Source organism: Alosa alosa, chromosome 2 (assembly GCF_017589495.1).
Source record: "Alosa alosa isolate M-15738 ecotype Scorff River chromosome 2, AALO_Geno_1.1, whole genome shotgun sequence".
Taxonomy (NCBI): Eukaryota; Metazoa; Chordata; class Actinopteri; order Clupeiformes; family Clupeidae; genus Alosa; species Alosa alosa.
The window spans coordinates 16,127,181-16,199,269 of record NC_063190.1 but is presented as its reverse complement, the minus strand read 5'-3'; the positions used below and the strand labels follow the sequence as shown (position 1 = coordinate 16,199,269).

The 72,089-nt window shown below is 38.9% G+C and overlaps 2 protein-coding genes across 5 annotated transcripts; both read right to left on the bottom strand.

The window, feature by feature from the left end:
* Window positions 1–7,652: 7,652 nt before the first annotated feature.
* LOC125291110 lies at window positions 7,653–12,781 on the bottom strand. Its single transcript, XM_048237662.1, has 5 exons — window positions 12,732–12,781; window positions 11,999–12,316; window positions 11,497–11,781; window positions 10,110–10,196; window positions 7,653–9,296 (listed from the first exon to the last, which is right to left on the bottom strand). Exons 1-5 carry the CDS (start codon window positions 12,772–12,774, stop codon window positions 9,157–9,159), a joined length of 873 nt encoding a protein of 290 aa, XP_048093619.1. The 5' UTR covers window positions 12,775–12,781; the 3' UTR covers window positions 7,653–9,156.
* A 5,752-nt stretch (window positions 12,782–18,533) lies between these two features.
* On the bottom strand, window positions 18,534–51,569 carry LOC125291153 (HMG box transcription factor BBX). Of its 4 annotated transcripts, none has more exons than XM_048237735.1 (17): window positions 51,462–51,548; window positions 49,411–49,492; window positions 43,431–43,599; window positions 37,129–37,383; window positions 34,727–34,928; window positions 34,560–34,627; window positions 33,479–33,559; window positions 31,867–31,941; window positions 31,370–31,447; window positions 30,790–30,867; window positions 27,453–28,311; window positions 26,926–27,064; window positions 26,478–26,626; window positions 26,170–26,259; window positions 25,540–25,722; window positions 24,481–24,658; window positions 18,534–20,819 (listed from the first exon to the last, which is right to left on the bottom strand). In XM_048237735.1, the coding sequence occupies exons 3-17, from the start codon at window positions 43,587–43,589 to the stop codon at window positions 20,729–20,731; spliced, it is 2,685 nt and encodes an 894-aa protein (XP_048093692.1). In that variant the 5' UTR covers window positions 43,590–43,599; window positions 49,411–49,492; window positions 51,462–51,548; the 3' UTR covers window positions 18,534–20,728. The 4 variants fall into 4 exon arrangements, with proteins under 4 accessions (XP_048093692.1, XP_048093693.1, XP_048093696.1 ...); XM_048237736.1 differs by lacking the exon at window positions 51,462–51,548 and adding an exon at window positions 50,817–51,143; XM_048237739.1 differs by lacking the exon at window positions 49,411–49,492 and having other exon boundaries at window positions 51,462–51,569.
* Between the last annotated feature and the right edge of the window lie 20,520 nt (window positions 51,570–72,089).

Below are 72,089 nucleotides of genomic sequence, written 5' to 3'. Positions count from 1 at the left end.
TAGTTTAAAGGTTTAAAAGTTGAATGTAGATAGTTTAAAAGTTGTTGATAGACAGCTAGTTTAATAGATAGATAGTTTAGTGATAGTTTAAAAGTAGACCGTTTAAAAGTTGAATGTAAAAAGTTCAGTAGTTTAATGGGTTACATTGTTTAACAGTGGATTATTGTAGTGAGGACTTTTATTTTGAAACAGTTTTGGGCAGAGGAAACAGTTGAATAGGATGTGTAGTCTTAATTGGGCCAGATTGTATGCTTAAAGCCTGAGGCTGATCCAGGTGGCCTGAACACCTGCCACAGGATTCTAATTGCTTAATGGCCATATTATGATGTCATAATCGACAATGTTAAGTCTATGGGGATTTTTAAAAAGTTTTTCTTTAATAGTTTAAAAAGTATAAAAGTTTTAAAGTTGAAAAGACATAGCAACCAGGGGCCGTATTCACAAAGAATTTTAAGGCTAAAAAGTAGCTCTAAGTGCTAATTTAGGAGCAACTCCTAAAAATAATGGCTGCGTGTCACTCCTAACTTTAGGACTCTAATTTTTTCACTAAAAGTAATTCACGAAGCATTTTAGACCTAAAAGTAGCACCTAAGTCTGGGACAGCTTAAAAGAAGTCAAGAGGGACTCCTAACTCACTAAGACCTATTCACAAACAGCTTTTGTGGCATTTCCGCTATGATGTTTTGAAATGGGTATCGCAACAACAGGAGCGAGGAACAATTTTGCATAAAAGATGCTATAACGCCACCAACAACAACCACAACTACTCATTGTCAACATGTAAATTAAATGTAACGTTTGATTGTGAATCAAATTAAAATGTTCTCCTCTTTGCAAACGTAGGCATATGGTGACAGATTAATTTAATAATGTTGCAAAGCCTAGCCTACTGCATCAATCCGTACGCCTATGTTTCATTAGGCTACTAGGCTATTTGTTTTGCCTTACTCTTTATTAATTTAGGCTAGGCCTTTTTATTCAGTTATTCATCATCTTCCGTCCTTCGCACTACTTGTGTAGCGCATGCATTCTCGGACCTGTCACCTGTCACTCATCATCGTAAGGGAGGTGTTTGGAATCATTCCCGTGTTACAATCATCAGCCAATCAAGGTGGTCACTTCAGGCAAGCTCGTGCATGAGTAATGACGTCATCCATAGCAACGAAGACTCACTCTTAGTTTAGGAGTTGTCATTTTTCCTTACTAAGAGTAGGTCTGAAAGGCTTTGTGAATAACTTTTAAGAGAAAACTCCTAGCTAAAATCTTTTAGTGCAATTTAGGAGTACTCCTAGTGGTAAGATAAAAGGCTTTGTGAATACGGCCCCTGATCTGTTTGAAGACCTACGTTACAAAGTTTGAATGAAGTTTCTAAGTTAAACTGTTCCAAGAGAAATTGCGTACGGAAAAAGTGGTAAGCGGAATAATAATAACTAGAAATGCAATTCCAAGGAATTACCAGTGCATGAAAATGCTAAAGTTGTGATGTAAAATATCATGTATAGTTAAAACAGATAATACAGAGATGGTTACTACGGTGATGCTAGGATAGACATGGTGGTTGCATAGCTTAATAAAAGTTTATAGTTTAAAAGTAGACTGTTTAAAAGCTGAATGTAGATAGTTTAAAAGTTGTTGATAGACAGTAGATAGTTTAAAAGTTGTTGATAGACAGCTAGTTTAATAGATAGTTTAATGATAGTTTAAAAGTAGACCGTTTAAAAGTTGAAGGTAAATAGTTTAAAAGTTGTTGACAGACTGGAAGTTTAATGAATGTTGATATTCAAATAGTTTAATGGCTGTGTATAGGTAGATGTTTGACGATAACTGAAAGTTGGAATGGCTCTAATGTTTGCTAGCAGTTATGCTAAGATTTTAACTATGCTAACCATCTTTACTTAGCTAATGTTTTATAGTAGTGCTAGCAATGCTAACATGCTAACCATCTTTACTTAATAACGTTTTCTAGCAGTTTAATGATTGTTGATATTCAAATAGTTTAATGGCTGTGTATAGGTAGATATTTGACGATAACTGAAAGTTGGAATGGCTCTGATGTTTGCTAGCAGTTATGCTAAGATTTTTAACAATGCTAACCAAGCTACTTAGCTAATGTTTTATAGCAGTGCTACCAATGCTAACATGCTAACCATGCTACTTAGTTAACTTAGTTAACGTTTTCTAGCAGTTTTGATAAACATGCTAACTATGTTAGCAATGCTAACATGCTAACTATGTTAACCATGTGACTTAGCTAACCTAGCTTATCATTTTTAATAGTTATGCTAACTATGCTAACTAGCATGCTAACAATATTAACATACTAACTATGCTAACCATGTGACTTAGCTAACCTAGCTAATAATTTTTAGCAGTTATGCTAACTATGCTAGCTAGCATGCTAACAATGTTAACATGTTAACTATGCTAACCATGTTACTTAGCTAACTTAGCTAATCCTTTTTAGCAGTTTTGCTAAAAATGCTAACTAACATGTTAACAATGCTAACTATGCTAACCATGTTACTTAGCTAATCATGTTTAGCAGTTTTGCTAAAAAATTTAGCAATGTTAACATGCTAACTATGCTAACCATGCTAACTAGCTACAGCGGGTAGGAGTCATAGTTGATGACAAGTAACAGTTACAATGGCTGAACAGTTAAAAAGTTCAGTAGTTTAAAGGGTAAAAATTTTTAATAGTGAAATATTGTAGTGAGGACTTTTATTTTGAAACAGTTTTTGGCAGAGGAAGCAGTTGAACAGGATGTGTAGTCTTAATAGGGCCAGTTTGTATGCTTAAAGCCTGAGACTGGCAGTTGATCCAGGTGGCCTAAACACCTGCCACAGGATTCTAATTGCTTAACGGCCATATTATGATGTCACAATCGACAATGTTAAGTCTATGGGGATTTTTAAAAAGTTTTTCTTTAATAGTTTAAAAAGTATAACAGTTTCAAAGTTGAAAAGACATAGCAGCTTGGTCCGTTTGAAGACCTACGTTACAAAGTTTGAACGAAGTTTCTAAGTTAAACTGTTCAAGAGAAATTGCTTATGGAAAAAGTGGTAAGCGGAATAATAATAACTAGAAATGCAATTCCAAGGAATTACCAGTGCATGAAAATGCTAAAGTTGTGATGTAAAATATCATGTACCATAGTTAAAATAGATAATACAGAGATGGTTACTACGGTGATGCTAGGATAGACATGGTGGCTGCATAGCTTAATAAAGTTTATAGTTTAAAAGTAGACTGTTTAAAAGCTGAATGTAGATAGTTTAAAAGTTGTTGATAGCCAGTAGATAGTTTAAAAGTTGTTGATAGACAGCTAGTTTAATAGATAGTTTAAAGTTTAAAATGTAGACCGTTTAAAAGTTAAAGGTTAGTTTAAAAGACTGGAAGTTTAATGAATGTGTATTCAAATAGATTATTTGGCTTGTGTATAGGTAGATATTTGGCGATAACTGAAAGTTGGAATGGCTCTATAGTTTGCTAGCAGTTATGCTAAGATTTTTAACTATGCTAACCATCTTTACTTAGCTAATGTTTTATAGTAGTGCTAGCAATGCTAACATCTTAACCATCTTTACTTAGCTAATGTTTTCTAGCAGTTTAATGAATGTTGATATTCAAATAGTTTAATGGCTGTGTATAAGGTAGATGTTTGACGATAACTGAAAGTTGGAATGGCTCTATATGTTTGCTAGCAGTTATGCTAAGATTTTTAACTATCTTAACCATCTTTACTTAGCTAATGTTTTATAGTAGTCTTTGCACAATGTTAACTATGTTAAAATGTTAACCATGTGACTTAGCTAACCTTTTTATCATTTTAGTAGTTATGCTAACCAATATGCTAACATGCTAACTATGTTAACCATGTGACTTAGCTGACCTAGCTAATCAGTTTTAGTTGTTATCTTAACTATCTTAATTAACATGTTAACAATGTTAACATCTTAACTATCTTAACCATGTGACTTAGCTAACCTAGCTAATAATTTTTTTAGCAGTTATGCTAACTTATGCTTAGCTAGCATCTTAACAATGTTAACATGTTAACTATCTTAAACCATGTTACTTAGCTAACTTTAGCTAATCCTTTTTTAGCAGTTTTGCTTAAAAATCTTTAACATGTTAACAATCTTAACTATCTTAACCATGTTACTTAGCTAATCATGTTTAGCAGTTTTGCTAAAAATTTGAGCAATGTTAACATCTTAACTATCTTAACCATACTAACTAGCTACAGTGGGTAGGAGTCATAGTTGATGACAAGTAACAGTTACAATGGCTGAACAGTTAAAAAGTTCAGTAGTTTAAAGGGTAAAATTTTTTAATAGTGAAATATTGTAGTGAGGACTTTTATTTTGAAACAGTTTTTGGCAGAGGAAGCAGTTGAACAGGATGTGTAGTCTTAATAGGGCCAGTTTGTATGCTTAAAGCCTGAGACTGGCAGTTGATCCAGGTGGCCTAAACACCTGCCACAGGATTCTAATTGCTTAACGGCCATATTATGATGTCTGTCGACAATGTTAAGTCTATGGGGATTTTTAAAAAGTTTTTCTTTAATAGTTTAAAAAGTATAACAGTTTCAAAGTTGAAAAGACATAGCAGCTTGGTCCGTTTGAAGACCTACGTTACAAAGTTTGAACGAAGTTTCTAAGTTAAACTGTTCAAGAGAAATTGCTTATGGAAAAAGTGGTAAGCGGAATAATAATAACTAGAAATGCAATTCCAAGGAATTACCAGTGCATGAAAATGCTAAAGTTGTGATGTAAAATATCATGTACCATAGTTAAAATAGATAATACAGAGATGGTTACTACGGTGATGCTAGGATAGACATGGTGGCTGCATAGCTTAATAAAAGTTGATAGTTTAAAAGTAGACTGTTTAAAAGCTGAATGTAGATAGTTTAAAAGTTGTTGATAGCCAGTAGATAGTTTAAAAGTTGTTGATAGACAGCTAGTTTAATAGATAGTTTAAAAGTAGACCGTTTAAAAGTTGTTGACAGACTGGAAGTTTAATGAATGTGTATAGGTAGATATTTGACGATAATTTGACGAAAGTTGGAATGGCTCTATAGTTTGCTAGCAGTTATGCTAAGATTTTTAACTATGCTAACCATGCTTACTTAGCTAATGTTTTATAGTAGTGTTAGCAATGCTAACATCTAACCATCTTTACTTAGCTAATGTTTTATAGCAGTTTAATGGATGTTGATATTCAAATAGTTTAATGGCTGTGTATAAGTAGATATTTGACGATAACTGAAAGTTGGAATGGCTCTATAGTTTGCTAGCAGTTATGCTAAGATTTTTAACTATCTTAACCATCTTTACTTAGCTAATGTTTTATAGCAGTGCTTAGCAATGCTAACATGCTTAACCATACCATGCTACTTTTTAGCTAATGTTTTATAGCAGTTTAATGAATGTTGATATTCAAATAGTTTAATGGCTGTGTATAAGTAGATATTTGTTTTATAGCAGTTTAATGAATGTTGATATTCGTTTATAACTGAAAGTTGGAATGGCTCTAATGTTTGCTAGCAGTTATGCTAAGATTTTTAACTATGCTAACCATCTTTACTTAGCTAATGTTTTATAGCAGTCTTAGCAATGCTAACTATCTTAACCATCTTTACTTAGCTAACTTAGCTAAAATTTTCTAGCAGTTTTGCTAAAACATCTTAACTATCTTGGCATCTTAACTATGTTAACCATGTGACTTAGCTAACCTAGCTTATCATTTTTAGTAGTTATGCTAACTATGCTAACTAGCATGCTAACATGCTAACTATACTAACCATGTGACTTAGCTAACCTAGCTAATCATTTTTAGTAGTTATGCTAACTAGCATGCTAACAATGCTAACATGCTAACTATGCTAACCATGTGATTTAGCTAACCTAGCTAATCATTTTTAGTAGTTATGCCTAGCTAATCATTTTAGTAGTTATGCTAACTATGCTAACTAGCATGCTAACAATGTTAACTATGCTAACCATGTGATTTAGCTAACCTAGCTAATCATTTTTAGTAGTTATGATAACTATGTTAACTAGCATGCTAACATGCTAACCATGTTACTTAGCTAACTTAGCTAATCATTTTTAGTAGTTTTGCTAAAAATACTAACTAGCATGCTAACAATGTTAACATGCTAACTATGCTAACCATGTTACTTAGCTAACTTAGCTAATCATGTTTAGCAGTTTTGCTAAAAATGCTAACAATGCTAGCAATGTTAACATGCTAACTATGCTAACAAGCTACAGTGGGTAGGAGTCATAGTTGATGACAAGTAACAGTTACAATGGCTGAACAGTTAAAAAGTTCAGTAGTTTAAAGGGTTAAATTGTTTAACAGTGAAATGTTGTAGTGAGGACTTTTATTTTGAAACAGTTTTTGGCAGAGGAAGCAGTTGAACAGGATGTGTAGTCTTAATAGGGCCAGTCTGTATGCTTAAAGCCTGAGACTGGCAGTTGATCCAGGTGGCCTGAACACCTGCCATAGGATTCTAATTGCTTAACGGCCGTATTATGATGTCACAATCGGCAATGTTAAGTCTATGGGGATTTTTAAAAAGCTTTTTCTTTAATAGTTTTTTAAGTTTAAGTATAAAAGTTTCAAAGTTGAAAAGACATAGCAGCTTTGTCCGTTTGAATACCTACGTTACAAAGTTTGAATGAAGTTTCTAAGTTAAACTGTTCAAGAGAAATAGCGTACGGAAAAAGTGGTAAGTGGAATAATAATAAGAAGAAGTTGTTGCCTAGGAAGAACAGTACAGTGCATTTTCATGCACTGTAATAAGTTGTTGTTGTTGCCTTGGAAGAACAGTACAGAAATGCACTGTAATAAGAAGCCTAGGAAGAACAGTACAGTGCATTTTCATGCACTGTAAGAAGAACAGCGATAATAGTCCATTGCATTTACATGCAATGCAATAAATTAAAAAAATCACAGAAAACAAACAAACAGTAGACCTACTTCACCAGTATATTACACACTGAACCACCTTACTTATTGTCTTTGCACCTTAATGTGTCAGAGGATTCAAATTATTTAAAGTGGCGTTGCTCACATAGGCCTAGGCAGTGTTGCAGAACTGTTTAGATTTACATACCACTTGGGATAGCTTGTGGACCACTAGTGGCCCCCTGACCACACTTTGAGAAACACTTGTCTATACTATTTTTATTCCTTGATCCAGCTCTACCTCCCCTCTATCCTACTGCGGCCCTCTGATGAGAGTCTGCTGTGTAGACCATCCACTAACACTAAAAGGTCATAGTCAAGACTCCTTTCCTAAGTGATTCCTTGTTGGTGGAATGAGTTACCTAATGTTCTACCTTCTTGTGAGAGTTTTGGGACTTTCAAGATATGTTTAAACACTCATCTGTTCACCTTGCCAAGTTATGGTTTTGCTTATAGTTTTTGCTAATAAGAAAACTCATTATATTCATTGTTGATATTTGATATTGCCATCATTACTGATATTATTATGCTTTATGTAGGCCGTTCCAACTTAATTTGAAACTATTATTCTTAACTAATAATGTTGTGTTTATAAAGCCTACTATTCATCACTTTGGACACAATCATCTGCTGAATACCATAAACATAAACACAAACACATTGAGTTAATTTTGTACATTTAATTTGTGAGGCAACAAATTCAGTAGCAACATGCAACACATAGCATACATCGTACTCTTCTTTTTACGATAAACCGGAAGGAAAGCAGAGTGAGAGCTGTTAGATGCTGGGATGGATGGTTTCCTCCAAAGGTGTGTAATGCATTTAAAAATAAATGTGGTTCTTATTTCACATATGTATTTGAACTACTTTGGCGTGAAATTTACTGCAGTGTGGTGTCATGAGATTGTAGTGAGTGTTGCCCTGTTCTTAGGGTGATAGGTGCACCACCATCTGCAAAAAAGCAGGAATTTGACCTTTGTTTTAAAGGGTGAGTCCAGGGGCTGCAGACTATTCCAACTGCACTGCTAACTCATTAATGTAGATGTTGAACAGAGTTGGACTCTCAGGGATTGTAGCCCTGCCTCTCTGTCTCTCTCTTTCACTCCCACACAGACACACACACACACACACACACACACACACACACACACACACAGACACACACACACACACACACACACACACACACACACACACACACACAGAGACTTTGTAATCACATTTCTACTCAGTTCACATTTATAGTTGAGGTCATATGTTTACACCTTGGCTAAATAAATTCACATTCTATTTCAATTAGCTCACTTTTTTAGTTCAGCTAACACATTGTCTTTTGAATTAAGATCGATCGGGCTTTGATGGTCACTCCAAAACTTACTTTGTTGTCCATAATGTTCTGATGATTTTGTATGTTGATGTAAATGATCATTAACCTGAAAGAGCCACTGGGTCTGAAGGGAGGCCTGTCAGCTACAGGTATATGTCCCAATCGACTACAATAATGACAGATAGCCAATCTGGTAACAGATGGCCAATCAAGTCTTGAGTACATTGATAGAATCAACCTATTTAAAGTGCATTTATCCAAGCTTTTATCTTTCAACAGATACAGTATAGTCTATTACCAAAAACAGAAGTAATACAATTTCAAGAAAGTTGAGCCTGAACCAAACAGCTTACCCTGGTTGTGAAACCACCTTTAGTAAAATCTCTGAAGTGTTTTTTTTGTTTTGTTTAAATTATCTATGCAAACCTCTGATCTAATATATATATAATGAAGCACAACGATTAACATGCTCGCATCACAAATATTATAGCCACTCTTTAGTAAGGACAAACAAAAGAGAAAGACTACTATGCAATGTGCTTAGAATGATGCATTAAATGCTCTAAAATATGCCCTCCAAGGTAACAACCAGCTTCAAAAGGAAAACCTATAGGAGATTGGGTTGAATATTGTCAACATATATATGATGCAATATCTCTTCACCCACAAAAAACTCATCTGAAAGCAATGTCACTGTGGCAAAGCAATATTTGCGATATTTGAGCAAAGACGTAATATACAATACATGAATCAAATGAGCGATGAGAACAGTCTGATACTGAGAAGGTGTCAGAAGTTTTAAGCCGACGAAAATTTAATTTGTGTAGTTCAGGGACTGATCCAATTCAATTCTCATAAATACAGTCTTCATGCTGCATTTCTCTTCTGCTTTCTCTGATGGGAATCCTAGTGCCAAAATTGAAGTTCTCATAAACCTTGTTGGTGTACACTACGGAGGCATCGTCCAAATTCTTTCTCTTCTTACCTGCACCAAAAAATGTAATGTTGTCAGACATAGAATCTATTTTGGTCAGTGCATACAATTTGTAAGGCAACAAAATGCAGTACTCTGAAGCATGCATCATATCACACACCGACATTGTACTCTGCTTATAAAGATGAACAGGAAGGAAAGAGTGAGGGTGTTAGATGTAGGGGTGTATGGTTTCCTAAGGTGTGTAAAGCATTCAAAAATAAATTTGGCTCACTTAGGTGTCACTGAAATGAACTTTGGTGTGGTGTCATGAGATTAGAAAGACTCTGGCAAAGGCTATGGGGAAGATGTCTGTAACCAAAGTGGTATTCATTCATTCATTCATTCAATTCTTTATTTCAGACTCCATTGCTGGGTCCATAGCATAGCAAAATGTTAAGACAGAATAAATAGATAAAAAAAACAAGACACAACAAAACAAAACAAAACAAGACAAAAAAACTTTCAGACATATAGCCATTTTCTCCAATGTTTCCTTAGCTTAGAGGAGTACCTAGCCAGATTAACTAGGACTTCTATACCATTACCTGAGCTATCCAGGCGACACATACATTTGAACATTACATTTCTCAGGACTGCCTCACATGATGGCACACTGGAGAAAGCAGTCAAGTAACATGGCACTGAACCATCTGGGTATCTGCATCAACAGCTCATAGAGTCATTAGGCAACTAGCTTCTGTAGGCTGCTTATACCCACACCACAAATAGGCACAAATAAGCATATTTATCTTATGTCAACATATGCATGTTTTTATGTAGAGCTTTACACGCACTAAGGCAATGATGAAGTAACTTACTTACATTTGTAAATAATGACAGCCATGGCAATCATCAACATTGCCCCAGTTAAAGCGCAAATGCAGATTGTTTTCACCATCCAGTTGCTGTCTAAAATGAAAAAAAAAAAAAAAAAAAAAACAGTTCACTGACTACACAGACTGTTTCATTCTCTGAGTAGTGTGGTATAATCATAGTGTCAACACAACCTGTTCTAGCTAGGCTGGATGAGAGATTTCTTGGTTACACTTTACTTGAAGGTATCTACCGTACATAAGAGTGACATGACTGTCATAAACGTGTCATAAACATTATAAACAAATCATAAACGTTTATAACATAACACTTCTGTCACTCGCTTCTGTCAAGTGTCATTCGGTTTTTGTCATGACAAGTTAGAGTTAGGGTTAGTGTCATTCGGTTTTTGTCATGGCAAGTTAGGTTAGGGTTATGACAGTGTCATGTCACTCTTATGTAGATACCTTCAAGTGTTATACATTTTTTTAGATCAAGAAAATGTTTTACTAAAATGTGTGTGCTCTTTCTATCGTGCTTGTTTTAAATAACTAGGGTGCTCATCTTAATGATTTATACTGTGCTCCACACAAAGTTCCCCTCAATGATTAAGTCAGAAGCTAGCCATTGTTAAAACACAAACAATACCAAACAATCTCTTCAAACGTAGTATAGGCTAAGGAGGACAACAAGCTAAATGGCGTTTGGCGTGTGTCCACCTCTGGCCACACGTTGACATACCTGCCAATTAGGTATCATACTATTTGTATTACATTGCCATTATTAACAAACACATATATGTAAACAGCAACAGTATTATTGTGGCCTTTGTGGGCTAATAATTGTCTAATAAAATGTCATGATATACTCCTGTGTCTGTGTTGTTCTATTAGCTGTGTTTGTGGTCAGGAATGGCTGTTATGACATGATAATAACAATGTCCTACGTATTCATAACACCTGTGATAATTGGTTAAGATAGTTAAAATAGAGGCCCCATCCACTCTGAAGATGATTTCTCAGAAAAAGTTATATTTTTCCAACTCAAGATTCCAGTCTAGTACAGCAGTAAGTTACAGGCATAGTGGTGTCTCATAAGGGTCCTGTTCAGCACTTGTGATGACATTTTGAGTCTGGTACAAGGCACAAACACAGTCAAAAATCTGCCCCCTACCAGAGCTTGTAGCCACCTAGTTGCACTAGCCACTAGTAGCAGGATAACTCGAGCTATGAGAGCTATGTGATTTTTTCCTTAATTACTTGGTGACCTCTAACAACATGGCCCTAAGTTAAAAATGGTCAGAGTTCACCTTTCTTTATACCAAACTACATTCCATTGTAGCCTGCAATGTTACTGCTTCAGTAGAACACATGTTGAGCATACAGGCACTGCTTACCTTCTTTACCTACATTCTGTTGATGAATAGTCCAGTTTGATGTAAAGTGATCTGATGGAAGTGAAACACTGCAGGTGATGGTGTCTCCATCTCTCCTCTCAGCTCCACACAGGCGCAGAGAGCTGCTTACACTGGACGAGCTGTTGGTGACTTGCTTCTGTTCAGATGTATTCTTGCCCCTCGAGTTCCAGATAAATTCAACTTGCTCTTGATCTATGGCATCCATTGTACACACCAGCTCAACACAACCAGAATCAGTGGTATTCACTAACTCAAGGCTTAGACCTAAAGGTTAAAAATACAGAAAAAGAGTAGGGTATACACCATTTTAAGTGATGTTTGTTCACTGAGTCAAGGTCAAATATATAATACCTAAGTATCTTGAGGACATGTCACTTTTTTATTAATTCACTGCAAAAAAATGCAAGGATTGGTCCACATATGTAAACACTTAAAAAGAGGAAGTAGAGAAGTAAAGCAAAAATATAATGGTAATTATCACCTGCATGAAGTTTTATTATAGTTGTATTAAGCTCACGAATGGGTGGCGGTATAATTCCTGTTATGATGCAGCTGTAGGATCCAGAGTGATTGCTTTTAAAATGTTTAACATTCAAACCCTGCATTGAGGGTTCAAAGGACGGCATGCACTGCATGGGCCTCAGAACTGTCGAATTTACGAAATATTCACATATGAATTCTTCCTTTTGAAGTCCTTTTTTACTCCACTTCACATTAAATCCATCATATTCGCCAAAGGTCGGCTCACAAGGTAATTGAACTGAGCCGCCTCTGGCAGCTTTGATGATTTCCAAAGAATCTGCAAATTGAAAGTTGACTGATTTAACTGTTTTGTCTTTTGGAATAATGTTAATTATTTTAAATATTTTAAAACAAAATAACCTGGAGTGTTCACACCATGTAGAAAACAAAGACTGAAAATGTTCTTATAAAATGTTATATTCTTGATGAATTGGTAAATTTTAGGTCACACTTTACTTAGATGATCAGCTATAGACTACTATATTATCAAAACTATCTGTTAACACTGTGAACAAGCTATGGTTAGGGATTGGGTTTAAGGTAATGTTCAGTAACAACAACAATCTTGAAGACTAAACTTTAATTTGAACACACCATCTAATCTCTATAAGCAGACAATCTATATAGGTTCATGTGATGTAAAGATGGAAATATGGAAAAACATTTCAGAGTAAAACAACAATAACTCTTACCTGTTATGGTAAAGAACATGAATAAAACCCAGAGAGGACTCATTCTATGATGGCAGCTACTTTGATCTTTGAGTATGCCTCCGATTTGTGTCACTTACAACTGCATAATCAGTGACGTGCATCACAACTTCCTGGTTAAGGCGGTAACATGTTAGGTACTCACAACCAGTGCTGGTTTCCTGCTTATATCAAAAGTTGTCATTCAATCATTTCACAAAATCAGCACACATTAAATACTTGTTATAAAAGTCTAAGGACTCATACTGATGTATGTGCATTTCTACAGAACTGTGATTAGCTGGTTTCTGACATTACAGGAGCTGTTCTTAGCTGTTTGCTGAATTCCCCACCTGTGGTTAACTTCACATGTTGACATTGCACAATCATATTCTGTCACCTGGTTCCTTGAGACCGCAAAGAATTCCACTATTGCATCTAGATTTAGTTGATGTGTTGTTTGTATTCATTCACCAGCTAATAAAGATGAAATATGCCCTTTGTGTCCTTTTTTGAATTTGACCCCCTGCCCCTCAAAAGGTCTCTGCACGGCCCTGACTAGCTCAATTGGTCATTTATGAAAAGGGTGTAAATCAAATTACATGAAAATGAATGCTCTGGAAATGTAGTGCTTGGATGAGTATTGTGCTGGAGCCTACTTTTTGAATATGTGTGAAAATGCATGTTAGTTAAAATCAACAACAAAGGCGACACCAAAAAGCAAAACCATATCATGTTGTTTGTTGTTGTGACCACTTGTCATAACAGTATGTTTATGCACACCAATTTTGACAACTAAATGCTGAATGGCAGTGACATTCTGAACACAAATCTCTACAAAGACAGTCAGAGACAAGTTAAACATATGTTACTTTAATAGGTGTTCAAGGAATAATTGCGTTGCGTCAGCAGACAGTGTTATGACATACAACTCAGTGAAAAGGGCTGAGGGCAATGGCAAAGGGATCCCTTTCTACACAGGGTGTCCAGTAAGGCAAGGCTGCATTAACATCTGGGCTGTAACAATCAAGTCCATACATATCATAATACAGTACTATTGACATAAATTAGGTCAAGCACATATTTTATAAACCCTCAAGGAAACAGACCTGGTGTAAACCTTTGACAAGACTGCTTCACAAATACTTTAATAGCCATGAAGGTACATTCTTGAACAGAGAATATCATATATCTGTCATTTTCTGGGTGCATATTCAGGTTTTAAGACTTAAACAACTTATAAAAAAAAAAAAAAAAAAAAAATAAATACACTTGATATAGAGGATTTGGCAAATGTTTATAATGGTTGAATGCCCCCAATTTCACTTTAGATTTGACCTCAGAATCAGGGTATACTTTTTGACTCTTACAAATTTGCCTTTTTCTCTGTTGTCATGTGAAGTAATGTATAAAGCAAGGTTGAGCTGGCTCAAACATTTTTTTATGATTGTGATGACTCTTTTGTAAGCTATTACAAATGATTCACTTGTGTCAACAGCCTAAAATTCTTTCTTACTTTTTCCATAACATACAGAAAGACGGGATTAGAATTAGAAAAATACAGGTACAAAATCCATTACATTCAGGAGACAATACTAGCACAAAAGGGTATTATTAATAGTCTGTTAAGCAATATAGGTTTATAGAGGCATCTCCTACATAGAAAAAGGTGACAAGTTGAGAGGGTGGGTGACTTTCAATGGCTAACTGGAAATGGGACAATTTCATGCCTAATGCTTAAATTAGACTAAAATTCTGCAATGCATACACATACACGCTCACACACATACAACAGCAAAACATACTCTGTAAATTTTCTTCTTGATATTATGGTGGATTAAAAAAATAGCTAAAATGGGATGAATGCGAAATGTAAGTAATGGGGATAACGATTTTGTAACATCATTTTGGTTAGGGTTTAAGGTGCAAATTCTTTTTTTTTAATTAAGAGGCATTCAAAGGTGCCAGTACTTTGTTAAAAGTCAAAGGTAACCCACTACAAGTATTTGTGCTGATAATATATACTTTCTACCTGAAGATTTATGCAAACAAAAATTCGTCTCTCTGAATTTCTCATAGAATTTCTTTTTAAAGACAACTTTCCCTTCTCTTTGGCAAATGTCTATATAACCACTTTTAATGTCCATTACACTGTACATGATACTTCATTAGTCAGTACATTAGCCATTGATTGCTGGGAAGAACATGCACTTAAGCATAAATAATTTTGGGAAGACATATTTTGTTAATGTTCTAAACTTCTCAAAACATTTAATGATCCATAATGTAAATTACGAATTTAAAAAATCCAAAATTTGTATCGAAATTTATCGCTGGAAATGTGTAAGCAAGCACATACTGGCTTCGTTCAAAAATTGCTTAGCAAAAAACATCACAAAAAATTCTATTGTTTTTCTTAGAAAATATTTGGAAACCTATGTCAAACTTCAAATCTTTCAAAACGGGGCCTTTAATGTATTTCTAAAGTCTAGCTTCAAATGAAGCATCCACTCACTAGAAGCAAGGGTAAAAGTCAGCAGGGTTTGGGCCTGGCCTACCTTTGCTGAGAGATGCCATTTAAGCAAGTTAGGAAGAGCTGCTACACACTGTGTCGCAATATACCAGTATCATTTATGTATTAGGTACACCTACAGTTGATTAACATAAAAAACAGACTTCTTCAAACACATACAGGTGTAATCCCTTGGCTTTGACTAAACGTCTCATTTATACAAAGGACAGGACATTCATAGCCTCTTCCTGTAGTAATTATATCCCTACACACATTACACATCAGCCAAAATCGCAACGCAGTTGCTTTAAGAATATATACTCCCAGAAGGAAACAGAGAAACATGAACTACTTATCTAAAAGCTGTGCATTATTTCTCAGTGCTCATTGGCTTAACAGGTAAGCATAGATACAGTTTTAGATTATGAGATTTCAACAACAGTCTTCATCCAGTAAACTGGACCTCAGGAAAGACTGAGGTTAAGAACTAAAAATCACCTGGAAGGAAACAAAGCCAGTAAAACAACACTGAAACACTCACAATATTTAAAATTGAATAATAATAATATTAATAATAATCAAAAACAAAAGTGTTGAAGTACAAAAAGACATATTTTATAAATTCACAGACAATTGTTAGGAGCAAAGTGTCGAAAAGAAGAAATCTATAAATCAAAAACATTGGTCAACATTATTTAACATATAAGTGAAATTTCATGATGATGGCAACACATAGGATATTGTGGTAGTTTTCTTAAGCTATGATCTGGCCTGCAGCATCATTCCTTCATACACCGTGAATGAGATGTGGCTCAAGTATTGTAGGTTCTAAAAAGGCTTTAGAATTCACTGAGAATTTTAACTGGTCATTTTTACTTTCCCTGGTTATAACAGAGAGTAATAATCTCCATGGACACAAATATACTGCAAATGGTTATTTAAGCCTGGTGAGACTTAATTATATTCTTTTGAGAATAAGTTTGAATAATTGTAATGTATATTAATATCTATTTGACCAAGACATACTGACCAATAGAGGTGCTGCCGTTAGTGGCTCAACTAAGGAGGAAAAAAAACTAGCTGACTGAAAGTCAAGCAGCTGTAGACCAACCACAGAGGCGAGATGTAATGGACAAAAAGAAAAACAAACTGAGAGGAACAAGGGACAAAAAAGTGTGAGAAACAGCCCTCACCTCTAACTCCTCTGTCCACTTGCTGGGAACAGAGAGGAATGAATTGAATCGGTACACCACCAGCTACTTTAACAGGGAATGAATAGCAGGCTTCTACACTTAATCAAGACCAAGTGAAGGAAAATAAAAAAACAGACAATGACCATTTAACTTGGATGCCACTAGTAATAGCCTGATTGCCAAGAACTGAAAAATGAATGACACTTTGATATCTAAATATGGAAGAGAAAAAAGCTCTATGCATACATATGTATATGCATGCATATATGTATATGCACACATATATACATATATATATATATATATATTTATTTATATATATATATATATATATATATATATATATATATATATATATATATATATATATATATATATATATATATATATATATATATATATCATTTACTATTCAAGCAAAATATTAGTGCAGTGTCTGTGTTATTGAACTATGTTAGCAAAATAGTCGCATTCTTTTGGATTAGTTCTCTAGATGCTACACAGACTATAGGTCAAGTATTGAAATAAAATGCAATTCGCCATTCAAGTATCCCCAAACTGCTCCAAAAAAAAATCTATGGGAAGGAAGCATGTGTGAGTGTGTGTGTGTCTGTGTGTGTTAACTAGATGGGCTAGGAAGTTGTGATAGATCATAAAGGAAAAATAAACCCTGAAAAGCATTAAAATGGTTTAAAGAAAAATATTTGAAGTTTTAATCAGTTGGTGTTCTCCATGATTCATGAGCCATCTACTATTTTACCCTGAATGGCTTACATTATACAGTAGTTATATGCAAGTTTGGACACCCCTGAAGAAAAGACACATTCTGTTGATTTAAATTAGATGCTGTGTTACTTCTTAAATTCTGATATAAAACATTGTGGCATGTTTGGGCGCTTGCACTTTGGGCGCAGCACTTTGTTTGGCAGTCTTTCAGCAGATAATCTTTGTAGGCAGCTAATAAATCTAATCTTGGTGATTTCCCCCCATTCTTTCGAGGTACGTTTAGAGTGTTTTGCATGCACATTATATTCAAGATTTCCCTACAGAGATTTAAGGATGCTTTCGTGTGGGGGCTGCAGGGCATTCCAAAAGCTACTCCTTGTATTTCTGGAACATCCTCATGGAGCATTCTGAATTTTGTTTTGACTCATCGTACTATTTTAGAGGCCAACATGTTGTTACTTTAGTATATTGATGATGTGGACTTGTGATAACGAAACAGAGTGTGAAATAAAAATAGTACCATTCACCACATCCTGGATACAGTCTCTAGGTCCGCAAAAACACACTGATTAAAAAGCCGCTGTCGTAGCCAACCTCAAAGTATAGCAGGGTTCCCATGGGTCATGAATTTTCAGGAATATATCATAGAATTTTATTAAAGTCTATTCCAGACATGGAACGTCAGGGAATTATATTTTTGGGGGGCAAAGTCATGGAATATCAGGGAATTTTGTTGTAGGAATTTAAATTAACTTGCTAAAATACATTAATACAAATACATTTCCATGCAGCATTGGAGTTTATTGGTTTATTAGCTTTTTCCATTACTACTTGCTTGAGTGCTTGTGGCTGGCCCTACCTGTTTTTTCAATGCATTTTTTTAAATTTCCCAAATGGTCATGGAAATTCAGTTTTTTTGTCAGGGAAAAGTCATGGAATTTTACATTTGACTAAGAGTGGGAACCCTAGTAAAGATACACTAACAACAGAGCCTTTTTACCAGGGCCATAATTATCCATGACAGTGAAATTTTTAAGTAAGGGATAATGTATAGAACGCCGGTCATCATTGGGAAAATAAGTCCTGACAGGGCGAACCGGACCCCGACGCACAGCAGAGGGGTCTTGTTTCGCCCTGAAGGGACTTATTTTCCCAATAATGACCGGCGTTCTATACATTATCCCGCTTATTACACGGCTACTTGCCAAAACGGAGTAATAAACTCCCCACGATATGACTTTAGCCTAGAGAGCCTAGCCTATTTGTTACCGTTCATCGTGGCATTTCCTGAGAAACAAATAGTTTGCAACAACACACGCTGAACTTGAATCAAACATTCTTTAGAACACAGCTGATCAACCGTCTGCTTTCACTTTTGAATGAAGCTCCTGTTTTTGGAGCCTGGGCTGTGCACAGAGGCTGTGTTACTTTTTACAGTGTATTCAGGACACAGGCAGCTAGTGGATAGTGAGTTGATGTTTGCAGTATGTGACTAAAAATGTTTTAGCTTAAAAACCGCATAACATTACTTAGAGCACCTTTAAATTAATGTTACATGCCATCAGTGTAGTCTATGTTCTTTTTGCAGATATGTCTTATATATCACATTATTTTAAGAGAGTTATGTTTAGGAGTTTGTGAGGAGGAGATTCATGATAACAGGCAAAACATCGCTAGTTCTTGTAATATGGGGGAAAAAAAATTGTGTTACTGATTTGGTTCATTTTTTTAATCAGAGTGTGAAAGAGGAGTCAAGACGAGAGCAGCCAATAAAGTACTGAGGAGTGTAGGCCTATTAAAGAGTGTATCAAAGCCAACGTTTACATGATTTTAACAGTCATCTTTGAAGGTGTTCTCATAAGCATTTTGTCCCCCACCCCTACCGCCTCAGCCTAATTTTCACCCAGAAAAAAAATATGTTTGGTTGGCCTTTCTGAGTATGTTAATCTCGTCTTGACTTTCACATTTACCCTTAACAGCTATTACTTAATAACACTCAAATTACAATCTGAAAGCAATCAGTTACTCTAGATTTATCCCAGATCCCCGGTCAAGAGAAGCCTATTTTTGTTGAATGTTGTTGAAATGTTGAATACCATATTTGTTGAGTCAGAGAATTCATTATCTTCTGAAATTGTCATTTGACATAACGTCAAAATGCTTGTTTCCTCACATTCTGCCATTTCTAGGTCATTTTTGGATGTTTTAAACAAAAATCTTTTCACATATTCACTATAAATTGATTTCTTTCAATTTCTAATTTCATTAAATAAAAAGTAAGTGCAGCCAAATATGAAGCAATCCTCTGTTTTAATTTTTTTTTCTTATGTTGTATATTTTTAAGATATTTTGCTGTGGTTATATATTTATGTTTCATGACCAAAAAAAATCAACAAAATACAGTTTTTTGCTCCGAGGTGGCCAAACTTAAGCATACAACTGTAGATACTGTGGGTCCAAAATGTCTTGAAGTTGCAGTGCATACATGAAAATGTAGCATGTTTTGCTATCTTCATTTACACCCCAGGTTTTGTAAGTGATGATTTAAACCAGTGAATAGAAACAGAAGCTTTTGGAGACTGATGCCTTAAGACATAACAGATACCATGGAACAATAAAATGGCACCACAACTAAACTGACTCATTTTTCAAATGAAAGTTTTGAGCATTTTCAAGTGGATTAGAGTGAACTTTTCCTTTAAGGAACTTTTGTTCAAGCCCTCAGCAACAGCAAACATGCAGTGGGTATGTTGAGAAATAAAACCGTTATTTCTCACCAACCATTTACCATCAGTGCCCAACCTACCTAACCAAACCAATATGGGTTGCCTAAATTAAGAGACTTCCCATCACTGAGTGAAAATGTACACCGACAACTACTTAGTGATCATGTAAGACCTACTGCATTATCTTGGCAAATACCTATTTCCCAGGCATAACCCACTCACTCATTCTTTTTAAGGTAACCTTGAGGGATCTGAGAAACTAGAATAAAAAGCTAACCTGCTATTATTCAGAAAGAGAGACAAGAGGTATGGTGGCTGTTCAAGCATTTGTGCAGGCTACTGGCTGTGTGAATTTGGTCTAGAGTAGGAAGGACTGCAGGAAGCCACAAGATTTCATTCGCCCGTACAGAGAGCTCTGCTACGTGGAAGAAACATCTGTGAAACAAAGCAGCAAAACAAAAACAAAAAACAAAAAAAAAAACCTGACCAAGATACCCCCTCCCCCGAATGCACTTTTAAAATGCAAAACTTGACCTTAAAATGGCAGCCATTTTTGTGCAACAACGTCTGCTAACCCGTCCCAGCCACCAGGTGAGGAGGCCGCACTCTAGGGCCAACCTAGCTCCTCCATAGGCTGCAAGTGTGGGCTGCATCTGGGAAGCTCCCAGGTGAAAGGCACCCTCCTCTCCATGCTCTTTCACTCCCAGACTAGAGCAGCCCCTGGAGGCCACTTCAGAGCACATCTCCCCAGTGTGCCTCTGTCCCATCCCAGCACGAGGTCGAGAGTTTGTGGGGTTAACGCACCATGTTTGTCTGTTCAGAGGGGGCCAGCCAAGAGAGCCCTCACTGGTCAGCACAGGAGATCAGCACAGGGGTTTGGGCAGCCATGTCCTTTGCTTGGCTCTCACTGGGCAAACTGACAGCACGCTGACCTCTGAAAACACAAAATCAAAGCTGTGAAACAAACCTGCATGCACTAATGTTAATTATGTCAGCTATTTTTAGTCAGTCTTAGGTATGAGCTACACCATGCGCATAACTGAAGCGTTCCGTTCGCAACGCGTAAAATCCATTTTAGATGAATAATCTATTTTTTTGGAACGTATGCTGCTATCACGGCTGGTGTAGCTACTTCCATTGATTATAGTGGCAGCTAATTGTTGCAGCAGACGCTACACGAACGGAGCGCTTCAGTTACGCGCCTGGTGTAGCTCATACCTTAGTCCTCAGTAAAATGCCCTTTATAGTTTTATGTCACCTTTTTTTAAGCTTTAGTTGACTAAATACTTACAGTACCCTCCAGAATTACTGGCACCTCTGCTAAACCTGACTAATAAACACAGGTATAAAAAATAGTCTGTTGGTAATTTATTGTAATCTCACAATTAAAACAATTAGGAAAAAATCCAACCTTGAAGGGAAACAAATTTATTTTGAGAAAAAAGAAAATCTCAAAGAAATAAATATTTTTTAACAAAAACATGTCACTCACAATGATTGGCACCCCTGCTTGTAATACTGTACAGCTTGTAATATTCTCCTATGACACCCCATAAAGTTGGAGAAAACAAAGCAAGGGACGCAAGACCATTCGTCGTTACAAAATATCCCGAGATCATCCAGATTCCAAGGTTCCAAGAGCATGGCTCTTTGACTGACCCCAATGTTTTTCTATGGAGTTTAGATCAGGGGACTGAGATGGCAATGGCATGATGGGAAGCATGATTTTGTGTTCAGTAAACCATTTTTGTTTTGATCTGGACGTTTGTTTTGGTTCATTGACCTGATGAATGATCCAATCTTAACCCACTTTTAGTGTCTTGGCATTATTGTTTTAACTGTAAATATACTGTAAATATATATATTGTTTTAACTGTAAATATTTCCAACAAAGTACCTGGTTTTTCTGACTTTTTATTTAAATTTAGTGTATTGTCTTGGTGGAAAATTACATGGGGATTTTGCCTCTGTCACTTTATTTTCATACCTCAGTGAAAAAGAAAGCCATGAACTACTTTTGAAAGTTCAGACAATCTCATTAACTTAAAGGAGAATTCCGGTGTGATATTGACCTAAAGTGTATTGAAACATGATACCGGTGTGAGCGTATGTCTCATAGCCCATCTCGACTTGTCCCCTGCACTCCAAAATCTGGCTAGTTAGCCGATGCTACCAACAGCTTTTTTCAGTAGTGGTGCTTGGCATCAGGCTAACCATGCAAATAAATCACTGTTTTACACCCATTTCACGAGGCTCAATGTATCTCCACACTTCATTGGTAGACTTCCGAGGGCCCCTGACCTTTAAAAGCGAGACATTGAGAACTTTGAAAAAGCACTGGTAGTTTACTTACAAGGCGATTTATACAGACAGTATCTTCCACGAGTTTAGCGTTTGCAGCCATCTTGAATTTAGTCCGCGATAAATTCGAACAGCAGTAAGAATGAACAGGTATGATAAGGGGATCAGATTCCAAAATAATTCGGTCGAAATGCATGGATTCCAGTTTCTTCCAGTAGCAGCAACTGGAATCCATGCATTCCCACTGAATTACTTTTGGAATCTGATCCTTTATCATACCTGTTCATTCTACCGCTGTTTAATTCATCGACTAAATTCAAGATGGCTGCAAACGCAAACTTCGCGGAAGGTACTGTCTGTATAAATCGCCTTGTAAGTAAACTACCAGTGCTTTTCAAAGTTCTCAATGTCTCGTTTTAAATGTCAGGGCCCTCGAAGTCTACCAATGAAGTGTGGAGATACATTGAGCCCTCGTAAATGGGTGTAAAACAGTGATTTATTTGCATGGCTAGGCCCGATGCCACACCACTATTGAAAAGCTGTTGGTAGCATCGGCAACTAGCTAGCCGATTTTGAGTGCAGGGGACAAGCCGAGATGGGCTATGAGACATAATGCTCACACTGCATCATGTTTCACTACACTTTAGGTCAATATCACACCGGAATTCTCCTTTAAAGAAGTTGAAATTAGATAGGAAAATGCTTCTGTTACATTTTGTATATAAGATTTTCTAGGGGTGTCAATAATTGTGGGCAACGTGTTTTTGTTAAAAATATTTATTTCTTTATGAGATTTCCTTTTTTTCTCAGAATAAATTTGCTTCCCTTAAAAGGTTGGTATAATTTTTTTATATCTGTTTTTAGTGAACTTTACCAAAGGTACCAATAATTCTGGAGGGTACTTGTAAGTTTATTATTGACATTTTGTTTTGTTTTGTAGCTACTGCGGTAAAAAAAAAAAAAAAAAAACCTAGGAAAAAACACATACTGACCTTGCAAAAAACAACCAAGGCACCAAGCACAGATAAGCGTTGGTGATATGCAGTATTTGCAAACTACATGGTCAAGTGGTTACATCAACAAAACATAATACCAATGCACTTGGCTTCGACTGACTGACATGTTATCACATACACACATTGCTCTTCCCATTACTCAACTGCTGCAGGAAGACCCCACGAAGATTCTATGAAGGACCCCTTTGTGGTTTTATTCATTACCAGTCTGCTTCAACCGACTAGTTCACTAACAACAAATACAGAGTAAAAAAGGAACAGAATGACACAACTAATCAGGGAAGGCTAGTGCCACTATTGCTACATCTATTGCTACATCTACATCTGTATTGTTACATCAGTGGTTCTTAACTGGTCTAGCTTTGGGACTCACAATTTCCCATGTTCGTAAAAGTCGCGACCCATATATTTTTTTAGTGTTCAAGCCAACAGATATGGTGAGTTACATGGTAAGACACACAAAGTGCCTGTAGACCTACTTGTTTGGAACATGCAAATGTTTGGCATTACATTTCGTCTTCAACTCCTGATGTCACCTTTCCAAGTACTCGACAGGTTTGACTTTGACAGGGGTGCCTTGTTTCCATGTGGCCTACTTGCATTTACCGCTAAAATTATGCTTAACATGACCTGTCACATAAACATTGTCTATGTCCATGGTAATGACTGACATTGGCCATGAATAAAGTCTGTTAAAATAAAGATCCAATATTAGATCTGATAAGGTGGCATTTTACTTTTTTTTTTTTTAAACCACAAGCTTCGTGACCCACCCAGAATGGTTCCGTGACCCACTTTTGGGTCCCAACCCACCAGTTAAGAAACACTGTGTTACATGGAACATAGAGGTTGGATATTGCAGAGGAAGCTGTGCTGGAAAAGGTTTGTTATCATTACACAACAAACCTTATCCAAACACCATCATACTTATTAGTCATCATTCAACCTACTACCTACAGAATTTAAATGATCTATTTTTTCACCTGGCACACACACATCTATGCAAACACATTCTTTTACGATCAATTTGGAAAACTGTAGCCTACAAAAGAATAGGAGGATCCTACATCAAACTCTCCCCTTGATGGCAGGAGTGTCTGTCTGCTACATGGTTCAATTCCTGTTATGTCACACAATGTTGTGATCTTTCATTGTTACTCCCAGGGAACAAAGATGAGTCAACTCATCTTTGAGGAGCAGTTGACTTGCAAGACAGAGAGAGAGTGGAAGCGAGAGAGAGAAATGAGGTTAGACACAGTCAACACATTTTGAGTTTACCTGTGCACGTTCTCCATGGCTGCTACTTCAGCGAGGGCAGCTAGGCTGAAGAAGGCTGGAAGGCCTTCAGGTGCATCCCTCTGGTCTGCCTCAGTGAAGCACCCCTCTTCATTGCATAAAGACTCTTCGGTTAATGGCTTTTCCTCCTTGTCCTGGGACAACTCCTTGGCTTTGTCTTCTGAATTTAATATAGACAGGGAAAACAAAGCATTTCATACAGAATTCTATGAGCCTGTGATCTAAGGATAATATAGCTGTTGCACCTAAACATTTATTTTTAAACCAAACATCCAATATAGTTAACTGAAACAGTAAACAAAAATGGGACTTTCTTCTGTTGTTGGTATACAGTAGTTCAGGTCTTTTGGATATTTTAAGACATTTCAAAAAGGCACTGCCCCACTACCCCAAGTTCATCCTTTTTGGTGAGAATAATGTCAGAGCTTTAATCACTGATATCATGCTGTATTTCATGTTCTAAATAACTTTGCCATTGTCAAATGATACACTCCATTTTATTGGTTGGAGTGCTGCTGACTTGCTCATGTTTTAGCTACTCTTCACATTATCTGATATGTTATTTGTCTCTTTTCACTTTTAACTGCATGGCATTCAGTGTTTAGTTAAGGATGTATGTATGTAAAGGCTTTGGTTGGATGATTCATCCCACCCCACCGATATCTGATTTAGTCATTTTTGCCAGCATTAAACCAATACTGGTCCTAGGGCGCGTTTCCCAAAACCATAATTGCTAACTAAGTTAGCAACTTTGTTGGTTGCAATTTCCCATTGCCAACCAACTAAATTACTAACAGGTTAGCAACTGTGGTTTTGGGAAACGCACCCCTGAGTATCAGATCAGCTCAACCCATTAAAATATACACCTCATACAGTATGTTCTGTATGGCTTCCAACGTCCATATGAATAAATGTAGATGTTGTTATATCCTTATCGTCTGTGTTTTTGTATGAAGTTATATTGGTAAAATGAATACAAATTGTAATGATAAAATCAATGTAGATGTTGTATGAAGAGGGAAGGTCAAAGGCAGCACTCACCCTCTGCTGGGGACAGCCTGCCATCAGCGGTGCGCACCAGGTGGGTGATTTTATTCTTCCTGGCCTTCCTCTTCTGACTGCCCACCAGCATCTCTGCAGCCCGCTGGGCCTCCAGGGACACCTGGCCACATGGCTTGTCCTTCTGCATGGCCTCGGGCACAGGGGACTCGCTCATAGTTATGGCTACAACAGAAAGTTTTTTAACCTTAGATCCAATTTACTGGAACTTAAACAATGTATGCATACCATTATAACATTAGTGATTTAAATAGACATGGGATGTCATCTCCACTTACTATAAACAACATTCTACAGCATTTTCATTGTAACATACTACATTAATACTACATGTAACATACTACATAAAGCACTGCCAAGGATGCGACTGTCAGAGAAGTCATTTTCCAGTAATTGCCCTATTTCAGGAGTCTACAACCCCACAATGACCTACATATATTGTAATGACTTTTGTCAGCTCAAAACAGGAAATGCACTGATAAGCAAAGGTGGTAACTGCTACTGGCCTACTTAACAGTCTCACATGATGCACAGTGGCATGTATATTTACTCCAAAAGTAAAAGGCTTGGCATGATAACACAACATGATATGACATGACAGCACTAGTTCACCTTTATCCAAGGTATTGGGCCTCTCCTTTTTGTGCTTGTACTTGCTAACGATCTTGTGGAATAAAGTTTTTTTCTGAGATGCAGATGAACCTGATATTAAAGAAAAACAGAGAAACGAAACATGGCCCGGTAAGTTGCATGGTAAAAACAAAACAGAAAAAGAGAACACGGTCCTGTTAAGTCAAGTGGCCATTATGTCACTGAGCTGCAGGGTGCACTTTCAGAGGCAAAACGTGAACAGGAAGTGGGTAGATGAGAGGAGGGAGGAACTGTGGTCAGAGAAAAGCCCACATACGTGCTCAACTCACCCTTACTAGGCTTGGCTTGATCACTGATCGTGGGGGGAAATGTTTTTTTCTTCTTGGTGATGGAGGTGTTCTTTTTGTCAAATGTCAAAGGGCTGTACTGTGGCAAGCTGTTGAACTTCTTCTCAAACTCCTCTTCAAGCTTTCCTAAACTGTGTGAGACAAGATTAAGATTATTATTAGATTTATTTGAAGACTAAATGTCTTGACCAAATGAGGAGCTAAAACAGACGAAAAAGACATCATTGTATATACTACTATATACTGTAAATACTAGCACAATATTCAGTAAAAATAACAGCATTAATGCATATTTATTTTGGGATGCTAAATTATTTGGAATATGTATATCATAAACATTAAATCTGTATATCAAATATATACTTTTTTATTTCAACACAGCAATTAAAGAAAGCGACCATGCAGTTAAAAAAGCTAAGGAACTTCTCACCCTGGTGCAGTCTCATCTTTAGATTTAGACTTTTTTAACTTCTTGGGGTTGCTTGCACCAGTCTGAGGAAATGCCCAGGCCTCCTCCGTCCAAGCTCCTTCCTGATCAGACACACTCCCTCGGACAGAGCCTCTCTTTCCTGTGAATCATTCACAATTACAATATTTTCACACAGACTTCTCATTTCTTGGAACAGCTACTCAATTCTGTGTCACACAGAAGTAACACACTGGGCCCCTTATTGCAAGGACGGAAAAGTCAGATAGTGAACAGGAAGTGTCTCAAGCATGAAATAAAGTTATCGAGTGGCATGTGGGAGAACTGAGCTGACACACCGACGCTTAGGACATTTCTGGTTGGTTCATAGAATTAGCAAATACATTTTGCCAAGTTATTAAATAAGCTTCAGTTACACTTTAGACTTTGCATGTTAAGTCACATTAAATTCATTGTGTCATTTAAATAAGGACCCACTGTGTCAATGAATAAACTGTGGTGAGAATGATTAATACAAAAGGGGCAGTCACCTCTGTCCACATTTGCTCTCAGTGATGTTAGCATCCCCTCTGACACCAGTGTTTTGTACAGGGCCCCCTTGCAGCTTCTCTCTGACTTCCTGGAGCCACAGCTTTCAGACTTGGCCTCGGTGTCTCTCTCCTCAGATTTGACCAGGGCCTCCAGTGGGCTGTGGGAATCCATGTCCTCCTTTCCCAGAAGAGTGGAGTCTGTTTTCATGCTAGGGGCCTCAACTTCCCTCTTAGGGGAGATTGGCAGCTCTTCCTTCACCACAGGAAGATCTTGTGGCTCGCCATCACCCCCTTTCGATTCCTTCTCCTCCTCCTTCTCTTTCTCTTCTGTTTGTACGTCCTCCTCCACAGCCTCTTCTTTTGCTTTGAGTGGTTTCTTCACTTTAGGCTTCATCTTCTTTTTTGGTGAATGTTGTAGCCCAGGGGGAGTGCTTTTGTCACTGTTTGGGATGCAGGGTTTCTTCGTGGGCGTCTCCTCCGTACCCCAGGTCCCTTTAGCCACAGCTTCAATGACACTGTCCAGGTCAGACTCAGAGGACTGCCGCTTCTTGGGGGCTTTTTTCACAGAACCTTGAGTCTTATCAGCCTTGAGAGTTTCTTTGCAGTCCTTCTTTTTCTTTTTCACATTCTTCGGCTGGCTGAGCAGTGGTGGTGTTTTGTCAGTTGGGGTGGAGGAGGCAGAGGAGGAAGATGAGGCAGAGGAGGAAAGGGAAGGTGTGGTTCGAGGAAGGTCTGGAGAGTTTCTTTGATCCATGGGATCCATGTTTGTGGAACTGTTCTCAGAGAAAACAGGAGCCGGGTCACCTGCAGGCTGGGAAGACAAGGCCTCTCTTTTCTCCGCCTCAGAAGCCAAGCACATCTGCAGATACACAGGCAGTGTCACATATGGGAGAAATATATTAATCATAAATTTCACTGTTATGATTGTCTGAATGTGGAGATATTACGGGGTGTAAAGATTCACCAATACCTATCGGTAAGCGATTTGAACGTTAACGATGCAAGTACATCGGAAGGCAAACCCCTGGATCGATTTAAATGTACTGTGAACCGGTCGATGGCCCGATTTCAAAATGACAAATCGGTCTAAAGCCGCAGTGGAAGACCTAACGTTACAAATTATGTTGCTTTCAAAATCATAACACCAACCCTGATTTGCTAACACACCTCAACAGAGTGTCTAGCCTTCTCCAACAAGAGTGAGCTTATGAAAGGTCCCCCCTGGCACTCGAAATTTAGCAAAAGCTACAGCTACACCACAGAGTTTTAAACTATTGTGATTGACTCAGCAGCTAAGTATAGGGGTGACATGAACTTATAGATCTCTATTAATTGGCCTAGTGATTTCGTTAAGAGATATTTGGCAAAGTTCTTGATATCAAAATGTTTGTTCAGTCTTTCAATAGCTTATGCATCTAGATACGTACTGTATCCAATCGTCTTATAGGGGAGAGATGCACACCCCTAGGAGATATCATTACAAAATCTGCTGTTGCTATCTGAAAATAAATCAAATAATAATTTGTATCATATACAAATTGTAAATAAAATTGTTAATTATTATTATTATTATTATTAGTAGTAGTATAGTAGTAGTAGTAGTAGTAGTAGTAGTAGTAGTAGTAGTAGTAGTAGTAGTAGTATTTATATACAGTAATCATGGAATTATATGATTTGAATCAGGGTCCATCAAATCACAGAGTGAAAAATCCCAGGTCAACCTCTCAGATAATCCTGAAATACACCATTAGCTCTATGCCAAATTCATGGAGAAATCCAAAATATTGTCTGCATTAAATTAAATAAATATATTTGATATTTGTGGACACACCTTCTCATTCAATGAGTTTCCTTTATTTTCATGACTATTTACATTGTAGATTCATCAAAACTATTAAAAACACATGTGGAATTATGTACATGTCTTATTCTAGTTTCTTCAAAGTTGACAAATTAAATGATAAATACTGAACATAAACAAATATGAAATGTTTGTTTGATGAAAGCAATCAATACTCATTTGGCCAGAGTTATGACCCGCTATGCCCTCTTCAGGCTATTTGTAGGCACTGCAGCCCTAATTCATATATATTATATTGTTTACACACACACACACACACGCACACGCGCGCACACACACACACACACACACACACACCATGTTTTCATATGCAAATGTGAAGCATCTGAATGTTGCATAGTTGACATCATTTTGTAAATATTTTCACAAAATCATTTTTGTTTAACAAAATAATTTTAGTGTTTCACTCTGTGGCACTCATACAGTTTGAAAGTTTGGTCATTTTCAGTAGAAAAATAGTATACCTGATCTTATTAAATCTTGGAATTCTACAGAAAAAGGTACCCAAACCAAGCCAAGGTTTCAAAACTATACATGTCATATCAAAGTATATATATAAATATTTTGCACCCTGGCGCATGGCGTAAAACTTGTTTTCCACCCTGCGCAAAGTTTATTTTCTTATTTTGCACGTCTATTTTTTAAAACAATGCGCCCAGGGGTGTGGTAATTAACAACCTAGGGAGTGGCCTAGTGCATTGTCTAAAAATCGCTATTGTACACCACCTAAAACGCATTACGCCACTGACCAAGAGAAACCTGGTCAGAAGTCTATCGCGAGTTATGTTATTTTAAGAGCGCATTGTCAACAGTCATATTGGCAGGTGCACAACGCACCATCCTTCTATCCTCCATGAACGCGCACCAGCACACATCCATGCAAAACATTAGAAATTACACGATTAGGCTACAATGGGAAACATAATTAGAATAAAGATATTATGAAATACATCTCACAATGCATTTGCAAATTTGTAATGACGGTGATTAAGCGAGAGCACAGCTGAAGACGCACTATCACAAGATATAAGCAACTCCTCTGCAGGATAAACATTGTTTTATTCAGTCATTCGAAAAATATTAGGGTAAGTGTTGCTTTTTCCAGCCTATGTTTTCGATGGTAACCCATTGTCAGTCAATAGTGAAAGTAACTTACTGCGTATAACTGCCTTGTCGTTGACTGACACCATGGTGAAGTTAGTTTCACTTTGCCAAGGAGTTCAAATAACAGACAAGTGCAAATGCGTAAAGGCTATGCTAGGTTTTAGTAAAGCATGGTTTAGTAGAACGACTGTTCCATACGGTCTCGCAAGCAGACTTCAAATGCGTCCGTACAAGTCTGGTATAGAAGTACCTGACATAATTTTTCACTTTTTTTATGAAAGTTAACCGAGACTAGGTGGATTGATATGAAATGACCCAATAACTTTGGGAGAATGAAAAAGTGTTTTGGTAGTAAGAACAGGTCTAGAATACCTCAGCAAGCTGGAAGAGAGCTGACTGTCCGCACTGTTTCCCATCAAGAACAGAGGGCTTGGAGGTACTGGAGGAAATCTGCTCAACACAAAATGGATCAATCACCCTCTATTCTACACGTGCATCTCTCTCATCTCCCAGTTATATGGGCCCTTCCTTATGAGCCTTATGGGTCTATTCAAGGGGTTTTGCTGTTGGATGAAACCTTTTTCTTGCCCCTATTTCATTGGTGCTTCGGTTTCATGTTCAAGTTGGGCTATGTAAAGTGTCTTGGGACAGATTCATATATTAGAGTGATGTATAACTAAAATTGAAATAAACAAAATTATATTTGCTGCCAAATATGGAAGTAGCCTTAAAGACATATTCCAACACATCAACATCCTAACTTAATAGGGTCCCAATGTGGAGTTAAATTGGTTAGCCATCAAATTGAGATTCATCAGTGCAGCCACTGGCTGGTTGAAAGTCAGTGATGACTGCAGCAGCATGCACTATTTTGGAATTAACTCATTGAGGCTAGAACAATTGTAGTTCAGGAGGTCCACAATTCTTTACTTTGAAGTGTGAATAGGTTTACCTCTGCTAGCTGAAATAAAGGGGACATGGCATAGTTTTTGGGTGAGACTGGTGGACCAGGCACTGAACTTCCAGAGGACTAGAAGAGAAAGAGTGAAATCAGAACTTCAAGTGTCATAAACAAGAAGTAAGTCATGTTACTGCGTTTTAAATAACAATAAAAACAGGTCAGATTTGTGCAATTGTGTAAAAGTAGGCACATCATGATCATCAAAAGTAAAACAAGTTCAGCGAAAAGGCAAGGTATACATATGCAGGACAGGTTCAAGGCTGTAATGGGAAATCTCTGCCAAGACTAAGTAGTTTCTGCCTATGACATATTGGTAGGTTTTGGCCTTTGAAGCTGCTGGTATTTTCTGTTCCAATCCCCACAACAGGTAACAGCATAGACCATAGAGCTAGCCAGCAGCCTTGACCAGTATACGAACCACAATCAACCACAATTTTTAACAGTTTTAGCATTAACTAATAATTCAAATTCGCTCTGAAATCACTCACCTCAGTGAGACTTCCCAGTGGACTCTTCTCTTCCTGTTTACATTCCGCAGGAGATCGATGAGTGTTGGAGGATATCTGAGAAGAACACAAACTTGATGAAATGTTCTGTTTCGCTTTGTCCTTAGAACAAGAGTTAGTAATAATAAGATATAATAAGAAGATAATAAATGACTACAGCAACAAAGAGGATTGACTGAAAAATTTGTAGGTATTTGAGTGCCTACATCAAGGGCTTGTGGTTTGTCAGGTTATGTTGCTGATCGGATCATAAACGGCCACAGCAACGAAGAGGAATGACCAAAGAATTTGCTGGTACTTGTTGGTGCCCTCATCAAGGATTTGCGTTTTGTATGGTTACGTTGCTGATCGGATCATAAACAGCCACAGCAACGAAGAGGAATGATCAAAGAATGTGTCGGTATTTGTTGCCACTGCACCCATGATGAGTGTGTGTGTGTGTGTGGAGGGGGGTTCAAAGGTTCATTTGTAAGTGATTTTGTTTTTGACAGTAAATAGACTTGATTGTTGATTGGTCGCTCTATGAAATCCCCTACCAGTGTTTCACACAGAATTGGATTCAATTTCTGGCGGTAGCTGACTTGGACAACGGGCGGACAACTGTAGGTCTAATTGAGTGTCCGTCACTTTCAGACGTTCGTGAGGGAACCCTTGCGATTGTAACACAGTTACAAAGGCTGCTGATGTGTGGATGCAATTCATAACGTTTTCTATGTAGTTAATTAAAATAAAGGTTTGTACTTCTCCTTGGGACAAGCACTTTTGAGTCTTGTAAAACACTTTTCCATTTACATCGGAATTTTGCAAACATTCAGTGTCGGAGTCAATAAAATGAGCCCTGCATGAGTAACAAAATTGACAAGCAGCTGTAAGTAAGCATACTAAACTCGACATCCAAACAGTAATCTAACGTTAGATTTGAGATACTGCTTGAGTGCATAACTTAACTTAGTTTAGTCTCCTTAATGTAGGCCTACTACTTTGTGATGAGACCAAGTTAACATGAATGCAGCAGTTTTTAACAAATTTACGCAGCATGGTCAATTTAGCCCGCTGTCTTCTATGCAATGGGTCTATGTGGCAACAACAATCCTTCAACAATCGTTAATGTTTTGTTAAATGCACATGCAGAGGAGGGGCAGCGGGCTTGTTACAAGAGAGAGCGGGGCGGGGCAAGGAATGGTTGCGTGCGTAAAAAGCGCAGCTCAATGAAAGGATTTTATCTTATCTTTAATTTAAATAGTACAACATAGAACATTAATGTGTGACGGCCGGTTTTGATTTTGTGGCGCCCCGCCACAGATTAGTCAACGTATTGAAAACACTGTCAACCTATAGCACTAGGAATTTAACATCTCTCCAGTGTATACTTGAAATCACTAAGGTTATATTAATACAACAACCATTATTCATTCATGAATGTCCTGTGGATGACATTAAGAGTGTGAACTTTTCACATATTTCATTATAGCTATGTTTGGCTGTTTGCATAGACACTTTGGGAGGACAGTTATTATGCTATATTATCAAATGTATGTGGACTGAGTCTTACCAATATCAAACAATGCAGATACCATAATCTGGGTGGTCTTACCTCAGCAAGCTGAAAGAGGGCAGATTTTCCATTGTGTTTTGTAGCATTTGTGTCAACAGTGGGGGACGTGTTAGACGACAGCTGTACAAATAAAAACAAAAAGTATCAAAATCTCTTCTTTTTTTTCTTACCACTGTTTACGTGAGATATTTCAATCAATTAATATGCCAATTCATTATTGTACCATATTCCATCTGGTATTCAAACATTGTCAGACAGTTTCCCATAGAGGGATTAAGCATAGTCTAAAACTGAACTGGACAGTTTCCAATCAAACTGCAGATGCCATTCATGAATCAAAAGCTCTCCGTGTTGAAACCAGTAAATGTTTTTGGTATGTTAAAGTATGGTAACACTTCTAACTTATTAGGGTTATGACAAAAAACGAATGACACTTAATAACAGAAGCGTTATGTCAAACATTTATGACACGTTCATGACAGTGTCATGTCACTCTTATGTCGATACTGTCAAGTAAAGTGTAACCTAAAGTATTTAGTTATGGGTTAGCAGGTAACATATGATTGTGGCAACAATAACAAAGAAGATGCAGCAGGAAACCTTAGCAATTGTGTAATGAACTGGACATGGAGATGACTGCCTGTTGATTAGTCCAATGTGCACTATGCAATTTAGCCCACCCTCAAAAACCAGAGAGGAGAATATGTGGATAGAGTAGAGCTTTATGGGATTTCCTTAGAAAGTAAAGCCTACATATTTTCACTACAGAATTACAAATTGAGTTGTATGTTAACAACAGAGGTCTGTTCTAAATTCATAAATGTAAACATGGAAAATAGGCAAAAAGGACAGCAGAGACCCAATCACTCCAAGGATTTTGTTTTAAAACATGAAGAGCAGTGAACTACTGGACAGGGTTTTACTCTGTTATTTGGTTTAAATCAGGAAAAACCTCTTGTTAGTCACCTTCCTCCTTAATTCAAATATTTGTACATATTGACACAGCACTTTGAATTAACCACACTATCTTGCCACATTTTACCATCAAAGATAAGACAAAATCAGGCTGTTAATACCTGTAGTGTTAGTTATGGTTAAAACAACATAATTGAAATCATACCTCTCTGGCAGTCAGGGCATGCTCGCCAGCCAACAGCAGCATACTTAGTCCCCCCATTTTAGTAGGATCTGTGGACACAAGGTGAGAACAAGAGATCACAAAGTGCAAAACACTAACACAATTCATAAAACAAACATACACTTGAGAATAAAAAAACAACAACATACCTGCCATGGCAAAGTTAAGCTGTGGCTTGTTGTCAGTCTTGGGCACTTTTTTGGCAACAGGAGGGTCCTTCGTGGGGTTGGTGGGGAAAGACCAGACTTTTTTGCGGGCATTGCCAACTGTTTGAGAGGAACTCTTGACAGGCTTGTTGGTAGTTGGACACCATTTATACCCAGGGTTCGCCTTCATAAAAGCATCTTTATACTAGAACACAGACAAGTTACAGTCAGTTATTCAATTTGACACTGATATGCCCTTTAAGTCAAATAACACCAATCTGAGTCATTTTGAACTACCTTCTTGCAATCTATGTCAGTTTATTTTCCATATTACATTTCAGTTACATTATATCTCAATTCTTCAGCCTGAAAAGTCACCGCAGTGTATAAAACTCTATCAAGGGCATAGATTTCTGATCTCACATTCATTCAATTACGCTACTATTCTAAAATCTAACATTTTAGTTGATCATTTTGACCGCATCTCATCTTCTGTCACTTAGTGTGGCAGTCATATTATGCACCGCTATGAGGGATGTCTAGGGATGGGTATCGTTAGGATTTTATCGATAACGGTATCAATACTGATACTGCTAATCAATACTGGTTCTTATAGATTGTCTTCTCGATAAAAATAAAGGAGAATACTGCCTAAGATCACTGCCTTCTGTCTAAGAGTAAGGACAAAGGGGAAAAACTAAGGACATCCCCTTGTGGGTGTGGGGGTTCTGCTGAAAATAAAAGCGTCATTAAAAATGTAACTTTTCACACAACACTAACAACATTAAAACAGTCTTTTCCCTCATACTTGGTGTTATTGGAGAGGAAATGCATAATATACTGTACCACAACACTCACACGGCCATATCTCTTTTCATTTTAGTACAGTTTGTGCCAGTGCTGTTAGAGATTTCATAACGGTTACATCACAAAAAAAAAAAATATTAACCCACTGGCAGGAAAAACGTCTGATCGGTAGCCTTCGCCGCCCAATATCGGCAGATCCCCACCACCAATGCACTAATGCCCACACCAAAACACACTAATGTGTGAAGAATAAATGACTTTATCTAAATGTACATGTGAGTCAGAAAACCTGAATGCACCTCATCAGCAAGTAGAGCTATGCAAAAACACTGTGTGAGGAGAAAATACATTATGCTACAATGTAAGCGACTATGTTGTGATGAGCCGGATCACCTTGTCCTAGTGCGGTCAAATGCATTTCTAATATCAGATACGTCTTAATGCACTTATGTGCTTTCAAAATGCTCCAACAGAGTTTCTAATAGGCTATTACATCATCACATGCCTCTGTTTGCCATAAGTCCATAATGACACTAGCACCTCTGTTCAAAGTAATCTAACGTTAACTCAATCTTAGTCACCATGTCTAGCATAGCCTACACACATTATTTATTACTGAAGATGAACGTAACAGTGTGATACAGGTATAATTTAGTGGACAACAAAGTTAAGCTTTATCAGTACGTTTTGTTATATTGGTTTATTGCTGTGCCCATAGTAAACAAAACTTAATGTGTGGTTGTGCTGGCTCATGCCTGTGGCAAAAATCACAAATCTTTGCTACAGGACTTAATATTAGGGTATTGAGCGATACAAGATTTACTTTATTGTTCTACAACGTAGGTCAAGATGAGTGGTTGCTTGCTGTAATGTGTGTGATTGCTCTTGGTTATAAATGTAACATTAGCTGACTTGTAACATGGGCTACCCCTGGAGTGGTGGGGTGTTGATTACGCTAAAAGCTAGGTTGGACATCTGTTGTTATCAGAGGAAGCAACTGTTTTTTGTCCATAAATGCATTCAAAATCAATGCAGCCAATCAAAAGCATACTTTTGTTACACGCAGCACCATTTGTTTCCGGAGCTTAACGATATTTACGTATCCACCAATCACAATTCGGTAACTTAGCACCTGTCCCCAATACCCTTCCCTAGGTATGTCTAGTTTTATTATGCTTCACTGCATACTACATCAATGTTTTGCATCATTGCTAGTACACTCTAAACAACAGTGACAGGAGAAGTATGGAAAATAGCACAATATATGGATCACAGCTATACCCAAAAAATACTGGACAGTCTGGTTAAAAAAAAGGTTTAGCAAATCATAGAAAGAAATACCCAAAAGTTGAGAATTAACGCAGCCCAATGTACTGACTTATAATAGGCAGAATGGAGTCTTCTGTCATTAATGATGTGCGCCCCTGAATGCCTGATATTGAACTACGTAAACTTGACTCTTACTCTTACTTAGGTATACATTGGCACCCAGTACGTTAAACATTGCAACAAAGGGTAAACAGAAACAATTCTTGCATTGTGATGCTTTAACCTGTAATTCTGCAATTCTACTGACAGCCTGAAGGGGGCCCACCAACCTCTTTTGCCATATCTGTGTATTTTTGCTTCTCCTTGGGCTCCAGCACTGCCCACCAATCTGCTAGGATTTTTGTGGCCCCACGGTTGTCCAGACGGGGGTGCTCCTGACGAACTAGAGAGCGGTGGCGCTTGCAGAAAAGTAAGAAAGCATTCATGGGCCGACGGGCGCGCTGTTCAGACGTGTCCTCCTCACCCTCCTCCACAGCCCCACACACCACCTCCGGTCCTCCACTTTGTGCACACAGCACGGTCCCCTGGGTCAATGAAGTAATAACAACATAATCATACACATTTCATTTATTCAGGTTATTTATGCAGTTCTAAAACAAAAAAAAAAACTTTCTCACTTCTGGGGCTTAGTATGCCCCATAACTCATTAAAATTAGACTGATGGGGTGCAAGTTTCGTGGTGAAGCAGTAACGATAACGGGAAGGTAGCCTACGTCAAAGCAGGGACTCTGAAATGGGCAAGAACTCTCTGTTGAAGTGAATTTAAATAAATACAAATATGTCATTGTATCATTTAAGTAATGTGTTGAATTGATATTTGGAGTTCAGAGAGGCTTCATGTCATTATTCAAACTAATCTCTAATCTCACCTTCATGCGTAACAATCATTAATTAAATAGGCCTATATAACCATATACAGTAACCATATAACTGACAGTTCAAGTTCATGAGAATATTAGAATAATAGAAAGTCTTGTAGGCTACTGCTTGCTGGTGCACCTGCTTTATTAGTAGCCTATATTCCCACCCTCTGTTTCCAATATAAGATACATAATGCTAGCCTGGGTGTTCCCATGCTGCCTTGCGCGCGATTTGATTCACGCTGCTAAGGCAGCCTGGAGACCATGAACGTTTGGTTCCCAGACCACGTCTCATTGAGAAGTGGTGGCGCTAGCCAGGCTAACATAATGCTATAATGCTAATAATTTGCTGCCATTTCTAGTAGGCTTATGTGCAAATGATTGCCCTTTTTGCCAGTTCTAAATATATGGATGGATTATCGCTTAATGGAAAAACGACCTCTACGTTTGGCTTAGGACCCAAACTCAAATCAGGTAGGCAATACTGTAGGCCTAGTGCAGTTTCTTTTCAAACTATTTGATCTTGGTCCACTCTCTTCCATTCATACAGTGAGTGCTTACTGGAAAATAGGTGCTTGAAAACATGCAGGCAGACAGATTTGAAATATGCAATCATCAGATGCATCAGATGTATTTTCCCATTTTACAAGGCTCTGAAAACGGCCATAACTTCCAAATGTAAAAAACATCTCCCCTTTCAAGTGCTTCTCATTCAAACAATATGCTACACAAATCCCTCATGGATTTTTTCACAGTTACATATGGACTATTAGGCCATATGTATGCAGTAACATTAGTCAAAACTATTACAGGAGCATAGGAATATTTTTTTAAATATACTTCTTAAATATGCTAAATTTTTTAAAAATGGCCATTTTATGGTTATAGTTATGGTATTTAGCAGACACTTTTGTCCAAAGCAATATACAAATAACAACAATACAATAGTTACATTTAACAGTAAACTACTTAAAAAGGTGGCAAGACTACACCAAGGAGAACAGCAATAATATACAACAATGTCAATTCAATCAATAGCCTAATGAAAATAAATAAATACTATAATATACAAACCATAAGTGCATGTTGAACAGATATGCCTTTAGACCCCTCTTGAAAGACCCAAAACTATCAACCGAGAGCACTGGGCAACTCATTCCACCAACAAGGAACCACTGAGGAAAAGAGTCTTGAATTTGACCTAGCGTTTATGGCTGGTCGACACAACAGACAGTCATCAGAAGACCGCAGTGGGCGGTTGGGGATATACATCTTGATCATTGAAATAAGATAGCAGGGAGCAGATCCAGTCCTATAGGCCAAAGTGAGAGATTTAAATTTAATTCCACTATAGGGAGCCAGTGGAGAGTAATTAGGAGAGGCGTTACATGTGTTCTCTTTGGCTGATTGAAGACCAGGCGTGCTGCAGCATTCTAAATCAGTTGCAATGATCTTACTACAAAGCAGGTAGGCCAGTAATGATGGGAATTATTTTTGCCCCAGACTAGATGGAGGCTTAGCTCCATTTACATTGAAAGTGTACTCTCTCTTTCTTGCTTTGATCTATTCAATGCAGATGTAGGTGTGAAATGTTCCCCACTGGCTGGGCACCTTTTGCTCCTACCATCTGTCCACAAGCTCCTTTGTTCTGTCTTTGGGTAGACAAAGACTTTAGGGTTCACTTTAGCTGAATTATATGTTTGTGTTATTAACTGTAAATGTATTCATGTTTGGTATCATTTTTATAGTCTCAGTACAAGGAGTACAATGATTTAAGTGTATGAATGTTTAGAACATCCTGTATATCATTTCTACCTGAGGAGCCTGCCTAATATGTTAATGGCAAATAGGTGTGTGTAGGTGTGTCTGGGTGTGGCTGACTGAATGGCAGGAAGAGAAAGCCAATCACAGAACGTTGTACCTATGACGTCCTCTTGAACCACACCCTTGCAAATTGAGCATAAAAGGCCAGTCTCCTCCGGTAGTAGTTAGAATGGTAGTCGATGCTTCTGAGCTGAAGGCTGTAGCCTATTCTCCCTTGGCGCCGTTACAAATAGCCGTTTTAGCTGAAAACACCAGAAGCTCAGTTTTTGAGAGATTAAACTAAAGGTGCCGATCTTTCATCCAGACTGAAATATGCTTAAGGCATCCAGAAATCCGATGGGAAACAGTCCTCAGGTGGGAAAGATAGGTAAAGTTGAGTGTTGTCCGCAGAGCAATTATAAGTCAAATCTATGGGAGCGAATGGTCTCACCTAAGGAAGTGGTGTAAATTGAGAAAAGCAGGGGCCCCAATACTGATCCCTGAGGCACACCTGTGGTGAGGTCATGATGAGACTTTGATATCTGTCCCTGCCAAGACATGCTGAAAGAACATCCCTTAAGGTAAGATTCAAACCAGTCAAGAGCTTTCCCAGAAATTCCCAGTTCAGATAGTGTAGAAAGGAGAATGTCATGATTAACAGTATCAAAGGCTGCAGATAAATCTAGTAGAATCAATACTGATTTCTGATAGAGGACTTAGCTACTCTCAATGCTTCAATCACAGACAGAAGAGCAGTTTCAGTAGAATGACCACTTGTCAATTTTCATCTCATTTGACCATGTGGACAGACTTACTGCTACTTTGGACTGTCTTTGGACTTTGATTACACAAACGACAATTCTGACTGCAAGATCCCAAGCTTGGTCCCAAATAGGGCTGGGTGATATATCAGTATTACGACTACGACCGATATATTTCTGAAATCGATATGTAGTTGAAACAATATCGTCATACCGATATAATATGTTTAATAATGGGCAATTTTATCAAAGCGACTTGCACTTCTGTGTTCAGACCACAGCCGCAGCTCTGCTCAACTGCGCCCCTTGCGTGTGCACGTTCTCCCTCGCAACACTACAAACTTTCAAACATGACGGACACAGAGTAAGATTTTGTTTACCGTGATCGGAGGTTGGTGCTAGGCTGGCCATACTGTATTGTCGGCACAGCAACGTTTAGACCGAGAATTCTCGTCGTGAAATCAAAATTCCACTGGAACTCCAAGCGGTTTTGTGCACGCAGCCTTTCAACACTGTTTACAGCTTTTCTTCGAGTCACTGTAAAATGTCATTTTTGGTACATAGCTAATTTAAATACACTAATTAGCTTGCATTAGCGATATATAGCAAATCTAAAGTCCTCACGGAGACAACCTACATGCTGATTTTATTAAAAGGATATGCACGCAGGGACTTGTGAGCAGTTTTTATGATTCCTGAAACTCCATTCATTCGCGCATAGGGATTTTGTCTTATGAACCGGAACATGCAAAAATGCTAATGAACATGTACAAAATGATGGTAGTGTCTACCACACTCTATTGGTGAGTGACTCAGTTACAGTGTTTAAGTACCCTAATTATTTAAAACTATTTAATTGTTATCGATAGCAAGTCACACATGTCTAGGCCATCATAAATTTGCTGGTCATCTAGGCCATATCAAACCCTTACGAAAAAACTGCATTGTGTGACAAGAAAACTTTGTGTCCAAAATACTGCATTGTGCAGTACAATGTAGGCCTGTGTTGTCATTCAGGGTCGACCTATTGGTCTTTTGTTATTTGCACATCTTTATTAGAGCAGCTGTAGTCTATGCCTATTGGTATTGGTAGGCCTATAAGTTATTATTTACACTTTTTTGCACAGCTGTGTTAGAGCAGTCTGAAATCAGTCTAATTCAAACTGGTTGTGTTGAGTGAATACGAAACACTTAGCTCTTTTTGTTTAAAATATCGATATATATATAGTATATCGCCAATCAGCCCCAAAATTTCGGGATATCAGTTTTGGTCCATATCACCCAGCCCTAGTCCCAAATTTAAAGACGGCTTCAGAATGCCACACGTCACTTATAGGCTACCAGAGACTGTTTTTGCAAAGTCACATCGTTGCAAATTTCATATGACAGTTAGTTTGTCTTCTCTATCATCAAATTATTCAATTAGGCTAAACATATGTTTATGCTCAGCTGTTAGGCCTATGTCATTTTCATCTGTAAAAAATGTGACATTCTGCTTACTGCACATTTATTATAATATATTATCATATAATAATACTCAATATTCATTATTGAATGCTTAGCTGGAATGATGTTTTCCCTTATCATTCTGTTTTTAAAGCAGGCCTACCTACAGGCATGTAATTATGCTACTGGTACTGGCACTGCACTAGTATAATTGTATATAAAATGTTTTATTCAGGGAAAAAAAACAGAAACGAACAACATTTTTGTTGAAAACGCTATTTTCCATTTTAGATAACTGGTTAATAACGGTATTTATTGTTCTGATTAACCTTTCTTTGAATATTATTCAAAAGTCCATAGGCTTGGAGTCACCTGCCCACACAGGTTTCCCCAGACACCCTAATAGGATGGATTTAGTCAGATTTTATGAATCAATGTTTCCCCTGTATAATTGGCTAGACCTATGAGTTGATAAAAAGGATTTACATATCCAACACTAAAAATTATTAATTACTGAAACATTAAATTCACATTGTGTGAAATAACAGACACTAGGAAAATATCTATAGGCCTAGTGTCATGCAGTTGGTAGCACCACACATAGGTTAGGCTATTACAGGGCTTAAAGCAAGGACATTTTCTGTGCCTGAAATTAGGCTATCAGACATTTTTGAAGATCTAATATTATATAGGCTAATTGCCTACTTTCAAATCAATCATTCATTCTTGTTTTCATACGTAAATGCTGCATACCGGTAGCCTGACGAGCCAGACCCACATTAAAATGTAGGGTCTGGGCACTCACCTTAGGCAGTGCTCAGTCCGAGGGGTGGGATAATCGATTGTCTTTCAAATTCCCTCTGCACGCAATAAAAAAACAAGCCCGCATCTACACTGTTAATGTGAGCTTCGGATCTTAGGCCAGCTCGTAGCGTAGGCTACTGAAACTGATTTGGAAATTGTTTGTAGCCTATGCGTAATAGCCTATTTTGCCTGTCCACGCCTTGTCGTTTTAAAGTCGGGATTTGAAATGTTTGCGCAATTATAGCCTATTCTATGTAGAAGAGTTAAACGGGAAATTTGAGATATAATTATTTATAGGCATAGGTTAGGCCTACAGTAAGTCTGTAGGCTATGGGATGGATAGCCCATCTGAATGTTTTTGGATGCCGCCTGTGATTTATTATTTTTGGGCATAGCTACGGTATAGGCTTAAATCAATGGGAATTAATGAGTACGTCTATTCTAAGGTAAAGTCCACAAAAATAGACTTGATAGGCCCGCCAAACACTGCCGGAACTTTAAGAACGAACAATATTTTGCGTTCCGAACCGGTTTAGGACCGATATGTTGGTGGCGGAACGCATGCAAGAATGAAAACGTTAAACATAGGCCTACCTGAACCGTTCGGAACGGAACGTTTGAAAAATAATTTCGTTTTCAAGCCCTGGTTCTGACAAGCAGAGTGTCATGTCGAGCCACGGCAAAAGTTAACCGGCGCTTTAAAAAAAAAAAAAAAAACCCACTCTGGATCCCAGTTTAGAAAACGTCCTAAAACGTCCTAAAACGTCAGGGTCGTGTGGACGCAAGGCCTAACCGATAAAAAACGTTACCAGTAGAGTACTTACAGTATGTCAAGCCCTGTGTAAACAACATGGGTATGATCATGGACAGGTATTTTTATATATCAAATATACTTACTTTATCCAATTCCTCCTCATCCTCCTCCTCTTCCTCCTCAGAGAAATCCAAGGCTTTCTTAGAGAGAAGAGGATGCCACTGTAGACACTTGCGCTTGGGCCGTTTGCCGCTGACCTCCCCCTCCACAGGTGGCTCCTTCCCGCGGCCTCCACCTTTCATGCTGGTGGCCCTTCAAAGAAAGAGAAACTTTAAAGAGGACACTTCAAAATCAACTACAATCATGGTGGCATCTATGTTAGAAGAAAAATATTATATAGCATAGGCTCTGCCTCTGTTAATGAAAAGTCAGAGGTTTTGTATAAATGCAAAATACTATTTAAAGTAGGAGCTACATTAAAATGTTTTTACAAACTATGAAATCAGATGATTCAGAGCGTCTACATTTACTCCTATTACATTTGTTACTGCATGTATTGCCACTGGACAGCCTAAGCATGGCTTCTTCTCATCTATGTTCCAAGACAAGTGACCGTCACATTCCCTATACTCTTCTCCATAATCATTAGACAAATCCACAAAAATACCTCTATTAGGACTATTCTTACAGTATACCATACAAATCTCCAGTGGTGGACAAAGCTATTAATGACAATACAAAATACAGGTTGATTTGATCTGATTTTTTTAATGGCCATGAAGACCATTTCTACTACAGGAAAATGTAGCTCATATTAAAGTTATCTTTTTCTGTTATGTGCTGTCCTCTTCCTGCTACCACCAGCACCAAAAACATTAATTAACACACATTAACATTGGCGGGTTTAAAACAATCTGATAATGTAATTATGTAATCATGTAATCATTGTTATCACTAATTAATATGACCACCACTAGTGCTATCCCTAGCTAGAAACTTGGTGGGCATGTAGCCCCACTAGGCTAATGAGGCATAGAGACTTTTGGTCCCTGGGGTCAATCTTGTGATGAGATTGGGCAAATTGCACACAGTTTGGATGGTTCTGGATGCACACCAAGTTTTGTGAAATGCTGTCCATACAATTTACATATTTCTACAGTATATTTTAAAAACGCTATGACATTTTGAAATTTGGTATGCTTAAACCCTAGCCTGGCCACGGCCACCTAGATCTTCTTTCAGGGAGATACTAGTCTGGAACACCTCCGTTCACTAACGTTTCCATCGGTCGTCAAATTACCTGCCCAATCAGCGACGAGAAGGGATGATGCTATAGTTTCGAAATGGAAAGTGGCTGTGGTAAACGGTAGTAGCAACGCCTGCAAGCATCAAAAATTGCAGTTGGTAGAATGTGTGCATTTATTTACAGCAAAGGTAGGCCCACATACGTCGTTTCCTGACTGCTAATGCTGTTTAGGCGAAGTAGAAAGTAACGTTAGGAATCTCTGATGAATGTGGTTGGTTAGGCTGGACCAATGATTTCAAAGTTAAGTTGTGTCTACGCCCTATGCCCTACACCCATACACTACTATGTGTAGTGTTGGAAAGGTTTCTCGATTGTGAGTGACCAGACTTTAATCACTATGAATGAGTTTGGCCTACCAGGCTACTTAAACCCCCTGCCTGTCTTTAACAGCAGTGGACCTTATAGTGCAGTATTTAGATAATTTTCAGTGTACCATATCAAGGTATGTTTATTATTATTAATCATTAAGTTTTACTGTATTGGTTTGGTAATCTGAGAAACTAATCATTGTTGCAGCAGGTTGTGCTAAGCTTGCACTTCTGGTTAAAATTGTGAAATTAGCCTCTGATAAGGGACATGACATTCAGGCATCATACAAGATTTAAAAAGAAACTCTGCTCTGATGAGTGTACATTTCCATTGCGGACCAAAATGACGTCAATCGGTGCAGTATATAAGCCCGTGGATTAGGTCAAGACCAACTACAATATTTGGTAAGAACCAAGGCTGAGACCAAGACAAGTCCAAGTTCAAATACCAGTGAGTCAAGTCTGGACTTGTCCAAGACCAAACTCAAGTCCTACAGCTCTGCTTCTCACCTGCCCATATCTGCTTGCCATACTAGGGGATGTGTCCACCTAGAAATCAATTGTCCTACCATATCTAGTTAGCTACTTTGCCACTTTGCCAATTAAATTACCATTTGGATGAATGTTGCACTTTAACCAATAAAAATATGATGTGAAATCTTTTGTCTCCTTTCACCCAAACAATCCAATACAATACTGTAAAACTTTCAAAATGATCTCTGACCATCATCAAGTAAAATGATGACTGCTCTCAACTAAAATGATATGTACATGTGAATTATTGCATGTATTTCTGTTTTATTGTTAGATTATTATTTGATAATAACCGTCTTGTTATTTAGTAAATTTGATTGGCCTATTTTAGCAAAGGGGCAATAGCTAGCTTTAGGCCCTTTAGGCAATAATTGTGGAGGGCACTGTAGTACGTATTACTGCACTAACATGTCCTAGCCACACTGTACCTAGATTTTCCCCTCTTTGTAAGTGGCTTTGGACCAAAGCGTCAGCTAAATGACTAAATGTAACTTAAAATGTAATCATTCATAATTGTAAAGAACATGTGGCAAAATAAATCTTAATAATTCACAATTTATGTCATGTTTTAACTGCTTTTGTAAGAAAATGCATAGCAAACATAACTCAGCCTAATGGCAAATTACCCAATCATGCACCTTTCCATTTGGAATCTTTTAAAAGAGAGAGACTTATGACTTTGACTTACTTATTAACAGATCGTTGCGCTTATTTTTTTATTGGGGACAGGTGAGCATGTTCCCGATTCATGCTGGAACTACCATTTCTTTATGCTAGAACTACCCTTTGGAACAGGTTACCTGGTACTAGGGATGGGCGATGGGCCATCCTTAAAAATATTTTCGTTTGCCGTAACCCGACCGACCCTGTCAATTTAGAACCGACCCAAATATTTATTTTTTATTGGGGACAGGTTGAAAACTTGCATGTTCCAACCAATACAAATCATAGGCCCAAGTGGAACCTACCAAACGTTTCCTTTATGCTAGAACTACCCTTTTTCATTCACACAAACTGATGGAACAGGTTACCTGGTCTACTAGGGATGGGCATTCAGCATTCTCTCAAAAAATGGTTCCGCAACATGGAGACTGCTCGATGCCATTGTTGAGTCTGCTTTCTGCTATCGATGTCATTAAACATGGATTCATTCATTCAATGCGCGTCTGCGCGATCTAATCGATTTCCATCAAAGCTCCGATTCCCTGTTGGACCATTTATTTATTTAACGCTGAACGACGTTGTTTTTTGGAACTTATAGGATGGCTTTGAGTCAAATTTCAATATAACGTTGTTGGCTTTGAATGTCTAATTTAAAGTGGTTTTATAACCTGCAGAATGAATACCAAGTTGTGCAGTGTCAATACATAAATTCATTCCCTCACGTAATCACCATTGAATGCTTTAAAATTTTTTTAATTTTTTTGGCTAAAACAAAATATTTTTTAGGATACCTTGTTAAGAAATTATCGATACGATGCCATTGTTGAGTCTGCTTATCGATTTCCATATCGATTCCTGTACCATTTGCTGAACACTTATGGATTTGAATGGAATGTCTAATTTAAAGTGGTTTTATTAGTTGAATGCTTTAAAATTTCTAAATTTACCATATTGTGGAATTGTGGCGTTAACATGTGGAATCGTTAACATGTGGACGTGTACGATTCTGATGGATCGGAACATTTGGAGCCGGTTTCAAACCGGAACCGATTCCGAAGCCTACCTGGTACACTCAAGACAGTCTACCATAGGCAGGCATAGGCAGTTTTAAACAGGGTTTCAAGGTATGGCTTAGGCGCCAATCATAGTCTTTACTTATTTTTATTGCTTTTGTTGTATAATATGGATGTTTAATGTATGATGAATGACTGATGTGTGATATGCTGCCACTTGTCCCTGTCCTTAGGGACCACAATGGAAAAAAGTCTTTGGGCTTTATTGTGTCATCCCTGACTATGTATTTTAATGTATGACACAGAGTACTGTTTCATATTTTATATATAAGTGGTCAAAATAAAATCAATCAAAAAAAAAAAATCAATCACACTAGCAGCACAGATCTCAGGAGGACTGTCCCTGCCCACTGTAGCACTTAGGGGTTCAGGATTTGGAGGGTTACCTTCAGCCAGTACGCATCCAAGTTAGCTGCCAGCATATTTAAAAATGATGTCTGACATGTACTCACTTCCAGTCACATTTTCACCAACAAGCCATAAACAACCCTAGGTACCACATACAGGTGTACATAAAAATATGTTGTCTTATGTGGATTAACAGTTTGCAAGATGGGAGGCCAATCCACATGGACAACATAATTTGTGGCCATCTGTAATGTGGAACTTAACTGGCTTGTTTGTGAAAACGTGGGCGGAAGTGATTACAGTATCGGGCACAATTTTGAAGGATGGTGGCAGCCAATTACATATATGTTTGGCTGAAGTAGCTAGCCTAGCATGGAACACTAAAATGAATGGGGGCAGTACCTCCTTCCTCAATTAATATCTCCATGGTACCACTCAAACGGCCCGCTCTCATTGAAAGTGAGAATACTAGCGACTGTTTTTCTGTTACAGAAGTCTTATTTGGTTTTCAACAGAAATTGAAATTTTTTTTTTGAAGAGTAAAGGTAGCAGTAGATGGCAAAATTACACACTTAAGCAGAAGTATAGATACTTCTGGTAAAAAAGACTTTTTTTATCAGTATACTGATTCAACCTATTTACTCAAGTGAAAGTAAAAAACTATGGGTTCTGAAATGTACGCAAGTAACAAGTATCCTAGCCTTTTTTAAGGACTATAGTATACATGGATTTCTTTGGAACGTCACGAAAACATGCGTGCGCAACCAAGAGGCAGAAAGCACCATAGAACAGCATAGAGCAATGCAAAAGAGCAAAAGAATAAAATGAGTTTTTGTGCTGAAAACTGCACCAATTCGAAATCACGATGGTTAGAGAATGTTAAATATGTTCAATATCTCTAACGGAATGCATGTCTTCGCCAAAAATGACAAAATACGATGTTATATTAATAATCCAAATGATCGTCAAACTTTGAAATATAGTCTGAAATGAGATGTTATTATCATTGAGACAACAGGGGTATACAAAAAAATCCAATTGTAGCTTACAACAGCCTATTTAGGTTAAGTTTCTAATGTTGTGGACGGCCACCAAGCGTCTTCTGCCTCACGGCTGCGCGTGCATCTTGTTTTATTGGTAAACGGGAAACCCGTGTATACTGTGTAACCGATGCCAGCTAGCTGTGCGTGTGGAACGTTGGTAAACCTCACTCCCTGACGCCTCAGGAGTGCTGCTGGCATGAAAGCTAGTAGCCTGAGCATTTAGCTCGATTGTCAGCACGCTTGACTCCTGATTCGAGGTGCTGCTGTTCCGCGGGTTCAAGTCCGAGCGTGTGCAGGGCTAAATTAAATAGCACTTCAGTAAAGTTTTTTTTCAATGTTTTTCTATCTTAACATCAATATTTGGTGCATTGTGTGTGGTGTGTGTGTGTGTGGGTGGAGGGGGGTTAGCAGCATTAGGCCTATTTCCCTTCACAATCACCTGTCATTTTAGTCCAAAAAGTCTAAGGATTCAAAGTGTTGACAGATTTTGAATACAAAATATATCCCTGTAAATAAGAGCAGAACAGCCATTGCCTAAATTAACAATCAACACACATCTGGCTAATGTGTGACCACTAATCACACCATCTAGGTTTCAACATTTATCAGTCAAGGATATGCCCCACCTTTATAACCCTAGGCCTAGGCTAGGGTAGGCTAATACATTTAAGGGGGAGATAGTTAGGTCACTGGTCAGATTGTCAAATAAGATGTGGAAGTTGAACAACCAGGTTGACGGTTTGGGCACCTTCATTGAAACGGGATGGGATGGTTTAACAGAATTAGTAAAAGGTGAACGAACCTGTGCAAACGCAAAATAACATGGAATGAACTGTAGGTGTACTTACTTAGTCACAGAATATGGTAACACTGTATTTGAAAGATGAGGATGAATCTGTCACTCAGGCTTTGTCATGCGATGATGATGACCTACAAAATAAAAACACTGCGTCCTCAGTCAAAGAATAGGCTACATCTTTGATTATGGCACTAAATGATATAGCCTACCAAGATACTCAAAATCAGCGACATATTCTGCATTGCCTCGGCGTGGCGTTAACTTTGTAAAATGTGCGAGGCATAGGCTACGTGAACAGTCGACAAAAAATGCTGGTGTACTCGAATAAATGGATGGACATCGCTAGGTTGGACTCGAATATATCTCCATTGCCCGACCAAATATAGCTTTTATCCCAGGTAGATAACTGACACCAAACAATCAAAACAGTGTCCAGTAGACTTGCGTCGACTAGATTACAGTAATTGCAGCGTTCAGTTTTCAGGTGAGACCGGTGCTCCCTGCAATCCAAAGGGACTTAATCGGTGAATCAAGAAGCACATACCACCAACATCTCCTGAATACATGGTCCACCAAAAGTTTGACACAATAAATAGCATAACTAGCTTATTTATCCAAATAATCTCTGTTAGACCAACGTCAAATTTGCATCTGAGTGCAAAATGTCGATCTGAGGTCTGACAAGACAGACAAGCGAAAGAGAGTCCATCTTGCTTTGGGGAAAATGAAGTATAAATCTCACTCCTGTCAAACTCCGCCAAAGCAATCGCTACGAAAGATTTCCATCAATGACAAACTGTGACCTTTCATTACTTAAACTTGGGGTAATCAGTATCGACGTTTGCAATGAAACATTTGATTGGACTGGTCTAGCTTTCCGATTTGTAAAACGGAATAAAAGTAGCTCGCTAGCTTGCTAGCTCTCTGATGCGACTCATAGCCCCCTGAACGTGTCATTAGCTCAACATGCAATGGTTTCAAGTCCCTGGGTCAGTCATAACCAACATCACTTCACTTTTGTGACTCAAGTTCTACAGAATTGTCCATTTGCACGGTTTCGAAGCCTGTGTCAAGGTGTTTGTTACACTGTAACCGTGCATTTGAGGAGGGAAGTGTCTATTCCGTTTCTCAGAGGAAAGCAAGCTTGCCTAGCTATGTCGTACATATTGTCTCTACGTTTTGCATCGTCCGTTTAACAGAACAGTGACTTGAAAAGAGTGCCCAACGACATCGAGACCTGGTACTAAGTAAAACAACGACATGTTTATTAATCGATGCGTGTTTTAATCGCGAGACCATTAGGAGCCAGCAGTCTGCCACGGCCACGGTGCAATAACTGACACAAATACTGCACTGAATAACAGAATGTTCTTGACAAACGACACTTGGAATCCGTGCAGAGATAAAATACCCCCAAGTTTTCTGTCATGACGGTATCTCAAAATGGAAACTTACCTCTGTAACCAAGCTCAAACACCAGGGCCTTCTCATTACAGCCTCCGTCCACCTTTAAACTTATTGACACATCATAACAGTTCTGTACTAGCTGTACAGTAACACAAATTGGAGCTACCCAGACCGAGCACTTTTATTTTTACCGGATGAACGCTAGCAACCTTTACGAAGCGAAACACCGCAAGTCACAAACTGACGGATAATCTTTTCCATGCATTTGTCTAAATTAGATAACAGCTCAGTGATGATAGCTTGGAGTTCTTCGTTTAACTCGAACAATTTTCTGTGCTTGTTTTTCCTGCCCTCCCCCCGTACGTTTAAGTGTTCTCTCTCCGGTCTTGTGGAGCCTTGTGCAGAAGCCTATGTGGAATGGATGTTCATGACTGGCCTAGCTGTTTGTACCATCATCATTCAAATTACAGCGTCGGACTTCACTCATGTTGCTCAAACTTTTCGAAGTACAGTGTATAGAAATGCTTACTCAGAAGGTGTCACAAGACATGTTTAGTGAACAGATGACCGTGTTTATCTACATAGGCACTATTCTACATGAGTACTTGTATAGCTTCCTGGGTGTTGGGGGTAGCCTATCGAAGTGGTTAGAAAATAAAAGTGTGATACAAGCACAATTGTGCCAGCGCCTACCTGCAACAGGCCAGCCGGTGAAATGTTTTGTAACTTCAGGCTGGTATTCTTACAGATCGTTGTCCACTTCTCTTCCTTCGGTTAACGTGTCTCTTAACACTTTGTAACATAGGCTACGGTACTGTACATGCAGTGAGTGAAAATATCGTTCATGTAAGCCTGTTCGTGATTGGGTGTTGGGTTGACCGACAGTCAGAATCACCCACACAGAAAGCACATTACACTTATGCACTGTTCAGAAAAAGAGAGATTAATACATCTTCAATCATTACGTTAGGTGCTTTAGAAGGCTAGGTAGGGGCCGATTGACGCCCCAGCAGCAACTGAAAACGGTAGCCTACTTAGTCTACAATTAGGCTACTGATTTTGGGACGGGATCAAAGAAGATCAGAAAACTTTCTTATGTTTTTTGCTCGTTTTAGAATAGCACCTTTCGTAGAGGACATAGTCGTGTAGTTTGCATGTGGATGTAAACTGTTCTCAGCTTTTCACATTTTCAAAGCACTCTTGTTGCACATAAGCATGTTAATGTTTTCATTTGGCCTAACCTGCCTGTAAAGATAAGTATCAAATTACTCGTCCTCCTCGTAGGCTAATAAACTTGGATATCATCATTGATTATGTGCATACAGTCCTAGGCCCTCTGTAGGATTACCATGTAGATTTTAATTGGCATGAAAATGCAATTAGGTAGCATAGCCTACCTTTTTCAGATATCCTTTAATAGGGCTACCTGTTAAAATGATTTTGAAATGTTGGATTATGTCTATGTTAACATCCGTCTCAATGAGGTTTCAATTCAGGTTTCTCAGTTTAAAGTTAAAGGATTCTCAGAGTGCCAGGACTGGAACTGCACTCAAGACTCAGTGACTCGAAACATCAGTGTATCCGCTTCAGCCATGGAAAACCCACCCGGAGGACAATGGAGCTGCTCCGCACCCTGACCACCGTGCCCCCTCGCCATAACGTTGGTGACAAGGCCGAGTTTAATGCAAGGGCCAACCGGGTACTGGCCCAGTTGATCAGAGATCATAGGGGGCCAGAGGCCCTGAAAACCTGCACAACGTAAGCCCCACAGACCGCTGGGTTGACCATTGAGAGACCCTAAAAGGACCTAGCATATTCAGTATAGCTACTTAGACATTCTGCTTAAAATGTATGTTTATGCACCATATGTGAGATCCTAGAATGTCTACAGGGTGTAAATGCAGCGCAGGGCCACCTCATGGAATTCCGCGCTCTATGACATAATTTTCAGTTAACCCAATCCCACTCCCACTCCCAAAAACCCAATTCCAACCAGGGTCCTAGGGATTGTACACACCTGTCATGCCCTTATGGCGCCCATAATAACTAGATGTACCGCAAAGCGGTACAAAATATGACCGCCGCTCAGTCATGCACATTCTCTCTGCAAAAATAAATCACGCTTGTCAATTTGTCTCCATCCCCTACTCTTGTAACTTTTGTGTATGTAAATGAGTGTGTGCATGTGTGCGTTTGCTTTTGTGTATATGTGTGCTTCTCTGTGCGTGTTCGCTTGTGAGTGGGTGTGTTAGGTATGCGTGTGCCTGCTTGTGTGTGTTTTTATGTGTGTGTGTTTGTTTTTGTGGGTGTGTTTGTGCATGCGTGCGTGTATGTGTTTGTATTTATGTGTGTGTTTGCGTGCCTGTGTGTGTGCATTTTGAGTCTGTGCGTGTGTGCGTCGTGTGTACGTATGCCTGCATGTCTACTGTGTGTGCGTGTGTTTTTATGTGTGTGTTTGTGTGTGCGTGCCTGTGCGTGTGAGTCTGTGTGTGCGTGTGCATGTTTACGTATGCCTGCATGTCTACTGTGTGTGTATGTGTGTGCGTGTGTCTTTATGTGTGTGTGTGTGTGTGTGTCTGTGCTTGTGTGTTTATGTGTGTGTGCCTGTGCGTGTGAGTCTGTGTGTGCATGTGTACGTCTGTGTGTGCATGTGTACGTATGGCTGCATGTCTACTATGTGTGTGTGCGTGTGTCTTTATGTGTGTGTGTGCTTGTGTGCCTGTGAGTCTATGTGTGCATGTGTACGTATGCCTGCATGTCTACTGTGTGTGTATGTGTGTGCGTGTCTTTATGTGTGTGTGTGTTTATGCGTGTGTGCAAGTGTGCGTACCTGTGTGTGTTTGTGTCTGTGCTTATGTGTGTGTGCCTGCATGTGTGTGCATGTATCTTTATGTGTGTGTTTGCGTGTGCTCATGAGTGCATGTGTTTGTGCATGCGTAGTGTAGTCACTAAATGTACACATATCCCATGAACGGAATTCCACGAAACTTGGCATGCATTCAGGGGGTGTCATAATGATCCTACACTTCAAATTCTGTGCCGTTTTAAACCTGTCAGCCAAAGATACCTGTGATTCCAAGGCCTCATTTTTGCTTTTTCATTTTTAACTAGGTGGCGCTATACCTCAAATGAGTGGATATGAGATGTGTTGACATGGCCCCTTAAGACAAACATACTAAAACAATGTGGTCCTCCTAGGCCCTATAGTTCTCGAGATATTCCCAGAAAACTCTGTCCCCCCTACCCTTCTTTAAGGGGTCCATCCGGCATGGGGGCGACTGATCAAAATGAAAAACAATGGTTCCGTGTCATCCTTGTGGGGCTACATGCTAAACAAGTTTCGTGCACCCCGGTCTTTCAGTGTCCCAGGAAAAAAAATTCGGAAGAAAAAAAACTCTGACAAAACCTTTACTTCGTAATTACATACATCTTGCTGATACACACAAGTCATTATCTCTGAGCCACCAGCTCTAGTACCATTGTGAGTAGGGTAACCAGATGAGAATGTTCTATCAGACTTTAACTACTCGAGAGAGACTAATTTTCGGGACAATTAGGGCAGGATTCGGGACAACTGCTTGGATTTTGGGACCGTCACGGATGTCTGGTCACCCTGATTGTGAGGTCTCCAGTGCAGCACTGAGTTTAGGCTGCACTTTATGTCTACGTTTCAGTCCATTGCCATGCCTGGATTTCAGAACTGTCTGGAAGATGCCATACCCTTTGTGTGATGTGCCTACTCTGATCATGCACTCGCTTCAAGGGCAGACCCATCAAGCTGCCAAAATGATCTCCCCTTCTCCATCTGCACGTTATTAAGCAGGGTGAATAAAGTTACCGGGAACAATGTATCTTCGTCTTCAAGGGGATCCTCTGAGATAAGTTCACAGCCATCCTCGCAAGCCACTTCTAATGGGTGAGTGGCCGTGAGACGACGAGCTTGGTTCTGCCCCCCTTGGGCAAACACAGGACGAGGAAGCATGAGGCTTAATAGGCCCTTGCTAGCACAATGGCCTCTTTGGTGAAGGAGTGGCATAGCATCAAGCCAATAGTGGATGATGCAGCAGCTTATTGAGCGCTCAGCTGCCCCAGTAAGGCATTCTGGTGAATGGTGCGTTCATGAGCACCTGGGAAGTTCAAGGGCATTCTTGCATCTCACCCACCAGACCCAAAGTGGCAACTGGCTCTCCAGGGCCCAGTTGTTCAAAGTTGAATCTGGATCAGAATGATCCGGATTTGGAAATCACATGTTTTACAATCGAAGATCAGGTAATCCATTTTACTGTTATGCCGTTTTTTTCCAAAGCAATTTGGGATGGGATTAAATTGGTCCAGATACAGATGTGCCTGTAGATGTGTGCTTGTCTGAGTAGGTGTCTTTGTGCGGGAATGTTGTTTTTCTGCACAGGCTATTCCCACACAGAGTTACAAAATTGTTACATTTAAAGCACTTTCACCTGTTCTGATTAAGTTCTAGGAAATAAGCACCTATAATGCAGGCTTGTGCACAATTCAAAATTGGAGAATGACTCCTAAATTCCAATTAAATTCTTGAATTTGAATTAAGGTCAAAAACAGGATGTAGAATTATGATTCGAATTTGAATTTAAGGAAGAAGAATTGAAATTCAATGAAATTTGAAGAAATTCATATACATAATTTAAGTGTTTAACAATTAAGCTTCACAATATATGTCAGATATGATTGCATCAAACACACAACTTATAACCAAAAACAGTAACAAGTTACATAATAGTTTTACTTACTTAAAATGTTCTAGTAATTAGAATTCAGGTTTTGTCTTTTGTTGAGATTTCTTGCGTAAAATGAGTGTTTATTCTACTTCATTTTGTAAACTATACTTGAATTGCTGAAGTTTGTGCTAAACTGTAAAATTAGTTTATAACCTTACTTAACCTGTTAGTTTTAAAAAGCATGCAAACTGATTGCCCTTGCAATTCCCATTCCAGATTTGTCTGTAATGTCAAGTTGTGCAAACATGCTCACTTAGTGTAGTGCACTTACAGTACACAGAATTGCTATTTCAACTAACTTGGTCATTATAAGTAAAGTATACTGTATGTTTATTAAACACAAGAGGTGTATTGTAGTTGTGCTAACTAATGTCACAGTTCAGCAGTTCAAAATAATGTGTATATATAATGTTTTGTATCATTTAAATGACAAAGTAATTTTGTTGTAGAAAATTAATTTCTTAAGAAATACTGTTCATTTGATGTTGTTTAATTAATTTATAAAATGTGCACTGTCACTTTAAGACTCTTTTGCCAGCTCCACTAGCCTATGGCTCACAGTTTATAAATGGTGGTCAGTCATGTTGCCATTGCGATTTCCTTTTAAAAGTTGAAGCTGAGTATAAAAAGGAGATATCAATTATCAACAATAACAAGCCAGCTGGAACCTGTCGCACTCTCTCCCTCTCATGCACACTCAAATGCATTCCCAATTCTTGAATTTCCCCTTGGGGATCAATAAATCTATCTATCTATCTATCTATCTAATTAAATGAAGTAGCATAACTGCTGCAATGGAGATACTATGTATCTCGATGTAACAAGCTGTTTTGACATTGACATGGTAAACGCTCTCTAAGAAGAGTGTAAAGCAGTTTCGTTTTGCAGTGGCCTAAAGTTAATCACAACGTCGTCTATGCTGGAAAAAATAACCCCCCCACACACACACACACACACACACCATTTACACTACGCAACAAAACCGCTAAGTTTCACTTACAAAACCCTTATTTAATTAACCTGACTCTCGCCAGATGAATTTCGTTCTGCTTAGCTCCGCCTAGCTTCACTCACATCCATCTGGGACCTCTTCCATTGAGAGTGATTTCTGCACCCGATTTTATGGTACAGCCAATCAGGACGTAGGGCGGGAGTTTCATACATGTGACATAGCGTAGAAGCGACTGTGAGGCTCAGGGGGTCAAGAGCGTGCAGATTAGCTTCGGCATGTTAGCATACGCCATTTTCAAATATGGCGCTGCATGGAGCATTTGGAACCAGCTCCATGCACGAAAATCCGTGTTGGGCACGAGCTCTCATGCGCGTACATGTTGGTGGGCGGGTATCTATCTGGCGGCTACAACCAAACGTTATTCAGTGCGTATTTCTTGAGGAGCCTATAAGAAGACTTGCATATTATGGTATAAAAAGAAAATTCTATTGATCTTCTTTTGTTGTTGTTTGTCCCGAACAAACATAGCCTAAACATGATTAAAGACAATAAATTACACAACAGCGGACTTTGTCTCGTTGCACCATGGGTCTCCAACAGCTCTCAACCTATAGCTGCCCCCTTTGGAGCTTGCCAGAGGCTGAAGCACTAGGCTACTACATTTAAACACAACTAGATGTACCGCATAGCGGTACAAAATATGACCGCCGCTCAGTCCTGTACATCCGTTCCGCGAAAATAAATCACTTCAATTTGTCTCCATATTTTACTCCATCCCCCCACTCTTGAAACTTTTTTGTATGCTTGTTTGGCATGCCTGAGTGTGTGTGTCGCGGCTGCACAGAAAGTAGCCTACTGGTGCTGAAAAGGTGAATAGATTGTAGAATAGCCAAAGAAGATGTAGCATTGTTATAAAACCTTTAAAATCTCTAAACAATCACAAGTAGGGCAGTTCATCACAGTTCATCCATTGCAACTGGATTGATGAAAGGTCACTTACACCTGTAGGCTACATTGTATTTGGGAAAAGCAAAAGGTATCAGCATAATGTTATTTATTTATTTTTATGTATTTATAAACAAAAACATCTCTGTCAGTTCCATGCCGTTTTCAACAGCTATCAAAAACAAAGGTCATTTTTTGATGAATGGATTTTTTTTGTGAATGTTTCTTCTTCTACATAAGATTTGTGTCATCTTTAGTTCATGTAATACTTTATTGTCAATGCACAAATTAAGTAACAGTAGTCTGAAACGTTATTGTTAATGCACAAATTAAGTAACAGTAGCCTAGTCTGAAACGAAATGCTGTTTTACATCTAACCAGTGGTGCAAATAACTGACATGTCCAAATGGGCCTTGATGAAATCCGTCAGCTAGACTGTTCATACACATTTTAACGGGCCAAAGTTGAAGAGCTTTTTGTCCGTTATTGTTCGTGCAAATATAGGCTGATTCATGTTCCCTTGCATTGTTTAACTGAGGTCCATGGCTAGTCTGGCTTTCATCAGACCAAGCTCAATCTTTTAAGAAATCAAAAAATAAATAGCGGGCAGATCAGGCTGGGTGAACCCAGCCTAGTCCATAGGCACCCGATATTGTTTAATTTTCAGATTGAGATATATACGCTCTGGCTATTCTAAATGCAAAAATGCATTAGGGAGTTATGACAAAACTGTAACTAACAAACTAGATCCTAATAGAAAGCTGTTAGCGTCCCTAAGCTACAGGTAGGATTATAAGGTAGGCCTATTTACAACATAAATTGTCAATAGGCTATGCTGGCGACACAAATAAAATCTCCATTGGAAACCAATGGCTTACTTAATTTCACAGTATCAAGCCGGACTTAAACTGCCATATCGTGGCGAAAAGTTGTAATAACATTCACGCAGCTCCATGAGTCAAGGAAAGCGAATGAAGTAGCCACTTCTAAATGGGACCCACTACACAGTAGCTAGTAGGTGGTATGTTGCTAAAAGCAGCCATAATGAAATGAAGGTGTCATTGTTTGGATACTTCACACACGCGTGCTTTTTTAATTTCACAGACTACAACTACCAAGCTGGAATCAAAGCACATCGATTCCCCTCGCGCACACCCTGCACGCCTTAAAACAAAATAAACAAGCCGCTCAGTCTCACGCATGTATAGGCAAAACTGTATCAGACCGGATTATAACGTTGGTAAATCTTCCATTGCACAGAATGATTTTTGTAGCACGTGCAATAAATAACAGTCGAAAAGATACAAACAGTGCTGCTATCAATTTGCTTTGGTATAACCGCATTTATAGTTTTCTACAAATGCAATCAATCAAATGGGCCTCCATCACTCAACCAACGCTAACAGTAACATTACCTAGGTCCTTATTGATATTACAAGATTAACGTTACCTGCAGTAAAACCAAGCATGTCCGATAAACATCCTCAGCTTTATTTCGAAATGGGAATTACACTTCATGTAACATCGTCCTGTCCTTATTAGATGTTAGAGCTCGGTAAATTACAGTCCTTGCAGGAAGTGTCCATTGTTTTCCCCAACCCACTTTTAACTTCCAACAAAATTACGTCTCACTGCAACGATCGCCATCTAGTGGACAAAAGACTACTTATCGCCAATACTGAAAATGCAGCCATGATGATGATGATGAATATTTATTTTGGCTTTCTTTTGATCCTACTGAATTTGTAATTATGTATCGCTGTTCTAATACCGATAGTATGTGGGTGCCTGTGTGTGTGCATGTTTATATGTGTGCACCACCATTTACAGGCCAATGAGTGTACAGTCACTAAATGTACACATAACCTAATTTTTTAGACCCCCCATGGATGAAATTCTACTAAACTTGGCATACCCCCCAGAGAATGCCAGGTCAATCATACACATAAAATTTGGTGCAGTTCTGAACATCTTAACTGAAGATAGGGGCAATTAAAAAGCAGAATAATATTGCATTTTCATTTTTTACCGGGGAGGGGGTGCAAATCACAAATGAGTGATTATGAGCCAGGTTGATGTGGGCCCTTGAGACCAACATACCATAAAAGAGAACTGTGTCTGCCCTACCCTCCCCTTTCGGGGTCCAGTCCAGCGGGGGGCTGCAGATCAAAACGAAAAATGACGGTTCCATGCTATCCATGTGGGGGGGTACATGCCCACCAAGTTTTGTGTACCCCGGTCTTTCAGTGTCCCGGAATCCTTGTTGGTGTCACGTCACTAAATGTACACATAAGTTATTTTATTGTAGGGCCCCCATTGACCGAAAGTACACAAAACTTGGCATGCATTCGGAGGTGTCATAATGATCCTACACTTTTAATTTCGTGCAGTTTTGACCTTGTCAGCCAGAGATATTGAGATGAAAACACCTAATTTTTTGCTTTTTAATTTTTTAAGTAGGTGGCGCTATACATGAAATAAGTGGTAATGGGATGGGTTGACATGCCCCCCTTAAGACCAACATACAAAAAAAAAAAAGTGGACCTCCTAGGCCCTACGGTTCTCGAGATATTCACAGAAAACTGTCTCCGCCACCTACAGGCCAGTTGGTGTATAATAACATAAATTAATTTATTGTGTGGGCCCCCATGAACGGAATTCCACAAACTTGGCGTGCATACAGCCCTTACACTTCCAATTTCCTATGTTAGGTCATAGATACCTTCAATTACACCCACCTCATTTTTTTACTTTTTTTTGTGTTTAACTAGGTGGCGCTATACATGAAATGAGTGCTTATGGAATGGGTTGACTACAACATACAAAAAAAAAATGGTCCTCCTAAACCCTCATATTCACAGAAAACTGTGTCTGCCCCTACCCCTCCTTTCGGGGGTCCAATTCAGCGGGGGGCTACAGATCAAAAACGAAAACGTGGTTCCATGCTATCCATGTGGGGTTACATGTCCACCAAGTTTCGTGTACCCGGGTCTTTCAGTGTCCCGAATCATTGACGGAAATTTGGGCATCGCGAAAAAAAAAAAAAAAAAAATCTGACTAAACCTATATGACCGCCGCCATCTCTTGGCGGTCATAATTATTGCCGCGAGGCATTCCAGCCTATGAATTTAATAAAAAGTAAACCATGCATAATTAAAAAAAAAAAATCAATTTAGGCTACTTAAAAGCTATGCAATAAGGTTTCCATTAGAGCACAGCGCCGCTCAATGAATGAAGGAAAGGCCTCGTCTCTCGCAATAAACAGCTGGAAATTCCAACACTTTTTTCAACTACAGTGATCATCAAATACCCTCTAGATTTAAATGCCCATCAGTCTCAACATTTAACTATATAATAAAAGTCAAAAAGTAATTTAAATCCCATACCAAAACCGAAAATCGTCTGCGTTTGATAGCCTGGTATGCAGCTCCAAACAAAACGCATGTCTCACAATAACGCATAATGTAAGAAATAAAAGGTCTGCCTCGAATAAGCCTACCTCAAATAAATAGTGCCTGTGCTTTGCAGCCTAAGTAAATAGCAGACCCTGGACATAATTTAGGATTTACGGAAAGTATGCAATCATACGATGTTGGGCGCCTGGCGATGCTCTGGCCGCCTACTGTGCCTCTGACACCGCTGCCTCATTTGGATGGTAACTCCACAGGTGAGCTTAAGATTGGATGTCGTGGATGCGTAGTAAACTGTTTTTGCTGAGTCCGCAGACAACATTCTCTTTAACCGTTACTTTTACCATCTGCGGTGTACAACTCAAAGTAAAGACACCACATTTTAGATGAGTTGGGGGCGTAATTGTCGCTCAGGCTGACCGTTCTGTCGCGTTATCTTCAATACTATCTTCAATAATATTGAATATCTTCAATATTATTTTCAAAACAGGGTGGCTATTGAGGGCTCTGGCTCCAGTCATTATTGTGGCTACTGGCTATTATTGGCTTGATTTGGTCATGGGCCAACGAATATCGTTTAGAGCACCCGCTATGAGATGGCAAACAATACAATAAAAAAACAAACTAATCATAGACTGTAAAAAAATGCTACACCTGGCACTAAAAAACCGAATAGTTTATTTATAGTTCGACTCACGGATATTTCACGCCATGTTCGAATGCATATTTGCAGCAGGACAGCAGGCAGACCTGTGTTATCCAATGAAATTAAGTTAAGCTTCAGGGCGACTCCACTGGATTCCATCTGCTCCTCGAGCCACTTTTCTTCTTCTTGTTATTAGGCAAGAACTTTTATGTGCATTATCGCCACCCTCTTACTGGAGGACGACTCTCTTTTTACAGAATATCCAATAAAATGCGACATTGGTCCATCGGCCATTTCCAGCTTTGTAACTTGGCGATGGTCAGAGCCGACTGGCGCTGGATCCAACCCCAGTGTTTCAAGATGGCGTTGACTATGAATTGGCCGGATTTACTAGCCTAGCCTCCACCATTCATTTGTATGGGAGGGCGGGACTTAGTCACTCTCCAGTTATATATAATACCTCCATGGTGAGGTATTACCATAAACAAAATTCATCTGGCGAGAGTCAGGTTATTATTATGACCGCCGCGCAGCGAAGTGGCGGTCATATAGGTTTAGTCAGATTTTTTTTTTTTTAGCATGCCCAAATTTCCGTCCAATGATTCCCGGGACACTGAAAGACCTGGGTACACGAAACTTGGTGGACATGTAACCCCACATGGATAGCATGGAACCATTGTTTTCGTTTTGATCTGTAGCCCCCAGCTGAATTGGACCCCGAAAGGAGGGTAGGGCAGACAGTTTTCTGTGAATATCTCGAAAACCGTAGGGTTTAGGGAGGACCATTTTTTTTTGTATGTTGATCTCAAGGGGCCATGTCAACCCATTCCATAACCACTCATTTCATGTATAGCGCCACCTAGTTAAACACAAAAAAAGTAAAATGAGGTGGTGTAATTGAAGGTATCTGTGACCTAACATAGTCAAAACTGCACGAAATTGGAAGTGTAGGATCATTATGACACCCTCTGTATGCACGCCAAGTTTTGTGGAATTCGTTCATGGGGGGGCCACACAATAAATTAATTTATGTTACTATACACCAACTGGCCTGTAGGTGGCCGGAGACAGTTTTCTGTGAATATCTCGAGAACCGTAGGGCCTAGGAGGTCCACCTTTTTTTTTGTATGTTGGTCTTAAGGGGGCATGTCAACCCATCCCATTACCACTTATTTCATGTATAGCGCCACCTAGTTAAAAATTAAAAAGCAAAAAATTAGGTGTTTTCATCTCAATATCTCTGGCTGACAAGGTCAAAACTGCACGAAATTAAAAGTGTAGGATCATTATGACACCCTCTGAATGCATGCCAAGTTTTGTGTACTTTCGTTCATGGGGGCCTTACAATAAAATAATTTATGTGTACATTTAGTGACGTACACCAACAAGGATTCCCGGGACACTGAAAGACCGGGGTACACAAAACTTGGTGGGCATGTACCCCCACATGGATAGCATGGAACCGTCATTTTTCGTTTTCATCTGCAGCCCCCCCGCTGGACTGGACCCCCCGAAAGGAGGGTAGGGCAGACACAGTTCTCTGTGAATCTTTTATGGTATGTTGGTCTCAAGGGCCCACATCAACCTGGCTCATAATCACTCATTTGTGATTTGCCCCTCGCCCGGTCAAAATGAAAATGCAATATTATTCTGCTTTAATCAGCCTATCTTCAGTTAAGATGTTCAGAACTGCACCAAATTTTATGTGTATGATTGACCTGGCATTCTCTGGGGGTATGCCAAGTTTAGAGAATTTCATCCATGGGGGCTAAAAATTAGGTTATGTGTACATTTAGTGACTGTACACTCATTGGCCTGAAAATGGCGGTGCACACATATAAACGTGCACACACACAGGCACCTACATACTATCGGTATTAGAACGGCCGATACATAATTACAAATTCAATAGGATCAAAAGAAAGCCAAAATATTCATCATCATCATCATGGCTGCATTTTCAGTATTGGCGATAAGTAGTCGCTTGTCCACTAGATGGCGCTGGCGTTGCAGTGAGACGTAATTTTGTTGGAAGTTAAAAGTGGGTTGAAAAAACAATGGACGCCTTCATACAAGGAGTGTAGTTTACCGCAGAGAACGCCTAATAAGGATAGGATGATGTTCACATGAAATGTAATTTCCATTTCTTCTTGAAGCCGAAATAAATCTGAGGATGTTTATCGACATGCTTGGTTTTACTGCAGGTATGTTAATCTTATAATATCAATAAGGACCAAGGTAATGTTACCGTTAATGCGTTGGTTGAGTGATGGAGGCCAATTTGATTGATTGCATTGGTAGAAAACTATAAATGCGGTTATACCAAGCAAATTGATAGCAGCACTGTAATTGTATCTTTCGACTGTCATTTGTTGCACGTGCTACAAAGATCATTTTGTGCAATGGAAGATTTACCAACGCTATAATCGGGTCTGATACAGTTTTGCCTATACATGCTTAGACTGAGACGCCTGTTTATTTTGTTTTAAGTGCAGGGGTGTGAGAGGGGAATCGATGTGCTTTGATTCCAGCTTCAGAGTTGTAGTCTGTGAAATTAAAAAAGCATGTGTGTGTGAAGTATCCAATGACACCTTCATTTCATTATGGCTGCTTTAGCAACACACCTTAAGCTACTGTGTAGTGGGTCCCATTTAGAAGTGGCTACTTCATTCTCGCTTTCCTTGACTCATGGAGCTGCGTGAATTTTATTACAACTTTTCGCCACGATATGGCAGTTTAAGTCCGCTTTGATACTGTAAGGCGAAACCATTGGTTTCAAAGGAGATTTTATTTATAATCGCCAGCATAGCCTATTGACAATTTATGTTGTACTGTAAATAGGCCTACCTTATAAGCCTACCTGTAGCTTAGGGAAGCTAACAGCTTTCTATTAGGATCTAGTTTGTTAGTTACAGTTTTGTCATAACTCCCTGATGCATTTTTGCATTTAGAATAGCCAGAGCGTGGATATCTCAATCGGAAAATTAAACAATATCGGGTGCCTATGGACTAGGCTGGGTGAACCCAGGCTGATTTGCCCGCTATTTATTTCTTGATTTCTTAAAAGATTGAGCTTGGTCTGGTGAAAGCCAGACTAGCCATGGACCTCAGTTACACAATGCAAGGGAACATGAATCAGCCTATATTTGCACGAACAATAACGGACAACAGCTCTTCAACTTTGGCCCGTTAAAATCTGTATGAACAGTCTAGCGACGCATTTCATCAAGGCCCATTTGGACATGTCAGTTATTTGCACCACTGGTTAGATGTAAAACAGCATTTCGTTTCAGACTTCTGTTACTTAATTTGTGCATTAACAATAACGTTTCAGACTACTGTTACTTAATTTGTGCATTGACATATTACATGAGCTAAAGATGACTAAAATCTTATGTAGAAGAAGAAACATTAACAAAAAATCCATCCATCCAAAAATGACCTTTGTTTTTGATACCTGTTGAAAACGGCATGGAACTGACAGAGATGTTTTTGTTTATAAATAAATAAATAAATAAATAACATTATGCTGATACCTTTTGCTTTTCCCAAATACAATGTAGCCTACAGGTGTAAGTGACCTTTCATCAATCCAGTTGCAATGGATGAACTGTGATGACCTGCCCTACTTGTGATTGTTTAGAGATTTTATAGGTTTTATAACAATGCTACATCTTCTTTGGCTATTCTACAATCTATTCACCTTTTCAGCACCAGTAGGCTACTTTCTGTGCAGTCGCACACACACACTCAGGCATGCCAAACAAGCATACAGTTAAATACAAGTTTCAAGAGTGGGGGGATGGAGTAAAAGATGGAGACAAATTGAAGTGTGATTTATTTTCGCGGAACGGATGTACAGGACTGAGCGGCGGTCATATTTTGTACTGCTATGCGGTACATCTAGTATTTTACCACATCTGCTCGTGGACCACTTGGGATAGCTTGCGGACCACACATGAGAAACACTGATTTAGCCTATGGCCTGTCAAATTAAGCTTAGCGATTTTACAGTGTACAGTAACCTTCCCAAAACTGAATGTATGTGAGATTCAACATATTATTTCTGTTGTGTGACTCTGGAATTGCTTTGAATTGCCATGAATTTAATTCCACTTCCTGTCATTCCAATTCAATTTCCTGTGGGGCGGAGCCAATTCAATTCAAATTCCAATTTGTGAATTATATGGAGATCCATTCTAAAATTTTGCACAAGCCTGCTATAATATTCAACAATCTTGTTTCTATATTTTTACCTTTCTAATAATCGAATTTACTCGTTTCCTCACAAAAAACGAAAATTATCATATGATCATAAATGTGATCTCACAGGAGTAAATGGTAAATATGAACCATAAATTATGTCTACATCATTGGTAATTGAGCTAAAGTAAACATCTGTTAAAGATTGTATCAGCGATAGCGGGGATATGTCACTTCTGTTGATGTCCAAACAAAACAGAGAGCTAGCTCGCTACTCCCTCCCCCTCCCTCCCGTGCAATTGAAACTCACGCATCTCGTCGGTTATTGTTTGAAACACTTTATTTTGCCTTTGAGTGTTTGCCAACCCTTGTTGGTAGCAATTGTTTTTGTGTACAGATCTCGGAGCCTAGGCTGCCTAGAGACACGTTTTTTTGAGGGAAGGCAGCTAGCGGATCGTTAGGAAAGATTGGATGAATGTTTGGGCCTGAAATCGCTGATACAACCTTGAAGTATTTTATTTGTTATGGCTGTATTGATTTAAAAGCCTAATAATGTGGTGGGTCCACCAGACCTGGGAACATTGTCTGAGTAACAAAAATATGAACACCTTACAAGGGTTAAACCCTAACATTACCATGGTCATTAACCATGGTTTTCCTCAGAAGGTATAAACCATGGTTTTTCCTAACCCAACTTCATCGACTGTAAAAAAAAACATAGTAGTTACACAGTTACCATGTTAAAACCATAGTAGTACCACAGTCAGCATGAAGTGCGATAGAGGAACCATGGTGGTACCAAAGTTACTATGAAGAATTATGAATAAACCATAGTAGTACTATGGAAAGGAGCATGGTGATCATCATCACCATGGGGCACCATGGTAAAAGCATAGTTACTGCATTAAAACCATAGGAAACCATAGTGAATTTTTGTAAGAGGGGCCCTGAGGATTACGAAATCTGGATTACCTGTGCTTTTATATACGCTCGGTGTCAGACACAGCAGTGGTGGTAAACCACTTAAAACAGCTGAGCCTGTCTCTCAAGCCAGCTAAATTCATTAAAAGAAATCATTTTCCTTGGGGTAAAACTGGACTCAGTAGCCATGTTAGCAGGCCTGTCAGATGGAAAGGATTGTCCCTCTACAATGATGCCTTTCACACTTCTAGGTCAAACAGTCCCTCCAGGATTTCATGATGTTGCAATTGCAACAATTAACGCAAATTCAACCAATCCCCGCAAATTCTGGGCGACCTTGCAATTTTGTCCAAACACCGCAATTTTTTCACAAATTTCGCCAATCATTGTAGTTTCCCTGTGAAATTTCACCTACCACAACAGTCCCTCGCACAGAATATTGAGCCAGATGCCACACTCACTTCTGCAGACACTAGAGACCACTCTATAACTTGTTCGTTCCTCTACAGTGATGTAGAAGTTCTCTCTTGGGAATGCGGTTTTGAGTTCTTAACTTTAATTCTAGAGTTCAATATGCATTCTTGGTACCCTGGAAATCCAGAGTCCTCGCAAGAGCACAATGGAATTGTCTCTGTGAGACACTCTGGCAATGAGCAATGATACATACCCCTTGCATCCCGTGGAATCAATCAAATCGTATCTGATATAGGCGGGCCAGAGGCGAGCTAAACTGATGATGACAGCGCTGCAACGATGGAAACATTGATCGTAGTATTATCCAATTGCGTCGAAGTCTGGAATCATTCAGAGTAAACATTGGTCTAGTGTTATACAATTGCGTGCAGTGAGATTTTCAAATGGGCTAGCCGTCTGGCAGCCTTTCTTGAGTGAAACAGAATTTTGGGTTATGGTTGTAACCTTGGTTCTGTGAAGGAAAGAAATGCTGCCAGACTTTGACTACATTTACACCGTCAGTTAAATGTGACCCAATACTAGTGCTGGGCGGTATACCGGTTCACACCATACCGGTGTATTTGATTACACAACGTTTGGAACGCTGCGCCGCGACACAGTGTTTCAGACGGGACTTTTCACACGCACGCATGGTGCCACTGCGAGGCATAGTGAGGGTATAGAAAACACCATAAGTTTTTCCCCTGTAGTATGACCCTTAAGGCTTAATTTCTCCTTAGGTAAGGGGTTTATTTAAGGGTGTTGCACAGAATACCTTAAATTGTTTCTTTAGTTAAGGAAAAACGTTAAGGAAACTGCATTGACAGGGATTTACCAAAGATCCTTGATTACTAGCTCCGCTTTAACCCTCTCTGGATTTACAGTCACAAAAATTCTATCGAGATTGTTTAACAGCTGTAACTAGCTGGCTAGTAGGTGATGTCGTTAGTTAGCAACCCACCGAACACAGTGAAGTTTAATGTTCATATCATTCATCTCACCTTAAGAATATTCGCTGAAATTATCCAGGTTGCAAGTAAAGCATGTTATAGACATGCACTGAGCAATACTAGCTGGCTAGTTAGAAATGATCCTGACTGTCATCAGTGCACCAAAACGAACTTTTTTGTTAAAAATTTGCCTAGCGAACCGAAGCTCATGGCAGGCTAACAAGACATCCACATCCACATGAAGTTAACGTTAGCCTACACTAACGTCATGTTAACCACACAATAACAATAAGGCATGTTTCTGATAGGCATATTTGTCAGAGTAAGCATATTAGCAGAGAGGTTTTATTTTAAATTGTATAATTTTCAAAAAAGTATAATTATTGCAAGTTGCACTACTAGTATTGGTTTTATACAAGATGTTTGTGAAATTTTCACAGTAAAAGTTCTATATTTTGTCTGCAATTGTCTTTGCATTCTGATTAGATTCTTCATTAGAATCATGAGTGGCTCTTTGTAAACAGCATAATTTTCTGGGGGCATGCAAAACTGCATTACCACTAGTGTGGAGTTATTCTACATCATGACAGTAAAATAGACCATCCTTAGTCAGTGTACTGCAGCAATTCCTCTTTCAACCTGTAGAAAATGCTGTGAACATCTGATTATGCATGGGAAAAAAAAAAATACCGTCATATACCGTCAAACCGTAAGAATTTTTAAAAATACCGTGATGTACATTTTTGGTCATACCGCCCAGCACTACCCAATAGCCTACTGATTTTTTGCTCATATGTGGCATATTTCTGATGCGCAGCATGGATACAGTATGTAAACAAGAAAATAGCACATGGATTCCAATGTTTTCAGATCCGTTTCAAGCCTCATCATATGTGGAAAAAAATCAGATATGAATCAGATATGGGCCAATGCGACTGCCGTCTAAACGGGCAGAAAGGATATTCCCTGTCATTTTCAACTTGCACATCATTGAAAATGCCCAGTCTTTTATCTTTTCGCATTTACATTACACAATGTTTTTTTTTACATGCTCTCTCGTGCTAAACTAGCAGAATGGTGAAATTAAAATGAAAACGGAGATGGAATAAGAGCTCTCCACTTTCTTTTCCCCCTTAAAATAAAACCACCAGCCTATTTTGCGGTAGAGGTGGATTTTATCGTTCGTTCTCATGACAGTTTGCGTCATTCAGTTCGCCAAGATGATTCGTTCTGAATCGTTTGTTCGTTCAGTCGCATTTCCGGTAGCCTACAACGTAGTTCAGCGGTGAATCATGGAATGCAGGTTCTCAGCTCCTCGTTTGTGCAAACAAACGGTCAACACAACACTGTAATTGTAGCGGCAAATATATAGCTGCAACTTCATGATTATGTGTACTTTTAGACAAAACAGCAGTAGCTAATGTGTTCATTCACCTTGACATTAAATTGATATATTGAAGGTAAATAGAGTAGACTACGGCTAGATCAGCTAATTTCTTTTTTAAAAATGTGTTCATTCATAAAGGAACAAAGACCCAGTAGGCTATGCCGACAAACATGTTTAAAGGCTTGGCAGAAAGATTATATTGATGAAAAGGTTTCAAGTCCCCATTTTGCCTAGGCTATATAGAGCCATAATCACTCTGCTTCTAGCCAAGAACGAGTGACTGCCTGAACGAGAACGACAGACCGAAGTGAAACAGGTGGGGGGTCTTGGTGTGAGAATGAACGAATGAGACAGGCTGAAGAATCATATATTAACCTGGCATGACAGAAAATACAAAGACGGCATGCATTTACCATTAGACAGATATTTAAATGTAAATGCCAATATTGAAATGTAAAATGGAATTGTTAATGTAGGCTATTATGTATGTATTAATGCATTATCGTTATTTTTTATCGTACGCTCTTCCACTAGTCTCACTAGCCCATTTGTTTTTGTTTTTTCATGGAAACGATGCTTTCATGCCCCTCATTGGCTTATTCGATGAGAACGTTTTAGAAACAATGCAGACAACAGCATACGATTGGTTTGGCTCTCGCCTTAGGAAGCTGGGCCATAGGCATTCACAGCAGCACTAGGTTAGTGTGTGTGATTCAGCGACGAACGAACAAGAACTGGAAAGGCGAACCAGTTCAGGTCGTTCATTTTAAAGACCCGTTCGAACGAACTGATAAGTTCGCGACCGACCCACCTCTATTTTGCCGACTTCTCACGATACTTCAGAAACGAAAGTAAACAACTAGCCACTGAAGTAGCCTATAATGCAAGCATGTGTTATTTTGTGCATTTGCAGTGCCGTCTGTATGTTTGCTTTCATTTTGGTGACCAAAATCCCTGCGCGGGTTGTCTCAAGTGTTAAGCAAACTAGTGAACGATGTAAACACTCTGAAACATAGATGTGAACAAGCAGTCACAAAAAAAATATATAACCGCATCAAGGCCTGCCAGTGTAAATGCAATTTTCTGTCATAGTCTGAGGATCCCCTGAAATAGCCTTCGCCACCACATGTATAACATTCAAGTAATGCCACGTGCAGTAGAGCTTAGATCGGACCCTAAAAAATCAGCCCTGACCCTACCCGAGCCCGTGCACATTGTGCCCGAGCCCGATCCGGCCCTACACATTAACTGTAATTATGAGCCCGAGCCCGATTTAAACCCGACATTTTTTAAATACGTGGGCCATTATAACTGACGTTCTCAACTACAATTCCGAGCTGTTTGAGCTACATAAATCCGTTTAGAATTATATTAATGAACAATGCAACGGAGGATGAAGAATGTAGGCTAAAATATGTTTGTTTATTCAGAATGGAATGGATTGCAAATGAATCCGAATGAAGAAACGTAAGCCACTTACGTTTCATAACGTAAAATTATGTCCCTGCAGCAAAACTCAACGCATTTCTCTGTGAGGGCTTGCCTCGCTTTCAGGTGTATGCTTGGAGAAGTGACAAGAGGACATTGAAGGCTGGCTATCATTATTTCTGCCATGGCAAGCCTGCTTCATGTTCATCTTAAAGTCTTTTTGCCGTCATAGGTGAACATCGCACTTGCACGCAACAAAGCATACCTGACAAATGCATACCTCCGACTTTTCCCCAAACTTGCTCGAAGTTATTTCTCCTTTACATCTTCAAGATTCACGTTGCACTTAAGCTACACAATACAGCACTGCAGGCCCGGTGTGATGCGTGCGAGTGGAGAAGCTGCGCATGACACGTGTTGCGCAGATGACATAAATTACATTTTGTAACTCTGAGCTTAACTTTTATAACTTTGTATACACTGGTTACTTAGGTCTACTTTGTTAAATGTATAATATTTCTGAGTCTGACTATGGCATAGCTTTAGCTCCCCACCCAAGTAGGCTAATGATTTCAAAAAAAATAAAAAATGCTTGATCAAGGACCCGACCTGGCCCGGCCCGAGGATAGCGGCTGGAAATATCGGCCCGACCCGGCCCGTGGGTCGGGTCAAGTTCGGGCTTGGGCAGAGAATCTAAACTCTACACTGCAGTCAAGACTTTATTGCCTAATAATTACAACCTCTACTACAGTAATGAGAACAGGCACGCTCAACTTCCAAACAGGCAAGTTATAAAGAAACTGTACCTCTACTACAGTGCATTGTTCACACCATTCCTCTACGGTCCCTCACTTGCTGAAGCTTCACTCCTCATTGCCCAGGTTACTCATAGCCAGGTGACTCATGGCCAGAATTTGCATATTTCAGCAGGTACAACTTCTGCAGCTTGGCCTGACAGAAGAGCTTTAAGCCTTAAGGGCCTGAATCCATCAAGCACGTTTTTTGCGATGACGGCGGCTATTTTCAAAACAAATCCTATGAAGTTCAGCGCTCACAGTGCTCAGCGCGGTCGGCGGAAAAAAAGCCCTGGGCGCAGACCGTTTTTTCCCGCTGGGCTGGGCTGGGCTGGGAAAGGCCTACAGCCTTTTGGTCAGCTCCCATCTCCTCGCAAAGTGCGGAGAATAGACGCGCTTTTAAGGGCCGGGTCTTGATGAAATTCACCACTCTCACAACCTTGTTCAAAATCTCATTCAGGTCGGGACTAACTAAGCT

Coding starts and splice junctions, on each gene's coding strand:
- LOC125291153 (XM_048237739.1), bottom strand. CDS start 43,589: ATGAAAGGTGGAGGCCGCGGGAAGGAGCCACCTGTGGAGGGGGAGGTC. Junction 34,929..37,128: donor ACACAGATATGGCAAAAGAG/GTTGGTGGGCCC, acceptor TCTGTGTTCTAG/TATAAAGATGCTTTTATGAA. Junction 28,312..30,789: donor CTCTCTTCCAGCTTGCTGAG/GTATTCTAGACC, acceptor GTGTATCTGCAG/ATGTGCTTGGCTTCTGAGGC.
- LOC125291110 (XM_048237662.1), bottom strand. CDS start 12,774: ATGAGTCCTCTCTGGGTTTTATTCATGTTCTTTACCATAACAG. Junction 11,782..11,998: donor TATAATAAAACTTCATGCAG/GTGATAATTACC, acceptor TTTAACCTTTAG/GTCTAAGCCTTGAGTTAGTG. Junction 9,297..10,109: donor GGCTGTCATTATTTACAAAT/GTAAGTAAGTTA, acceptor TTTTTGGTGCAG/GTAAGAAGAGAAAGAATTTG.